This window comes from Chiroxiphia lanceolata, chromosome 6, assembly GCF_009829145.1.
Source record: "Chiroxiphia lanceolata isolate bChiLan1 chromosome 6, bChiLan1.pri, whole genome shotgun sequence".
Classification (NCBI taxonomy): Eukaryota; Metazoa; Chordata; class Aves; order Passeriformes; family Pipridae; genus Chiroxiphia; species Chiroxiphia lanceolata.
The window spans coordinates 44,078,112-44,150,200 of NC_045642.1; the positions used below are offsets into that span (position 1 = coordinate 44,078,112).

The 72,089-nt window shown below is 38.4% G+C and overlaps 1 protein-coding gene and 1 long non-coding RNA gene across 3 annotated transcripts; both read right to left on the reverse strand.

Moving 5' to 3' along the window:
- Nucleotides 1-5,846: 5,846 nt before the first annotated feature.
- DIO2 (iodothyronine deiodinase 2) lies at nt 5,847-23,135 on the reverse strand. Of its 2 annotated transcripts, none has more exons than XM_032690266.1 (2): nt 22,238-23,134; nt 5,847-11,123 (listed from the first exon to the last, which is right to left on the reverse strand). In XM_032690266.1, exons 1-2 carry the CDS (start codon nt 22,457-22,459, stop codon nt 10,506-10,508), a joined length of 840 nt encoding a protein of 279 aa, XP_032546157.1. In that variant the 5' UTR covers nt 22,460-23,134; the 3' UTR covers nt 5,847-10,505. The 2 variants fall into 2 exon arrangements, with proteins under 2 accessions (XP_032546157.1, XP_032546158.1); XM_032690267.1 differs by having other exon boundaries at nt 10,551-11,123; nt 22,238-23,135.
- A 206-nt stretch (nt 23,136-23,341) lies between these two features.
- Nucleotides 23,342-45,223, reverse strand: LOC116788018. Its single transcript, XR_004357521.1, has 3 exons — nt 45,079-45,223; nt 43,665-43,739; nt 23,342-23,543 (listed from the first exon to the last, which is right to left on the reverse strand). It is a non-coding gene; the product is annotated as an uncharacterized LOC116788018 (long non-coding RNA).
- Between the last annotated feature and the right edge of the window lie 26,866 nt (nt 45,224-72,089).

Here is a 72,089-nt window from a genome sequence, read left to right on the forward strand (position 1 = left end):
GAGACCTGTTTTTTTTCCCATCCAATCCATTGGATGAGGGAGAATATTTTACGTGAACTAAGATATTTGTTTATTCTTAATGAAGCAAGTGATCCACATATTTCTGCAAAAAATATTTTCATTTGGTATTTTGGACAGAAAAGACCATATCTACACTGCAGCACAGATCTGTCTACTTACTGCATATGCCCCTTACTGCATATACAACAAGCACAACTGCAGGCAGAGCCAGAACATGCTGTTCAGAGCATGCAGACCTTGCGTACACTGGGTGTGTTGGCATGTCCCCAGAAACACTGGCACAGGCTGCTTGCACTAAACAGGTTACCTGTAAGACAGCCATGCAGAGTAAGGTGGATGGGAAGAAAGTATACATGTCTCCAAAGGCTCATGAAAGAAGGCGCTTTTTCAGAGCAATACAATTACATATACCTGTTTAGAGATGCAGGGAGAGCACAGAATAAAGAAAAAAAGTTTCAGCGACAGTCTACAGAAATAACTGGATAGTCATAATGAAAGTTTGGCTGGCCAAGGAGGTGATTTTACCCATGGCAAGAAAATTTTTCTGAAAATGGAGATACATTGGATGACACATATTTTCTGGTGGTATTCCTTTAACATACTCTGGCTTCTTTTGGAGAACTTCTGTTAAAGAGGTCATCCTCCATGTTCATCCAGACCTTCATCCTTACGATGAAAAAACTGATAAAGTCCTAACCTGTCCTAACAATTTGTATTATGTTGTCTCTTTCTCAGAATAAAATGCTCATCTACAGGTTTTCAACAGCTTACATGAGCATTATTTTTCCTGAAGATTTCTACTTAAGAGTTTTTATGTACAATATATCAGGTAAAAAATGCTTGGTACAGCCATCTCCTTTTGTTTAAGTGTGATCATGTCTTTTTTTTTACCATGGTAAAAATGTGCATCTGTGTGTCTCTGTGTGGATGTTGATTTATTCTTTACCACATTCTGAAATAGCAAAATAAAATGTCTTGACATTTTCCGCAAAAGAAAAAAAAAGCAATAACAAAAAAACCCAACAACTTTGGAATGAATTCATGGCTGGAATGTTTCTGGGGAAAAAAATTCACAGAAGATTGTATTTCAAAAGAGAGTGATGAATAATGGAAAGTATGAACTGTGAAGTTCTATTATATCAGCTGTATTTAGGTTAACCACATTTAATTTTTTAAAGCCCATAAATCCTTAAGAAATTTTAATCACATTATGGACCTATTTGTAAACTTACATACTGCCCTGAAGGAGACACTGATTGTTGTATTCTGTGGTGACTCATGTGCATCTCTGGTTCAGGCTGCCAGGAGTCAGAAAGCAAACTAAGTAGTATAATCTTGTATGAACTGTGATTACATTTCCAGCAGAGTTACCCTCAGGACACTCCACAAACTTTTTTTAACATACTGAGATATGAAAACTAAAAAGAGGGTGGTATAAGCAGTCTTTAAATTTGAAACTTAGCACTGTTTTCTTTCATTCTGTTAAAATTAAAAATTATGTAGTCTAAGCATATATGTACATTTAACAGGAATATCCTATATTTTAGTTACCTACTCTATGCAAAATAGTTATTGCAAAAATGCACAAAAAAATCTTTGAGACACTATGTGAAAGCCCTTTTCCTCAATGAAGATACTACTATTGCTTCCGAATTTTACTTCAAAATTCAAGTATCACCAACTTTACCCAACAGTTCTTGTTCCCTAATATCATAAGTAATGCATGCTGCACTTTAATAATATACATTTTTTTTCAAATTGAATTCTTTATGGCATGTCAGTGAAAATGTAAGTCTACAGTACACTCAAAGCCCCATCAAAATATTGCCATCTATTGTTTTTTCTATTGACAACACAAATAGATTTAAGATATATTTAATAAAGTATTATCAACTATTAAATATATCATGAGTGACAACATGTGGTAGTAGACACAATTAAAAAATAGTTACTTGGGTTCCTATTTAGCTGTCAAGCGAACTGATTTATCTACAGTTAATAAATGAATGTCAGATGTAACCTAATGGTTTTTTAATAGAAGGAAGCTTGACAAAATACTGGCAGATGGTATTCTAGGTAATAATCCAGACTGCAATAATCTTGATAATGACTTATTATATCTATTTACCTGACCCCAAACAAAGGGGGAGGGGGCAGCAAAAAGATTCAGCTAGCCTAGGCTACTCCGGCTCTTAAATGTTTAAATCATTGAAGCAGCCCATTCACTTCTGTAGTGGGAGAAAACATGAAATTGATTAAAACAGCATAACTGCAACAGGAAGATCCTCCTCCGCACTCAGTTTGGGAATGGAAACTTACCTAGTTCTCATGGTCCATTTTTGTTTTTTTGTTGTGGGGGTTTTTTTGTGTGTTGGGGATTTTTTTGAGGGGGCAGGGGGTGGTTCTGTTGTTGCTCTGAAGTGGTCAGCTCAGGGGATATTCTGTCCTTTAAAGGAAAAGCATCTCTTAGAACCATAGCACCACTGGGTTACTCCAGCATGCTTCTTCTCAAGGCATGGTGATCTCACTCCAGAACAGAGGCAATAACAAGGAAGGCTTTAGAAGTCACAAAGGATTGTTGTATGCCCTGAAAAATCTTCCTTTTGCCTCGCATTGACATGGATCGTGATAAAGGACAATGACTATTTTTCTCCTTCCCTCAACAATTCACAGAATCAATTTCAAATATTTGTCATAAACTGGAAGGAGTCTCTCTTGACTTTGTCACAGTTACAGTTTCTGAAACCTGAAAAAAATACTTGCGCCTTGTAAAATTCCATTTCACATAGAAAAAGTTAGAATTTCACGATCTAAGCAAATAGAAATGGAAGCCTCATGCAGATTTTCGTATGTTACTAAACATATAATGAAAAAACTCTTGCAATTAACATTATACAGTAAGTCCTATTGGAATAAAAAGGGTCTGTTGAACTTCTCCTTCCAACCCCACCTACTGTGATCTTCCACTGCTGAAAATAGTGCTGGGAAGCTTTTTGATCTGTTGACTCAGAAATATCCGTTTCAATAACAAATAGGATGACCCGAACTTCAAATCAGCTCAGCACCAGTGTCACACATAAAGTAAGAGGTCACTGCAATCTATTTGAGAGGAGCTGGGTGTGATGCTGGACAGTTTGCCATAGTATCAAACAACAAAGAAGCAACATTATACTGATCGTGGTGACAGGAAAGAGAAATACCCTGAGAAAATACCTGTGATATTATATATGCACTTTCAGTCAAAGCATCCAGACTAATTGTTATCAAATTACTCTGTAGTAGAGACGCACTCCTGTTTTTCCGATGTTTTGTGATACCCACGAGCGACAAAGCTGTGTTATATTCCATTAGGTGTGTTCAGTCTTTGGGTGAACTGCTGTGAACAGTTTTGGTACTGCCACTCAGTCCATCTGTAAAGATCTGCAAGGACCACTTAAGAAAGAACTTCTGCAGCTAGCAAAAATCTGCTGCTCCTTCCATATCAGCATCTGCTACAAGACTGCCTTTCTCATAAAGCCATTGCTTTTCATTTACAAGCATAGTCCACTAATTTCTGGTTTGGAAGGATTGGTCTAATTTCCTGTGATCCTCTGAGAAAACCTCAGAAAGATTTGTCACAAAAGACTTCTGGTCACATCTAATGTATGGTACTCATACTGCTCAGACCTTCACCTTGTGTGAGGCTAGAGCGTTGGCTTTATGAGTTCTTACAAAATGTTGGCAGACACAGGGAAATACAAACTCTGGTAGCTAGGGCTGGTATTAAAATCTGTATGTTCACTCCCTCCAGTCTGCAGGAAGCTAAATATTTGTGTTGTTATAATCTGCCTAGAAAATAAGCTTTAGCTCTCTAGGCTGGCATGTGAAAAATCATGTTTGAGAACAAACCTACATGCAGATGATGTGCACTGAGAATATACAGATAAACAGTACAACTGTATTCTCCTGTTATCTCACTTGACCTTCAGACAACTGACATTCTTTTAAAAGTACTTGTACTTGAAATACTCAGCTATTCTGCAGCCTTAAGTAAACTCCACAAAACCAAAGACTGAAATGGGGGAAACATCACCAATGGTATGAGAGATTGGAAAGGGACATGGGAAATTAGGTGCAGGAAAGGTATAAGGGAAAACGAACAGGGTTAAAGGACATAGAAGGTTGATTAATTCCTAAAGAAGATAGGTTTTGAAGAAAACTTCCCCTCCTATTACCTGCACACCTAACCAATAGCTAAGTCACAGTAGCTTTTCTATGGATAACACAAATACGCATATTGAAAATATGGGAAATACTGATTTACAGCGACCATTTTTTTCCTTCTTACTACTTCTTTAATTTTATATAATAGGCACTATCTTAGAGAGAACTAAAACACTTGATCTATTTATATGTTTCATATATATGACCTAAAAAGGATTCTCATTCTCTAGTCAAGCCACACAGCAAGGCTTACAAACCTTCAGACCTTAAGGATTTGAACTATGTGTTTCCATTTCACATTAGCTCTGTACGACACAATTAAGCTGGTGGATTTACTACCATGAACATTAGAAGCATACAGGCATATACAGTGAGTCAACTTGTCTGTGATCAAAGTTTTCAACCAACATTTAGGTCCTTTGCTTGAACTTTATATTTTGGAAAGGTTTATTATGCCTCAGAAATTCTCTGTCAGAAGGTAAGATCTAGAGTAGTAGTAATCACCTTGAGAATATTACTCCATAAACAATCGATTTTCTAATTTTACTCTTTTTTTTACTTCTACCATGGACATCATCTATTCCAGAAAAACAAATCAAACGAACCACTCTCACAAATATTTGGGAGAAGTCTGAGTCTGATTTTTTTAGCAAGTTATTTATTAATGATCCTATCTTCTAATAAAATTGTTATTTTATCACATCTGCCTTCACCTGATTTATGCAGCTGTGAAATAAGAAGAACGTCCTGAAAGGTTTTTTTATTTCTTCCAGAGTACTGAGTACCTCCTTATAGCAACAATTGATATAAAGGTCATAATCACTATCAGCCAGACTACAGGAATATTCTCACATCTCAGAAGTCTCCTTTCAGTACTTTTGTGCATTATTTTTGTGATGTGAACTAGATAATCTAGAGAGAGTTGTTTATTTGATTGTTTCAGGGGCTGTAAAAGTATATCGTAATGAACATTTCTGTTGGGGACACTTGGATGTAACCTTTTCCATGGCCTTCCCTTTGTTGATTTGTTATGTGCTTTCTTACCTATATTCACAAGCAGTTTTCAGATGTAAGGTCCTATAATGTTTTTTATAACAAAAGATGACAAAGAGGAGGAAATTTCTAAAATACAACTAAATCACAAATTGAATTTGTTTAGGAAGTTGCTGCTCATTTTCCATTTAACTTTTTTTTTCTTGTAACAGCTATTCAGCTGTGGGTTTAATTTTATTTTTGATCTTTTTCTGTACATTGAAATGGAAGTGGCATTTATAGCTGATGCCTTCACAACAAATTTGTCTAGATTTCATATGCTACACACAGCTTGGCATGCTTTCTTCAAGCAGATGTTTTTTGAACAGTGCAATTCTGAGCAGACTCAACCACAGTCCTTGAAGCTCTCAGTTTCTCTCCCTTTCACCTTTCTTAAAAGTTGAGGAGTAGTCAGATATTAAATTCGTCCCACCATTTATAAAGGAGTTTGCTTGTATTACTGAAGATCTAGTCAGGGTGGCATAGGCTTTTGTATTAAATACAGTTTTACGTTTCCTTGGTCTAATGTCTAGATTCCACTTTTTGTTAGCAGCCAGTATTAGAATAAGAAGTCACACAAAAGGTATATTTTCCTTTATCATTTATTATAATATAAGAAAAACAAATCTAGAAAGCATATTTCACAGAGCACCATATTGTAACAAAATTTTGCTGGCTCTCCTGCAAAGTGTATTTTTGACATTTAAGCAATGACACACACATAGTCAGTACACACAGGACCTACAACATGGCGATCTTATTAACAGACCCAAAGAGACCCCTCTTTCAAATACAGAAACATCAAGGTGCACAGAGGAATGCCAGTGTGAGGGCATCTGAACGCTAACTGAGTTAATCACTCTTTTATTAGCGATCTTCATAAGCACACAAGCCTCCATTGTCTCACCCCAATTTCTCTTCTCTGAAGACTCCAAATGGGGTCCAAAGGTCACTGAATACGGTTTTGTCACAGACATGGTGTCAAGTTGAACAAAACTGGCCAGTATTCCCTACCTGATACCTCTTATTGCTTTGGTAATAGTACTGAATGAAAGTCTTAAAAACTCTTAACCTTATACTCCACATCACAGAAAAGCCACTTTCACACAGGCAGAAACATAGCTTCCCACACATGCATGAATGCATAGCACTGATACTTTTTTGAGAAGCTTTGTGGGTTTCACCACCAAGATCACCTTCCTAAAAATCACTGCATTTTGTTTTTCAAAGTGTTCAGATAGTTGTTCAACAATATATTTCACAATATATTTTCTTTTTTTTAGTAGACAGGGTTTGTTTTCCTTCTGCCTTAAAATTATATCAGTCTACACAAGGAAAAGCAAAATGCTATCACTGTCATCTGTACAAAATGTTTTACATTCCTTTTACACAGTGCTAAATACAGATGCTAAGCACAGAGACCAATGTAAAATGATAACCCAGAAGAGCTTTTTACCTTGCTCAAAATGAAAAAGTACTGGAAGTTTCCCATACTAATGTTGAGACACAGTATTGGGGTCTCTATCATATACAGTAGCCTTCCAGAATACTTTCAGGCACCTATTTTGTGAGCTTTTGCTCAATATGTATGTCACACTGAAGCACCTCAAGTAATATGGTATAGTGCCCTGAAATACTGAGAATAAGAGACAGAAGTAAATCCTCTCTCACAGCAGACTAGGCCAGCTGTGACGAACAAGGCTAGCAAAGCAGTAAAATTTCTGCCTGGACTCAAAACAACCCACTGTTACAAAAATTTGGGGTATCTGATATATGGTCACTTTTATCATCAACTGAGGACAATGCATGAAGTTTAATTTAAAATCTTTTCTATAAAATGTTTTAATTTTGTCAAAAAAAAAAAGGGGTTATATTTCTATCAGCCATTTAGAAAATACTTTTTTCTTTCCTCTAAGCCCATTTCTCTTTGAAAAAAGCCCTGCTTTCTGACCAGAAATTTTCTGGGGAAATTCAAGGATTTGCAAAATCTGTCTTGATAATCAGTGAGGTTGGATTATCTTTAAGTTTTAGACAGGACAGTCATGCATAATGCTAAGAAAAAAATGAAGTTATTGTGCATTTTTTCTCGTGGAAAATCAATGTGGATTTTTCATGTATGGGAGCCACTTTTATAATTTCTGTATACTATGTGATGAACAGGTATCTATGAATTACAAGACACAATAATGGAAATTCAAAAGGAGAGAATGGACTTGACAAATAATTGTAACTTTAGATATGCAAATGGGTATTAACAAACTGAATTACTAACTCAGGCTTTTTCCTCTGAACTAAAGACATGTTTCAACACCTGTGCTAAACTATTGTCCAGCATTTCCCAGATAAACAGTTCAGACTTAAACTGTATAATGAGGAAAAGAAGAGAAAAAGAAAAGACTAGTTTAAGTTTTACAAAGGCTACGGAGCTGCTATGGATTAAAAAAGTTTCAGATGACTGAAGAATAGGATATAAGGAAAAGATATGCTGGGTATATCAGTACATATTTTCACTTGGATTAATGTCTACATGTTTACTCACCTGAGTAAAAAGACAGTGTAGCAAAAATAGAAGAGATTCAGAGACAAGCAAAGAATATGGACCTGAATAAGAATATGAGTTATTGTTTGTCTTAAGGAACAAAGAAAAGGTACATAAATTTCTATATATATTTTATAATGACCGACATACAGAAGAAAAATTGGGATCACTTCTGTTTATAGTGGTTTAGCATATAATAGCAAGAGATGAGAATGACATTGAAAAGCAGCCAATTTAAATCTGAAAAAAATCTGTTCTCATTTGGTTTTCTTTGTTCTTAAACATGATTTTTTTTGACTGTAGTAACCCCACCTCACAAAATATTTAGACCTCAAAACTCAGGATCAGCTGCTCATAGGGATGATGAGACATCAACAATCCCTTTAGATGAGGCAAAAATAATAAGGGCTGAAGTTAATGAAAATTCTGTAAGAAACTATTGCACCTTCCCCTGAAGCATCTGATACAGTCAGAGGTAGGACGCTGGATTAAATAAACCATGAAGTTTGGCTATGTTACTGTTTCTATGATATTACGTTTAAAAATTTCAGTTATATATCCCAGTTAGTCATGAAGATCTATAACAATTTTCCACACTGAGCAATGAGTTACAGTAATAATAATGAAAGGAGAACAGAATAATTATTATTAGGGGTTTTAGACACCACTTATATGTGCATGCATGTGTATATACTTACATAAAAATGTATTATATACATACAGATGCATACAGAAATGCATACATATGTATACACACACACAGAGACGCATGCCTTGTAAGAAGTGGAGCTCACCAGGAGATCTGAAGACCATTCTTTACACCCTTCTCTGACACACATTACCAAACTGTGTGTGTGTGTATATGCTTAACAGTGTGTTGAGGAAAATGTGAGAATGGGAAGCATGAGTCTGAGTACGGGAGAAATCACCCATGTTACTGTCATTATTTCAGATCTGTACTTGAAAACACATTTCCAAATTCCTTGTACATTGGCTAAGTTGACCAACAACCTAGCAAGAAGAAATACACAGTATTAATGGGCATTGTGAAAATGGAAATAATTATGTGTGTATTTTCTGTTCTTTCCTGTGTTAATATCAACACATCATATTCCTGACAATGGGCAGGACGAGAAATTGAAAGAACTAACTTGATATTCGCCACTTACTCTGTTTATCTGTTTCATGTTTCTGCAAAGTTGAGAGAAAAATTGGATAGTCTATCTCCATATGGGTTTTCATTTTTCAGATCTAATGGGTTAGTTTATTGTAAATCTGCCTTTACCTTAGGCTTGATCAAATAATTTTAGTTTTAGAAATAATTAATGTATACTCTAAGCTCACAGTATCTCTTTAAACATAAGATTAATTCCTCAGGCCCATTTGTATGAAAATTCTACCACCTTTTACACCCATTCACATTAATTCACACTATTTGTCCTCCCTGTTTCTCTTCTGGGAAGGTTTTTGAGAACAGGAGTGAAACCAACCATCAGCTCATCTGGTAGCAAAACGGCAGCTGATCAATTCTAAGGCTACAAACAACTTAACCTGCAGATAAACTAGCATATAAACATATTCAGATAAACTAGCTATAAACTAGTTTCATGTATCTAAGATAGCAAAAATCAGCATGACTACATTTAACAGGGTAAATGACAGGATAGGTTTCCATTTCAATGAGGTAAAGTTGTGCATAAATTCTCCCATCCCCAAAATACACCTGCAAGGTCATTATCTCAAATAAAAATAAAGGAGAGAAATAAGTTATTTTTTTAAAAGCTAAAAATGAAATCACCTTTAAGCCTATTACTAGACAGAAAGAGATGGAGATGGGGTAAAGAAACAGAGATGAGAACCAGAGAATATTGATAAATGTGTGTTGTCAACTCTGAGAACCACAGGTTTGGTTGGCATCAGCTAAGTTTTGTCTCATGATGCATGCTTTAGATGGTTCTCAATGTTTTGTTATAAATAGTCCAAGTATTTTAGTTTTCATATGGTAATGGGCTTATTTGATCACCTCTGTCTTTTTGGTCCAACTACACAGATTTTAACATATTTCTCAGCAGGCACAGGCCTGCCTACCGGATACAAACATATAGGTAGCATTACATAGTTAATACGCTGTGCAGAGATGTGCACAGAGAGTACAAATACCAGCAGACAATGGTTCATCTTGATCTGAGTAGCCAGTCTGCCTGAGCGACGCATTGCATGGTGGTTCCTGCAGTCCCTAAACAATAACTTCTCTACCAAGAAAGGACAATCGCTACACTCCACTGCATTTCTACGCAAGTAATTGCAAACTTCCTGCTCCTCCCAGGTTCTTTGCATTGGCCACAGGGGACTAAAGAAGCATTTCTGAAGAAATTCACAGCACTGCCTTTCCACGGAATGCCTTCCAAGCAGAAATGTTTCCTCTGGCTCACCCCAGAGCTGACACTTCGTGAGAGGGGTTCCTAGGTGACAGGTCTTCCTGCTTGCCAGCAGCACCTTTTCACAGAAGCCTGTTCACCCCTTCTGTCCCATAGCAAGCGCAGGAGTGGGATTTTTTTTCAGACAACGTTTCTGTGGAGCTAGATTTTTTTTAATTTTCATTTCCTCGTTAACATTCACTTGAAATTGTTATCAAATGTGTTCTCCTGCAGTCGTCTGAAAGGTTTTATTCAAACCAGCATGTTCTCTTTTTTTTCCCTTTTGCATCTCCTTAAAGGGACATATCTGTTAACATAGCTTCTGTAGAGAATGGATTTCATCTTTTACTGAAGTTTTGTTCCAGCCAAAGCCGAACTTCCTGCAGGTTGTAGAAAAAGGGGCCTTTGCCTCCCAGGTAGGCAATTTTTTGTCTCTGCACAATGCACACTCGCTCAAATGAAACCCCGTAGGCCACATTGGCATTGTTGTCCATGCAGTCAGCCACCACTTGGCACTGAGGTGGCAAGGAAAAGTGCTCTAGGAGCTGGTGAGCAGCTGCACATCTCTCTTCCTGGTTCCTGTGTTTCTTAACTTCGAATGAAGAGGGAGAGATTCCAGGAGCAGCCCAGCCATCTGATGGGTGAGCTTCATCGATGTAGACCAACAGAAAGTCAGCCACACCAGAGAACTCCTCCACCAGCTTGCTGAAGGCCGACAGCTGGCTTGTGAACGGTGGTCAGGTAGCTGAGCCAAAGTTGACCACCAGTGGCCGCTCGGAGTTGGCAAAGTCCAGAAGGTGGCATTTTGTTCCACACTTGCTACCAACATTCTTCCAGCTGCTACTGCTACCATCACTGCCCTTGGCTATGTGGATTACACTGGAGTTAGGGGCTTCTCCTCCCAGTTTGACCTGATGGCAAAACAAATTAAAACATAGCAAGTTAGTGTGACTTGCCTGTGCAGTATCCTCATGACTACTGTCTTCAAAAAGCACACCTAACTAGCTCCATGGACAGTAGCATGGGGATATAGCAAATCATCAAAAGCAGCAGTTTAAAAAAGTTCATCTAGCCCACCCCCACTCACAGTTTAGGGAAATGTGGCATTCCTGGCAGGTATACTACTTCATTAATGTTAGAAAATTTGATCAGAGAAATGTTAAAAATGTTAGAAAATTTAATTAAATTGTCTTGTCCTGTCCACTACACACATAGCCCAGTCCACCCTTACGTATTTGGAGACTCGCATTTGCTTTCAGACAGACTACCTCAAATTTCTTCTAACTTTCCTCTGTGAGACAAATTTTCTAGATAGGATTTTTTTTCACTGACATTCTTAATGAGTCGTCTCCACTTGGTTCACATCTTCCTTGAAATGTAATGTTCAAAACTTCAACAGTGTATTTACCAGTTCTCAGAATAATCAGGCAACTGCTTCATGTAATAAAGTAGCTCACAGACTACACCTGTTTATACATTCTACATGTTTGCTTTTTATGAGACATCACAGCTGTTTTGCAAAAAGAGTAGACTGTTGATTGGGTATTAACTAGTGAAATGCCTAGCTAAAAGCTAGTGAAACGCCTAGGTCCCTTTTCTGCCTTTCTAGTTGCTACCCATCATGGATTTGAGTAGTTCATCAGTCTGAATTTTATCCTTTACACTCAGCCCCATTGGACTGCATTCTACATTTTAAGCCATTTTTCCAATTCTCAAAAATCATTCTGCATTATATTCCTGATCTTCACAACACATGCAGTACCTCTCAATTTTCAGAGGTTTGAAGATGTCATACTTATATATTTTCTTCCATTCTGCAGTCCAAGAATGAAAATCCTCAGAGTACTAAATAAGAGATCTTAGATCTCTGCAGATGCTCATTCATTGTAGATTCTGCCTCGACAGTGGACCATCCAAGACTACACTGTCTAAAATTTCTTCTAACCAATTTGTAGTAATTTCGTCAGTGACTGAGTGGCATTTCCTTTTACTGCAATGATTCTTCACAAGATGATTGGGGAAAAAAATCCAGCACAAAAAGGGGAAAGTTTATATGATGGTTGAAGTAGGATGAGGTGAAAATAAACTGTTTTATTAGCTCCAGCTCCAGATGTAACTCAGACACAACAGGCAGTTGTGGAAAAATTTTGCCTGACCATTTCTACTTGCATATCTATAGAAAAAAACCCCAGAATATAAGCATCTCACAGAAGGGAGTGCCAGAATAAGGTGGAGCCTGCAGAGGGCTCCAAGATCCTTAGCTGATAACTACTGTAGAACCACAACACATTATTACATAATACGATTAGTTTTTAATGAGCTCTGCCACAGCAATTCCTATGTATCTGCCTTTAACATCAAGCTCTAGTACGATAATGCAATTATCCTTCGTATTTCCCTGACTCTTTCTCTCTCTATGTACTGACTATTTGATTACATTCAGAAATCTTGCTTTGAAGGAAACATACAGGGTCAAATTCAGAAGTCTTTTACATTTTATGTATTTCTTTCTGAAACTACAACAATTAAAGTCTGTAGAAGTTAGTGCTAAATGAGAACTGTGTAAAAACTGAATAAATAACTGATTTTTGGTACACTTCTATTTTACATTACATTATAGGGTAACCTAGTGAGTCAGATACAATAAGAAACTGAGATAGCTGAATACTGAACTTATGCAGTTGCTGCTGCACACAGATCCAAAGGCAGGTACACTGTTAATACTGGATCCTCCATTTCTCCCTGAGAAACCTGACTACCTTGAAGAAACCTACAGTTATTCATGACTCTGAACTGTTTCATCAGAAGAGCACCAGAAGCAAGAGTCTAATCAAAGCAAAGTTTGTAAGACACAACCCTTAAAGCTGCCAGACTTCACAGCTATATGAGGTCTCAGGGCATGGTGTCACATGATATAAGCATTATTTTGACTATTTTCTGTGGGGCGAATTGAAACACAACCATGCTGACATTCTCACTCGGAGATCAGCAGGAAAGTGAGTCACAGAAAGAAAGACTGCCTGAGACCCACAGATCTCACCAGGTCAACAATGTGGTGATCATGCCACTGAAAGCAGAGGATGTGCAGCTGCACCACAGGCAGGAAAGCACAGCCAGTTGTGCCCCTGTCCCTGAAAACCTGCATCTGCAGCATTACTATCTGCTAGAGCCTGGCAACAGTTTAGAAAAAGCCTTGTGCTTCTCTGCCTTTGAAAGCAAGAGGCTTCAAACAGCTGACTTTAGACCTGTTGTGTGAACATCGAACTCAGCTGTCCATTGAACTCAAAGAAGGAAAATATCTATATCCCAGTTTTTGAGAAGAAATGACCTGCCTGAGAAGAGGCAGGTTCAGAGACTCAGGCTCTTGCATTTAAGAAGTAGTATTAAGCATCTTACAGTGTCTAAGGCCACCTACACCTTAGCAGGTAGCAGGTACTCTTCTGTTCAGCTGTTGATCACTTCATTTCTCTCTGCCATTCTGTGAAGTAAGATAGGCAAATCAGGAGTGAGTAAGGTAAAGGGCCGCACTTGAAGAAAGAAATACACAGGTAAAGATCATGTGGCATCCACATAACCATCCTGAGGAATGTATTCAATCAAGAAGCCATCTAAACAACTCAGCATTTTGTGATAAGTTGGTGACTATCAAAAAAAGACACATACCAAGAAACAACATATGCATATCTGCACAAACATTAGATCCCTCTTTACCTAGAAAACTTCACTGTTCCTGCACTACCACATAAATGCTTTTTCAGAGCTAGCTTGCCTAAAATGTGTCTTTTGGGCAAAGCCTGACATGTAAGTATTTGTGCTGCACCCATTCCCTGGATGAATAATGGGCCTCAGTATTTAGGACTATATGCTCATCCAGTCAAAGAAAAGAAGTAATGACATGTAATTTATCTCACAAATCACAATTAAGGAGCACATTTTGAATTTCTGATATTTACTGCCACTCTTCAGAGGATAAGAAAAATAAAGGTTAAAAAAAAACACGTAAAACTCAGCAATGAACAGAGCTGCTCAGGACAAAAGAAACATCTGAGCAGCTATTTCCACTTACTCTTCTGGTTTTATTTTAACAAAACCATTGTGACTGAAAATATCTACCCAACACTCTTGAACTGGGAAACCACAGTTTGCTTCTTGGTCATCTTTAAGCAGAAAGAGAAGCTATATATTTTAAGTTCCTCATTATCAGCTCCTCACTCAGGTCTACCAAACGCTTGATTTCCTAGGCAAGTTTGCAAACCCTGAAGGAACAGACTAATAAAATAACTTCCATCAGACATCAACATGGGAATGCCCTTCAAGTCCTATTTAACATTGATACCAAAGGTGGCAACAAACCTCACTGTTCTTCAACAATGCAAGTTTGCATTCTGTTTCTCATACTCCTTATTGACTAAAAAAATAGAGATGGAGGAAACAAAGTACAAAAAAACCCTTATATATCTATACAACTATACATCATCTTATATCAGTTTCTCTTCATTTCCCACAGTCATGAAGTAAGTCTCATGGCCGCAGGTTACCTATCATTTTAATTTTTGTTTCTAGGAGTGCTTGTGTTGGGTTTTTTCCTCTTAATGAGACATCCTTGCCAAGCAGGCATTCACGAGGCATTTTCTGCTCTTGTAGAGAAGTAATTAGGTCGGTGCCTTGTTCCATGCCAGTGTCAGGCACTCCAAAAAGCAGCCCTGCCCAGTCGTTAATGCTTAAACATAAGCAGCAGCGGCAACTCCACTAATTGGTCTTGATGAAGCACTGACGTTCCCAAGAGACTGTTTATTTCACCAGGCTCTGAACAGATTGACACAGGATGACAATATCGTCCTTGCTGATCATCTGCATTGTAAGCCTTGGCCATCTTCTTTGTTGTTATTTATTGAAAGAAAAAATAGCTCTTGGAAAAGAAAATCAATGCAATGAGAAAACAAACAAAAACCCCCATGTATTCAGCCAAACCGCTTTTGAAATCTTACACAAAAGCAGGCAAAATATAAATTCTGAGAAACAAACTAGCAGAATTCCCCTCACACGCAATCCATAATCACGTACTTTTTTGCATGAACATTTAGCTATTCGATGCCAGCCTTCTGAATGAGGTAGAAACCAGGCAGCACGCAGGCATCCCCTCCCATACAGCCTGCACGGGACACGCAACGTAGGCCAACCAAATCTAAGAACCAGCCCAGTCATCAGCAAGAGCAATCACCAACACCAAAGCAGTGACTCACATCATTTGTGAGAACTTTGTGTTTGCTGGACAGCTTGTTCTGAGTCTGCATTCAGAGTGAAAAGGGAACAAGCTTGCTGATGCTTTAGCACGCAGTCTGCAAAATGAAGGAGATGTGGGAGCAGGAGAGAAAGCCCTATTCATAAACTACAGGCTAGAAATAGCACATACTGCTAACTTTGTGGTACATTCTCCATAAGGAACTGGGTAAAACCCCATGGACAAAACATCGTCTCCTCATATACCTTTTCTTTTTTCTCATTTTACTTTTATCAGCTTCAGCATAACCTTCCTTGGATCCTGCGCACTGGAATACAGCTTTCATTCCCTGCATTAGGGATTTTCAAACAATTTGGCAGACTCATCAGGCTGTGTCAATTTGCCCCTAAAGAAAATAGGTGCTGCCAGACAATTACCTGTTTGTGGTATTAGTCATTTAAGTATGGACATGCCATGTTTGCAACTAGAGTGCAGCTATTGGTAATGAACTAAATCCCTGGAGCCTTTTGCACTTTTTCAAATTCTCTCCTTTGATTTAATCTCATTTAGCTAGATATATTTTCATCCAAATCAAAATCAGACTCTGGCTGGAGAATTTATACGATTTAGTCTTTATTTACATGACCCAGAGTTGTGCAGTTGATAAAAATCACAAGAGACCCTCATCTGGAGTAATGTAGGGGTAATTTTTCTTGGGGAGATGGCAGCTTGCTTTAGGACACTCAATTACTTGAGTTGGAGAGCAGAGACTGGAAATGACTTGAGCTTTCCCACAGTCTTTTATTTAGGATCAGGTGTGTGGAGCTGAGGGAGAGAAGTAGGAGAGAAATTAACAGGGTACAGTCTAGATAAAAATAACTAGTCAAATGCTGCTCTCTCCATTTAAAAGCTGCCAGTCCCACAAATGAGTATGTATAGCATAGGGAAAGCACAAAGGAGCCTTTGCCTTGCACTCTTATGGATAATTTTAGTTCCTCTGATCGAGGAACCTAGAGAAAGATTTTTAAGGGATTTATGTTTCCCTCCAGATGGGAGTGTGGCCCACCACACCATGGCCGCTGGGCCACTGGTTGCCCTGGTGGGCTCTACTTACAGGTGACAGAGGCCTTTGCTTCAGCAGCTGGAGGGCATTTGAGTCTAATTTGGATGTTTGTTTTTTTTTTTTAAACTCAGCTTTAGGACCACGTGAATACACAGTAGTGGTTTTGTCAGAGAGGTAGAGCCAGGGCACAAGAAACATGTACAATCCTTTTCCTGAACAGTGACTGTTAGCTAATTTTTTGTGTCTGTTACAGCCAAAGGGATTTTTCACAAAGCTTTGACAACAAAGCAAGCATTCTTTCTGTCAGTTTTTCACACATAAGAGTGAAAATGGAGGACTGCAAAGAGGTGATGTGGAAGAAATGGAGTTAGACCCACAAAATGAAACAAGTATGATGAGACCTCATATTCCTTTTCCTACCTTTTGTCTGTCTTGAGTGGTTGAACTCTAAGTTCCATGAGACCAACTGTGCTCCTTTTCTGAGGGCACTGCCTAGTACAATGGGTCCCTGGTCTAAGTTGGTCCTCAGACACTACTATAACAAACATGATTATTAATATATAATATATTTGTTTTATTTGTATTAATAATGACAATGCTTTAATAATAATGACAAAGGCCCAAATTCGGTTGAATTTTTGTTCCAAATCCTACAGGAGAGGTTTTAATTTTGATTTGGTTTTGGTTTTCTCACTTCTTTCAAAATTGTTTTCATTTGCAAATGTCAGTGAAAGCAATTCTGCTAAAGCTGAACTTTGTAAAGCCAATAAAATATTTTTAATACCACACAATGTTTAGTTCTAAACCTTGAAATTATACAATAGGCTTTCTTTCACAAAATCTCTTTATCACTGTCAGAGGCAGAGAGAGACACTTACGTACCTTGCCAGACAAAACAAATACAAACAATAAGTATGGAAGTTATGTCTTTGTTCCAACCTTTAAAAGATTTCCCCAAAAAGCAAAGAGTAACTAAATAGCCAAAGACTAGGTAGAGGATCATGCTTTTATATTACTTTCGCAGATATTTTTGTGATGCTGTGCAGGATGTGCTTAACATGTTAGTTTTTGGACAGTTTTGTTTGGCATAAGGATTTATTTTGGAAGATGTACTTATCAGGCAGGTAAAAGTAGCCAAAGGTAATTTAACTGTTCCGCCCTGAAATCTCAGGAAAATCCCACTGGGTGTTTACTGAACCAGTTGAGCTGCTGCTACATCCAAAGCTGGGCCTACGCTGTTAATCCGGGATCCTGCGCCAGCCATTCTCCTGTGTTGGGGTTGTCATGCCGGAGCTTGCTGCTGGCCCACTCTAAAGGCAGTAAAAAGCTGTACAAGTACACACACACCTATCACCATCCATCACCTGAGATACCAGCATCCCTCTAAGGCCTGTGTATGTGCACACGTGCATGTTGCCCCCATAGATACACTACAGCATTCCTAAGGACTTGGCTGCTTCAGGGAGATGCCATTAAGGTCTTCCCCCTATCTATCCTGCACTGAGGTGGAGAGGAGGAATGATCTCCTCAAGGATAACATTAGAGCTCTCTACTGGAGACCAGGAATGGTAACTCTGCCTTTTTGAAACACAGAGCTCATATCTGGCACTGGAAATGATCCCAGCATGAGGCCTCAACACTGGGCACTGCTAATGGGCACAACCTTTTTGAACCCATTTTAAAAGCATTGTAAGATAATGATTTCTTACCACTGAAATCTTAGAAAGCAGATTCATCCCGGTACTAAATAAAGCATCGGAATTAAGAAAGTAAAATAGTTTTTAAGAGGAATATTTTTTTTTCAAAACTTCTCTACTTTTTTTCCTGGATTTCTACATATGTGTGATACATTCCATGTACATACTATAGGCTAAAACAAATGCCTCAGTGGCATTTGTAGAAATGGTCTATGTAAAGCATGCAGAAGTCACACTAACACCCTCCCAAAAAGTCTTACTTTTTCTCTCTCATCAGTAGGTGTGGCTGCATTCATATCAAAACATATGTATAGATACACACATATGTATGTGTATACATATACAGAGAAATGAGAGAGGATTGACTCCTGGAAGAGTAGATTATGTATGTTTATGTATGTGCATTTTTGCGTTTATATACATACATGTATGTACATGTATAGAGCCAAATACACACAAGTATATATATCTTTATACATGCAAACACGTATAAAAGTGTAAATTCTTACAAACACACAACACATACATATATGAAAAAGAATATTTAAATAAAACTGTTGCACACTTTCAATTATATAAAGTTAACTTGACTGCTAGCTCTATTTATCCCTGTTATGACAGTTAATCAGGTCCTAAAGAACCCCTTGTAATGTAAGATACATTTGCCTCTTGGAAAATAATAGGAGGATGGTCTATAAATCACAAAGCTGGTGCAGTGTAGACAATATCAACAGTGAGTGTGACAAATACTGAACTGAGAGCTACGGAAGTAAAAAAAAATATATTAATAATTGACAACATTTACATTAAAAATCAAAATAAACAAAAAAGCAACTATTTTGATTCCAGTAGAACTCTAAAATGTGGAAAAAACCAGTCATATAGAATGTTCTAATAAAAAAAAATACTGAATATAGTCTACATACAATACAACAAACTTTGCATTGATTCCCCACTGAGGATGTTAAAATCTTCAACTGTTGCTAGGTAATCTTACCTACAAAATGATTACCCTCAACAAAGTCATGTGCAATAATACTTAATAAAGAAAAAAAGCAGGAAAAAAAGTGGAAATTTGAGTAAGATATTAAAAAGTTTTTCTAGAAAAAGAGAAAATACATCAGAATAGCTGTTTTCAAATATACTCTAACCATTCCAAGGTCATATGTTGTAGATATTAGTCTTGAGGACAGTCTGTGTGCTTTTAAGACAGAGGTCCTTTCTTGTAATAAATTTACTTTAATTTAGAGTATGGTATCTACCCACAGTGTTGTTCTGGAACGGCTTCCAGTCATTTTTTCTGTAAATAGAAATTTTATATCAGGTACTTTTGTGAAAAATGTTATGAAATGTACACAGGAAGAATTCTAGGTAAGTGACACAAAACATAGTAAAACCAAGCATGGTTACTTCTTTGATCCAGTATTCTGCTAAATGGCAGTCTATCTTTGGTTATCTCAGACATCTGCAATTCTATTATTCAAGCTGAAAAATGGTGATTATTTCATAAATACTCCTCAATGGAATGAGTTTAAGCACCTGCTTAAGTACTTGACTAATTCCTGGCTTCAGCTTGTAAATTGGAGCAATAAGCACTAGTGGTTATTGTATTGACTGCATTTTGGCATGCTGTATAGTATCTAGATTCCATGATATTTTCATCTCTTACCCTCCCTAATTGTTTCAGATTAAGATATCACAACTGGGCAGTCCTAGTCAGGATTCTGAAAAGGATAATTTAATGAAAAATATGCTTAGTGGGCCATTGTTTAATATATTTCACTATTTTTCATGCTTTTTAAACATATCACAAAGCAGAGTATGTTTTAATCATTTTCAATTCTACCAGTACAACCTTTCAGCTGAAACTTTTTCCTTTTTTCTTCCTTACGGAAGTAAAAGAAGTTTCTCCTCTGTTGTGGAGGGAATGACTCTTCTTCCAATATTGCTCCTCAGTTTATTGTGTCCCCTTTATAATTTGACTTCTACATTAAGTACCTTTCTGTGACAATCAAGGTTTTCCAATGATCTTCTCTGCTTATGGCCCATAATTCTGTTAAGTAAAACAGTCTTTCTATGAATTAATTGTTGGCCAATTCCTTATGTCTTAAGGATAGTTGCCATGAATGGACTTTTTCCCCTTTTCGGAACAAGGTGATAAAATTTGGTTATATTTATATGTATTTTTCTGCTGAGTTCACTGAGGCCCAGATTTCATTCTAGTGACCTTAAAGCCTGATTGGCCTGAACAACCTGGGTGATTTAATGGTGATAAGAAAGAGAATAAAGTTGCCAAAGTTCAAGGAGTGAGTTTCATTACCAAAACCAAAAATAGCACAGATTCATCATCCCTGTAGCATCTATGGTTGGCATCAACAGTACTGAAGGAAAGGTAAAGCATGACTTAGTTTGGAAACTACAGAAAGGCAGACAATATCTTGATTTTAAATCATTTTGTGTAATTTAAGCAAAATGAGATTGAAAATATCACGTGAATATGACGTTCCTTACAGCTTCACAGCTTCTCCAGACCCCAGACTGCAAATAGGTTGCAAATGTGGGAATTGGAAATTTGACTGTCACAGAGATGTGCTATGAACTTCCACTGGAGGCTTGACCAAGTCATGTGTTAACTGTCCTGTCTTGCCTTGTCTGTAAAATGGGAACAATTGTATTCACCAACCCATTTAAAAAGGCCACTCTAAATGTAGTTAATGTCTATGAAGGGAATAAAAAAAAAAGACTAAACGAGCTAGGAGAATAGTGGGCTTCATTCAGCATTATTTTATTTGGGTAGCCAGCTGGATGATTCTTAAGGTGGCAGTAAGAGGTTGACCCATTTGGCAAAAGATAGTGTTATTTATATTTGTCTTACACTGAAAATTAATGTCCCCATGTCTTGGGTTTCACATTAAGCAGACTGTATTCCATATCACAAAGCCGGAAAACACCAACACCACCAATTCTTCACATCTTTAGATAAGAGGAAATACAAATGCCATTGTAGAGGTGAAAAAGGGAACTGGGGGGGAAGATGATACAAAAAGAAATATTTCAAAAAAGAGAGCTGTCATCTGGATGACATCACATGGGGTATGTTAAATTAGATGGTCTAAATAAGACAACACATCAACAGACTAAGCACTGTTTTAAAAGCCACAGAGGTCTGAATTCAGTTCTTCTAGTTACTAACTGGGTGGTCTGTGTAAGAAAATTCATGGGTTTGGGTCTACCTTTTCAATCTATAAAAGGGAACTGTAGCTACCTCATCAGACCTGGACAGGACTACTGGGTAATGTTTGAAACAATCTTAAGAGGAAAAGTACATGTTGCATAATTGCTACTGGCTTTATTATCTTAAATCACCAGGCAGCTGTCCGACAGCTAATCAAGTTCATTTTTAATCTCTTGACATGTCTCTCTGTCACCGTTTTCATGAAGGAAAAAAGGTCACTGTTTCACCCTGTGCCCAGTTTTACTATTACTTGAATGCTTCCTCAAATATAAAAGTTAACATATGAGTAATAGAAAATGCTAGTGTAATGACAATGGTTCATTTCTCTGTTTTACTCTAAGCAAAACAACTCTCTATGTTGCATAGCTGACATCTGTCTCTGTGGAGCTCTATCTGAAGATGCAGTCTTTTTATAATATCTGAGGATCTTATACAGCAAAAAAATAAACACCAGCTGTGAAAACATCTAGAGCATTTTACAATTACTCTTATATGAAGATCCTGAAATACTTTAAAAATATGAAGATTATTATTCGTGCTGGTGAGGAAACTGAGGCACACCTAACCGGAGTGACGTGGTCACAGCTGCACAGAGAGGTAATGGCAGAGCAGAGTCAGCAGCTCCAGAATCTCGTGAATACTTAGCCTCGACTTAGAAGTACTGATCCCTTCAGCTTATACCTCTCCCATCAAACTTAACATCGGTCTGCACCGCACAGAGTCATTCCCTTTCCTTCTTCGCTGACAAGTGGGATGCTCATCCCAGCTCACCCACCCCAAGCTGACAGTCCCCGTCCCCGTGTACTCACCTGCTTGTAGGCGTCCAGGAGGAAGCTGTTCCAGACGCAGCGCAGCCCCTCCGAGGTCAGCATCCTCCTCCACTCACCGCGCCCAGACTTAGAGCGGCTCAGAAACAGCACCATGTGTTTCAGGAGAATCACAGAGTCATACAGCGCAAGGAAGAGGCAATTGGAGAAAAAGACCGGCAAGATCTGAAGCGTGATTAGCAAATCCACACTTAGCAGACCCATCTTCCTTGCTGCTTCTTTTCAGCTGGATGCCTTTAGCTCTCTTTATTGCTCTGTACCCTCATTTAAGAGAGTAAAGTAAAAGGCATTTCAAAAGCCTCCCTATTCTTCTCTCAGCTGTTCTTTTTAAAATGAGCAGAGATAGTTAAATATGAGCAGGCTGGTTAAAACCATAACTGAACGATACTCATTCAATTCTGAGCTGCTTATTTTTCAGAAATTAAGATGTGAAAAATTTTTCTCTTAACCAGGAGACCTGCTTTTGTTGAAGAGAGAGGCAGCTGTGTTTCCAGTTCCCTGCAGTTACAAAATTTAAGCTGAGACTGTTAATTGTTAACTTTCCTGCACTATCCCATTGTTTCTCAGCTATTTAAGCACTGAACAGACCTCTCATTTCTGTGTCACTAAAGCTAGCTACCAGGTGCAACAATACTTTTTAAAAAAGGTTTATGTACATAAACTTTCTGTTCCTTCCTCCTTGCCTCCCTCCCTCTCTTTCCCTCTCTGCCTCCCCCGCCCACCCCACCCCCCCACTCCGCGTTTCTGTATTCCTGCCTTCCTCCTCTCGCACTCTCTCTTGCTATCTGCCTATGGTGCAAAGTGCTCTCCCCTCTGGAGTCCTAGCTTGCTTCCCTGAAGCCTTTTATACATTCCCTAGCTAATTGCTGCAATAGAGAAATGAAACCCTAATCTTAGTAAAGATCTTGACGTCAATGTAAAAGAGGGCTTTACTTTGGCTAGGACTGCAGTGAATAGAAAAAAATGAAATTCTCAAAACTTTTTTTTTTTTCCCTTAAGAGAGAGGACAAAAAAGAGAGACAGACAGCAAGGGTGGAACTTTGCTTTGCTTTGAAAAGGAAAGAGAGAAAAACCCCAATATGCTTCTGAATGTTCTTACAAAATGCTTCCAAATTTTGGAAGAAGTATTTTCATATGAAATGGAAAGTGACAGAGCAACACAGAATTCTTTGTCGATGTTTTTTTCTCAGGGCTGAGGTTTTTTTCTTTGTCCTTTTGTCTTTTCCAGGAAGGTGTGTGAGTTGATGCATCCCAAAAAAGGGCACACTTCTGTACATCTTCCTCCCACCTGTATGAAGTACAATATGCATAGTGTTAATATTTTTTGTTGTTTTCTTGGTAACATAAGTGAACACCCTGCACCGACTTCATCTACCAATGTGTAAGAGAAGATGAGAAAGAGAGAAAAAAAGGTTTTGATGTATTTGGGGTTTTTAAGCTACAATTCCCTGCTTAAATAAAAATATGCTTCAGCTTTCAGTGCTATTAATCAACTGAGCTTCAAGGATTTCAATATTCCCCTAAGATAACTATTTACATCCACTAGTCTAATAAGGATAACTAACTTTTGGTTAAAATCTTGTAAAGAGAAAACAGAAATTTCCTCTGGCAGAGCCATGTGTGTTTCAGCAACTGCAAGTATTCCCTGCAGTCCCATGCTGAAGGATTGTTTTGTTAATTTCCATTTCTCTTTGTTTCACCTTTTTAGTCCAATTTTTAGTCCTCTTTTCACATGATTTTTTCTGGGGGGATTCAGTAGATATGTTTTGTTTGGGTTTTTTTTAGCATGGTTTTAAATCCCTTAGGTAAATATTTTATGTATATCATGTTGCAGACATCCACAATTTTGGTTTTCAGTGGATGGCTTCCCTATGTGCTTATGTAGGCTCCATGCACCAGATACATTTCATTCCCGGAGATGCCAGCATGATATCTAACTTCTGTCAACTCACATCCTTCATGAGTAGTACAAGCTTATTTCAATAATATACCTTGGTCTTCCTCAGTCGTCACTATCCTTTCACTGCTAGCAGTTGCAGAAGGTAGACACCATCTATCTTCTCTGCTCTAGGGTCTGTCATTTTCAGATATTGTAATATCACTTGGCCTATCATACTAGGTGGTCTCTAGAGAAGCTACCCCATGCTTTGGCTTGTTCTCACCAGAGAAAAGTTTGTTTAGGTAACATAATTTCAGGCATTTTCAAAAGATATCACCCAGACAGGATATCTTCCAGCAAATGTTTATTCATAGACATAACTTTAAAATGTTGCACACATTAAACCAGCAACCTTCTGCATTACTAGCACAAACAAAAACAAAGGAATTGAGTTTCTTTTTCAAACTATTTTTTAAGTCAAATGTTGGTGATGACAGTGCTCCGTTGCCATAGAAGGATTGCAACCTCACAGATCTGGCTTTATTACTAAAACTTGCAAAAACACGTTATAAGTAGGCATTTATATATCCCCACACATGGATGAGTCAGTGTGCTCATGTCATGTGAGCACAAGACAGGAACAAGGGTCCCCAGAGCTGCTAAACTAGCTTACTCTCTAACCTCAGGCAAGCATATGTAATCACTTGATTACGAGCACTCTTAAGCCTAGGTTACTCTTCTGTAGATCCACCACTAAAAAATGTATGATTCTGTCTGGGAAGGTCCCTTTTCTTTATTTTGGGAAGGTCTGTTAAACTACGGGCCTGGAGGTTGTTGATGACAGTGCCAGATGAATCATCAGCCATTGTTTCTGAGAACAGTTTGCAAACAGCTCTGAGGACAGTCCAGCTCAGGCTCTTCCTGTTCCCTGGAGGTAAAGTCAGGCAAGAACTTACCCTGGGAACATAATGTATTCTGGGTTCCTGTGAAACAACTGCCCCTACCCACAGCATGCTTCATGGGTGAAGAGGTTGTTTGTAAGACAGCTGGAGACCAGACAGCTATGGAGCTTTGAAGTGCTGGAAGCTGGGCAGGAAGCCCATGGAGCACTGGTGTGAGATGGTAGTTCATATTTACCACGTCACCTTCCTTGCCTATAAGGCAGACTGTGTGTATTGAGTTAAATGGAACTGCAACAGACTGTGTTTGGGAGCTTCAGTCAAGAGATGGGTGATAACTCCCTAATCCAACTATAAAGACATAAATCTTCTCCTAAATAAATGTAAAAAGATAGGTTTTGCCATTGCTATTTTCAGAAGCAGTCTGTCCCTGCAGAGCACAAGGCACTACTAGTCAACTTGACAGTAGATTCTGGCAGCCCTCAGCAGAGAAGGAAAGTTTAACCCTTCTTCTTGTTGATACTGTTTTTCTCCTTCTTGACTGAAACAATTGATCCCTGTGTTTACTTATCTCAGATATTAAAAATACAAGGGAAATCACTAATTGCATCTTTTGTGAAAGTTGGGTATCTAGAGAATAATCTCACATTTGAAGCCAACAGTCTGTTGCTATTTTCCTGCACATGGTCATGAAGAAAGGCTAGATATTTCAGACCTTGAGACATTTACTTTCTTGAAGGGAAACTTGATGAATTTGATACACGAGGAAGAATTAGGCATAGTTGAAGTTATACATGAAAGAACTGAGATAGGTTTCAGCTAAAGCTCATTTCAGTTACCTGCTCTGCCATAACTTCCTATATAATTTGGGCACAGCCCTACAATGTACCTCAGTTCTTCATCAGCAAAAGAAAATAAAAGTCTTCTCATAATCTAAGGAGCAGTCAGGTTCAGTAATGGGAAATTAAACATATCATCCATAATTTGTCAAGGTGGAATGAGCAAAGCCAACAACATTAAAGCATTCACTGTTAATAAACCTTGTATGTGGCTGAAGTCAACAGTATCGGTATAGATGTTCATATTCTGTAATGTTTATAAAATTCAGTGCCATCAAAAGTGAATCCATGCATAGCGTCATGTTTCTTTCCAGTTTCAACCACAGTAGCATGAAGACCAGGACATGAGGAGCTAGTAAGTTTTTTTACTGTAACTGTCTTGATAACTGTACCTGGACATAGAAAATGTGAGGTGGAGTTACAACTGCTCAGGCCATCATTTTATAGTAGATCCATACCAGCTTTTTGCATGTCAGATAGTGTATTTTACAACCTGCACTTGGTTGTGTAGGTCTTTACTTACCTGTGGCTGAACTACCTGTGTAAGTTGCTGTGGCACTCCACCAAACTGTATCTAGGTACCTAAGTGCAAGACCCCAGAGTACAAAATAAGTAGATTGATTGATATTTTGTTTACTCAGCCTTATTTTCTCAGACTAAGTAAGACTATTCTGAATGCAGTTACTCTTTGCAGCACAGCTGCAAAAGGGTACCTCACAGTGACAGGAAAGCAAGGCTACTGCTCTGGTCCTACCCCCAGGAGGTTCATGGGAGAGATCGTCCCAAGGGATTCAGCACAACCTGTGTGCCTGCCTTGCCGCTTCTCACTGCTTCCACTGCCAAGAACAAAGAATGAAGCTTTTTGTTTCAGAGCTAGTGTGTCCATGAGCTTTTCCCTGGAGAATTGTGCAGCTGCAGTGTGATATGGCTAGAGATGGGGAGGAGAAAAGTTTAGCTTAGCTTTGCCTCCCTGGCCCTGGGCAAAAGTTTTTTTATTACAGCCAAACAAGAATTTGCACCTCTCATAAAACTGCATTTTTTCTCTTTGCCGAAAGAGAAAAATCACCCCCTTCTCTCAGCAACAACTCCTTCACTTAAAATGCTGTGGATCATTGAATGACTGTCTATTTGCACTTTTTGATTGGGATCAGCAGCATGTGTTCTTAAAGAAATAATATGTTCAATTAAAAATAAAATTATTCAGGCAAGTTGCAGTGTTACTTGAATAGATTACCCATGTTATGTCCTCTGTCATTCCTGGCCACAGCACCATGTCTGAATGGAGCAACTTTCATTCCACAGGTAACCAGCCCCACTCTGCCTACTTAAAGCTGCCTCTGTTCTCTACAGAATCTGCTTACCAGCCTTTCAAAGGTGAACACACTAAATCTATCCTTACTGCCTAATTTATTTGACTTTTGTATCAGCTTTGGTTTTGTTTTATTTGGATTATTCTACCTTGCCATTATGCTGCATAATTGAGAGCTGATTATTCTGAGAAACTGGCAGCTGTGAGAGGTGCTGATTTAATAGCCCAGAAGACCTGATTCCTTAAGTTTATCTGCAGTGGGGCTGAGCACAGGTAAGGAGAATGCAAATTGCCCACAGGAACAGCTCCTCATGGCAATTTGGAGTGAAGTTCCTGGAGCAGAAAAAGGTAGTCAGCCTCACTGCCCATTCAGTCCATAAGGCAGCACTACAATTAGAGGACGTTTCATCCAGTAGATGCCAAAGTGGGACAGTATTCATTTGAACTAAGGAAGAAGAAGACCATATAATTGGTTCACTTCTGGATAGGGAAAGAACAAAATATCCTAAGATTTGGCAAGTTATACTTAGATATACCAGTTGTCTATAACTGAGGTTGTCTTGTAATCAAGCCACAGTGGCTCAGAAAGATCGAAGTGCACAAGGAGAACTGGGACTGCTGATGTCTCTGCAAAACCTGTTCTGTTGGCTTCAAAGCTGTCAGTCTGGCACCTCCTAAGACCCTGCATGCATTGTATGACAGCAAAATGAAAAAATTGACTCATGGGTGTGGTTGTATAGTAGTGACAAATTTGAGACTAGAAAAAATCCCCACATCCCTTTGTTAATGATCCCCAAATTTCTATGCAAAACAAAAATAATCTCCCTGTTTCAATAAGATACAGTAAACAAACCTGATGCTAAAACACACCTGGTTGAGTCAGACAATTTTGGAACAAACCAAAACACCCTATCCGCCATAAAAGATAAGGCAGTTTGTTTTAAGAAAAACAGGATATATAAATAAGGACAATCAGAAGACCTTGTCAGAATTAAAATTAGTCAGACCAAATACTCTGAATATTGCACAAGAAAAGGAAAAAAGGCTTTTATGTATTGAATATGAGAACAACTTAATCTACCTGTAGATTCTCTAAATTACCTCCCAAACTCCCAAGAGAAGCTAGGACTAGAATTTAAACTCTTCCTCTCACATGACTAGAACTATACTGCCAGCTACATGCATAGCTGTCAATAAGTTATGATGTTAAGGTATTCCTACCCATCTAAAACACTAGACAGATTGGGGGCGGGGGGGGGGGGGAAGGTGCAAGGGGTGTACAATTTTATTATTATCTCTGTAGTTGTTTCTAAGTAATTTGGCTCAAAGTTCTAGAAAAGCCTTCCAGCCCCAGCTTTTCCAGCTGAAAAAGGGCCATTTCCGTTTTCCCAGGAAATCACTGACCTTTTGCTTCATTGTATCCCTCTGGAGAGCTTCTTATACAGTGTGTTACCACTGAATGAAATGCACTGTGTGCCCTTGTCATTCTTGCTGCATATTTGTACATGAATTTCAGTTGCTGATGAAAGCTATACGTGACTCAAACTTTCAATCTCCCTCTGTTCATCCTCATATATTTTGAAGTTCCATCTCCTGTAGATAATTTTTGTGTAGGAATGGAGGCAGAAATGCTGAAATGCCATAATAAAAGTTCTTATTACTGTATTTGTAGTTAAGTCAAAACCAGAAATTGCTAAGAATCCTGTTTCCTTGAACTTGAATCCTATTCTCCGACCATATCTTCCCAAACCAAGACAATGGCATAGTTCAGATCTTCTGTGGATTGAGAACTGAGTTTTCCAGTCTTTATCAAAAGATATCCAGCTAGAAGTAAAAAAGGTAGCCACAGTACCTCCTTGTAGGTCTAATATATATATTGCTGTGCTTTGTCCCAAATATTCAATTCTCTTTCAATCTGGAGCACTGGAACACAAAGAAATTAGACATCTTACAGTAAGTAATGGAGCAGTTTGCCTTTCTGAGTGAAGGTTTCTTCTCAAGAGTAGCCTCTTGGATGCATGAGATTAGTAACTATATGCTCAAAGCATTAATCAAAGTCTAGGAAGTGGTGGATACTGAAATAGAAGCCATTACAAATCTACTATTTTATCGTCATCCTGCTCACATTTGATATTAAAGTGGTACTGAACTCCTCATTTTCTTTTTCAACTTAATGTGCAAAATAGTACAAAAATGTAACAAAAAATTGTGTTTTAAAAATATATAAACAAGGTGTCTTAATCTGAGATTGACCTGGTCTATACTATATTCCCTAATGCCATTGCCAACCTGAAGTCAGAATCAACAACGACTTTCCTGCATTTCTTAATCTATAAATCAGATCCTTTAATCCTGTTATACATCTCATACATTACAAATGGCCATCTTAGTGTCCTTACACATGCTGTTTAGTCCAACCTTCTCCCTTCTTGCCAAGCAAAATGTAGTGGAATGACCATCCCAGCTGACAGCTACAAGCAGTTTCATCAGGGTTTTATTCTCAGTGAAAGCTCATCTGAATACCATTCATGCTCAGTGTCAAGTCAGACAATTTTGAAGTTTTCTTCAGTAGAATTCAAATTTCCAAACTAACCTTTCCTCCCATAGTTCTGTCAATACTTTATTATCTCCATTTGTATGTCTTTTAGAAATCATGAATTTGCAGCCAAAATATCCTAGAAGTTTGCAGCTTCCTGGGATATCCATGAGTTTGCAAGTCTTCATCCTTGGGAATGTTCTTCGTCCTTGGGAACATCCTGAGTGAGGACAAGGAACTTCTTATATCAAAGACTGAAAGTCAAGGCTTCTTTTTTCATTTCAGTAGTTTCAATATTCATGACAGAAACTACAAATCTTTGAATGAAACCGTATTGTAACTTTCCAAAACTCCTTGTAACAAATTTGTTTTATACATTTACTTTCAGGCCATTTCTGAATGGCATTTCTTCAATTAACTCCTTCAGTTTCACAGGTTCTTTATTAAAAACTGCTAAATGTACGTGGGACATATGCACAATATTGCTCAAAGTCTGCCTTAGCCCCAGGGCACTAGCTTTTCCTAAACTACTCAGAACATCTGCTCATGCTGGGCTTTTGTTTTGGGGTTTGGAGTTTTTTCTTATTATATTGTCTTCAGTTTGAAATACTGTTCATACAGGACATTTTCTTTGCAACATTAGGAAAAGTTAATTCTATCACCCTAAAACAATCTAAATGATAATGCAAGAAGTGGTTTTTTGCTTCCTATAGAGGGATGTTACATATGTATATAGAGGGATGTTACATATGTATACATTTATGTGCTTTCTCTTTTTTTTTCCCCATGAGGGTATTTTACAGCACTCTGGCAACAAAAGAAATTGAGGAAAATATTTCAAGTCAGTCACCTCTCCAAAAAAGTATCTCACTCTTTTCAATAATGTTTCATTCCTCATGTGAAAAAGAGCACTCCTCACATTATGAGCTGTATTTCCACAGATAATAGGGATGCTAGAGAGGATACTAACTCAGTAACGTGAGCAGCAGAAAGTACTCAAGAACTGTGTACTGTAAATAAGAATGTTTTCTGTCTTCTACTGACACTGACTTCAGACTCATTCAGAGAGTAGCTTTATTGAAACTTCTGCTTTGATTCTGGTGAAATTTAACTTTTCCATTACCACTTTGGGTTCTTTAGTTGTTTAGTTTTGAGGTTTTTTTAAATTCATTTTAATCCCATTACCCTGTTTTATTTAGAAATTATTTAGGCCTAGGTGCCTTGTAAAATTGTGTTCTTTCAGTCTTCATTTTCTGTGGTTAAATTTTGTGACACTTAGACAATCCCATCCCTGCTTCCATCCATCTCCTACCACAGTTCCCCACATTAGGGTCATGATTCATGCTCATTTCTTTATGGTTTGTTCATTTTACTTATAAATATGATGTTCAGGTTAAATAATCAACTATGCTAAACATTGTATTAGTATATATTATAGAAAATCCCTTCCCTGAATGACTTCAATTTAAACAGCAAATTTGAAAGAAAGAAGTGGAGAAAAGGGCAGAGTCTCTGAGAAATTCAGCAATTTGCAGTCACAAGCCAGGACTTGAATTTCAGGGTCCTGTAATTCTTTTATTTCAGTAAATCTCTCTACCCTTTTTATCACAGGAAAGAATCATTACATCCAGAAATAAACAGAAAAAAAAAGTTTGATTCTCAGGTCTTTATTCACTTGATGATGCCACAACAAGTTGGTCAATGACAGTGAGTCAAGTAAAGAAGATCTTGATTTAATGTTAGAGTACCCTAAAAGGCAAGTTTATAAAATGGGACAATTCCTTTAAAAAAAAAAAAATAAAATCTTTGTCTTAAAGATGAATTTAACACAGGTACAGGGACCAGGACTTTTGCTTTTTATCCCCCCCCCATGTCCTTTGCTGCTCCAAGTGCATTTTGTTCTTTATAGTTGCCTAAATACTTGTTGTAGGGTCTGTTATGCCGCCTTCCTAACCTGAAAAAGAAAACTTCCAAGCAGCTAGCCTTCTCTTGGGAAAGGTAAAGTTTTTATAGACAATGAAAGCTACTTGTTCTGAGGTTCAGCATGAGAGACCATTTCAATAAATGCTATGAGCATATACATGGGAAAATTAGTTTTCATTTCCTCCTAACTATATTTGAACAGGCATGTGAAAGGAAATGTAGTGATTCAGAAAGTTAAATGTAATTCCCTTTACATCAGAAGAATCCTGGTGGTGGTGGTGGAAATACGTGTTTTAGATGGAATGGCAGATTAAGAATCAAAAACCTGTCCCCAGTCAGCAAGCAACTCACTGAGCGCATTTAAATAAGCCACTGAAAACCTCTGTCACAGTTTCTCCTATATATCTATTTCTACCTAAAGAGTTATCTCAAATACAGGTTTTAACGAAACTTAAGTGAGCTTTTAAGTGCTTTTTACATCTTCAGAGGAAAGATGCATGTGTCATATATTACTAACAGAAGTCATCAGAATAATACAGCAGACACAGACACACAAATTAATGTAATTCATCTGTAAAGTTTCATTATACCTCAAGTTATCTAGACAGTAACCTATTATTCCCTTTCACTCAAAGTATCAAGAATCTTATCAAGGTTTTATGTGATTTTCTCTATGAAGTCTCTTTGCAAGTGAATAAGGGCCCTCATCTTTACTGCGTACAGGTAGGATTAACATTATTAATTTAGGATATAAAAAAGATAGACTACATCCTATATGTTGCTATATATTTCTTTTAAAAACTCCAAGAGCTAAAGTATTCTTCTGGTCCTTCTGTTACAACTAAACCAACAGACAACTAAGTGTGGGACAAGTATTTTTGTAGCCTAAATAATGCTATGCAGCATTTATCTTAGAGGTATCCAAAATTCACCCAGTCCCATTCCTATTAATTCACAATATTTACCTGTAGTAAAATTTAATTTTTACATCAAAACATTGACAATATATGTGGCTAAGGCATATATGCCCTCTGAAAAACATGTAACTTTATTGACATGTTTAGTGGTATACTTTCATATTTATTACTATAGCTATTCAATGAGAAACTTAGCAGAGTGTCTGTTTTAGGATGTTAGCAAGGTTCTAATTTCACATGAAAAAAAGTTAAAGTTGTACCTCTTCCCAAAAAACTCAGATCATTTTCCTAAACCTACCTGAAAATATCTTTCAAAACACTGGAGCATGCACACACTTAACTTTAAGCAAGATGTATTTAGAAACTTCAAAAGCATGGATTCGCAAATGCAGCTAGCATCTTTCACTCATACTGAAACAAATTCCTTATGATATCATTAGATTAAGTGTCCCATTCTTGTAACACATATGCACAGGCATAATGCAAGTACCTTCCACTTTTGACTTGCCACTGCCCTGTACCTCTTGTGACCACTGACATCAGTACAAGTCAGGTGTATAGTTATGATTTTCTAAGGGTTCATCTGTTTGCATGCATAATGTGCATCAATGTTGGTGACTATAAAAAGAATGGAGCAATGACAAATCATTTTCATGTATCCATGCTTCCAAATAGGACCATCATGATCAAGTTCAGCACAGCAATTCATAAGAGTAGTTTATTAAAGAAGTGTAGCTACAATCAGTCTCTAAATTGGTTCACCTAGTGCTCGTACAATATCATCACTGCTGTAATCAGCAGTAGTAGTAATTCGCCATGGTTTAACAAAAGAAGTCAAAGCATTTTTTAATGTTAATTTTCCTTGAGAACTAAGGAGCTTAACAGCAGCTAAGTCACAGTTAGTTTTATGGTGAACCTAAAAGATAATAATAATGAACTGAACAATAATAACAACAGCGCACTTACGTAGCTATGTGTACTTAGAAAGTGCTGTACACATAGTAAACAATTCATTTTAATTAAAAATACCTTAAAAAGATTAAAGGACACTTGAAATAAGTGAGAAGTGTTGCTTATGACCTCAGCAAGAGAAAGATCTGTCCCCAAATACCTTTATGTGTGAAAATTATTACTGCAACCTAAGCTTAGGGAAAAGTAATGCTTAACCACATGGAATAAGCCTTTGGAAAACAGTAAAACTACTTGCACAAGTAAAAGCTTTAAGATCAAGCCCTAAATTATATGTTACAGCTTTTTCCTTTTTTTCTCTTTTTCATTATTTCAGAGATATCAATGTTTCAACATATCAGGAAAAAAATCCCACTGACTTTACTACTGAACTCTCTTAGCAATTTTTATGTGCTTTCTAAGAAGGTGCTTGCCTTTCCTGAATTGTTTGGTTTCATGTCAGCAGTGGTACTCACAGCAATAAAACAAAGAAGCTTTTCTTTTTTGTGCAAAACCACACCTTTCTATTTCTAAGAACGGGGCTTGTTCTCGGCACTCCTGCCACCTACCCTCAAGAAAAATGCTGCATTTCCTATCAGAGAACTTCCTTTTGCTTCTCATAAGAAGGAGGTTACCAGTAAAAGAGTAGTATGCTGCACCAACTGAATTTCACAGCTTCATTTTACTTTGTTTTTTCACACTTTGCCAGGAGCTAATCCTCTACGGTGGAGGATTGCTTACTGCATGCAGTAAGCAATCAAGACTACACTTCAGCTCCTTCTCACAGCTAAAGGCCATACCACCTCATGTTAAAATTTTCAGTCCCTTTCCCCATGTGACTATACGCCCTTCCCTCTTTTTCCTTTCATAACAAATCTACGTGGACTTGGGATGTATCTCTCAACACTGCTTTTCATTTTTAAGAACACTAAATTTTAATGCATACAACATTAAACTCTCGAAGGCTATTTTTCTAATGCAAGAGCAATTCTGTACCTAACCGATCCATGCAGTGCTACAATAATCCTAGCCAATCATTGCTATCCCTACTGAGAAGCAGGAAAGATCCCTCTGGCTAGTGAACTTCATCAGTTTCCTAACCATTTTCAGCAACCTGTTCCAAAGATATTTTAACTAAATGTATATAAAACATCCTTTCTGTTTTTCAGAGGTATATTAATCTCTTCTTAATATTCTCCAGATGCCACTGGTGATACAGGGATATCTGAGAGCATACCATGTCTTTAGCAGGCATTCTGTAAGTGTGTAAGAGCACTGAAGTCTTCATTTCTGGACAGCAGATTTTATGAAAATGAACAAGGAATTGCTACTTGCATCTAATACCATTTAAAATTTTCTATGGAAAAGGTAGGAAAGTGTACCACTTAGAGATGTTATGTTCTCCTTTGTAGAAGGTGGTACAGAAGAATCATAGAATCATAAAATGGTTTGAGGTGGAAGGGAACTTAAAGATCATCCAGTTCCAACCCCCCTTGCCATGGGCAGGGACACCTTCCACTAGACCACATTGCTCAGAGCCCCATCCAATCTGGCCTTTGAACACTTCCAGAGATGGCACATCCACAACTACTCCGGGCAACCTATTCCAGTGCCTCACCACCCTCACAGCAAAGAGTTTCTTGCTATTATCTAACCTAAATCTACTGACGGTGCACTCAGTCCCTTCATCTGTGTCATTAATGGAGATATTAAATCATGGCTAGGCTTCATGAACGAAGATTTGGGAGATATTAAATAACACTGGTCCAAATACAGATCCCCGAGGGACACCACTCATCACTGATCTCCACTGGGACTCTGAGCCATTCACCTCTACCCTCTGGATGCAACCATCCAACCAATTCCTTATCAACCTAACAGTCCACCCATTGAATCCATCTCTGTCCAATTTAGAGAAAAGCATGTTGTGGGGGACCACGTCAAAGGCTTTGCAGAAATCCAGATAAATGGCATCTGCAGCCTTTCCCTTGTCACTTGATGAAGTCACTCCATCATAGAAGGCCACTGGGTTGGTCAGGGAGGACTTGCCCTTGGTGAAGTTGTGCTGGTTGTCCCAAATCAGCTCCCTGTCCTTCGTGTGCCTTAGCATAAATTCTAGGAGGATTTGTTCCATGATCTTCTCAGCACAGAGGTGAGGCTGACAGGTCAGTACTTCCCGGGGTCCTCCGTTCTACCTTTGTTAAAGATGGGTACAGTGTTACCCTTTTTCCAGTCACTTGGGGCTTCACCTGACTGCCATGACATTTCAAATATCATATCAAGAAGACAGCAGAGTAGAAATTGGAAGTGGCAGCACACAGAAAACTGTAAGAATCCTGCAATTCTGGATTACTTTTGTATGCCAAGATATCCTGTTTGTAAGGTTGGGCAAATTGGGTGAAAGTGTTTGGTGGACTGTCTTGTCAACATACATTTAGGAGTAGTTTTCATGAGATCATTGCCTGAAGAAGAAACTACTATTCAGGATTTCAGTTTTATCTTTTCCAGCAAATGCAAAATGCCAGGGCTCTGGGCTTGAGCAGTCATTTTAGAGGACCAAAGTTTAAGCTCTGGAACACAAGACAAAGATTTTTAAACCAATATTGAGGGTGAGAAAGGGGCAAAATGGGAGATTTTCTTGTACTTTATGGTCCCAAATTGGAAACATGAATCTCTTTGATATTTCTGATATACTTTTGTATTATAACACTTCAAGCCATAAATTCAGACAGATCTGGTGGGGTTGCAAGCAAATTAGAGCTGTCTGTTCAAGATGTATGAAGCTCAGCCATAGTTCACAGTCACAGTGATTGTATTTTCCAAAGCATCCTGTGCAATGTGATAACATGAGCCTCTATCAGCCAGCAACAAAGAATAACAAGATGTCATTGTGGATGTTATTTCTGAGAGGCAATTATAATTCACTAGTATTTGCGCAGATTACTGAAAACAGGTGTGCAGCAAGGTTGATTCCACTCATTTGTATTAATAGGTGTATTGGGGTACAGTACCTTATCACTTTAATTAATTAGAGTGAATTGAGTTAAAGAGTTGATTAGCAACAAATAAAAATTAATGAGGGACCATGCAGTAAAAAGTAATCCTTATGTGTATCAGGTAAGCAGAAATACTTTGCTACCTAAATCAGAGACCTTTTCCCTTTTCCCCTGCAATAGTTGTGTGAATTTGCACACTATGCTGGGAAAGCATTGCTGCCCAGCTTTCTCTAAATGTTTTAGTCATATTTGAAGGTATGAACAACAACAAAACCAACAAACCCTCCAATTTCAGGTCCCACAGATAGGCAAAAGCTGTAAGCAATGGATAAGCTTTCCAGGCACTAGGAAGGACACAGCTAAACTAGCAAACCTGGCCTCACACATTTTGCTTTTCTATGTCCCACTTGCATTACACAGATAAATCCTTCACACAGTCTAGAATATAAGACATCTAGCTCAAACTGTTCTGGGTAACAACAGTTACTCAGTTACTCCCCTTGACGATGACTTTTTTTTTTTTTGCTAGTACATTTTGAGTCCCTGTCATGTGCAAGTACATCTACATAACACAAATAAAGTACTGCTTTAATAACATGTGTCCCTTTGTGTTGAAATATCTGAATCACAGAAATTTGCCTGAACAGGCAGAGACTTGTGCAGTCCACTCCTATGCCAAAATATCTTGTTCTCTACAATTGTTCTGAAAGGATTGTCTCAACTAGTAGAAATTTCAAGGCATGTGATTTCTGCCACTTGTCTTGCAGAGGATTTGACAAACCTACAATTTCGAGAGTTTGAAAGGCTTTTAACACCTATATTTTATGCTCAAAAGATCACTCCATTGACCTTAGTTTTGCTGAGGAATGCAAAATATGGCAGCTAGTTTTCTCCAGTGTTCATATGGTTCAGTTATCTGTAGATAATTACACAATCCCAGAGTGGTGGACCTTAAAATGAACAGTCAAAGATCATTTAGGCCATCTCCCTTACTCAAAGCAGGGTCAGCTAGAGCAGGTTGCTTAGAGCCTTATCCAGTCAAATTTTGAATATCTCCATGACAGACTCCACAACCTCTCACGGCAACCTATTCCAGTATTTGATCACCTTCACAATGAAAAGGTTTTTTCCTCTGCTGAAGTGGTCTTTCTTGTGTTTCAGTCTGTGTCTATTGCCTTCTCTCTTGTCACTGGGCAACACTAGAGAGAACACTTGAGAAAAGTCTAGCTTCATATTCTTTACTCCCCCCACATCAGATATTGAACACAAGAATATGGGTGGCAATATGACACACAAATGCACCCCTAAGTTCTCTTCTCCAGGCTGAACAGTTCCAGCTTTCTCAGGCTCTCCTAGGATAAGAGATGTTCCGTTCTCTTAATGAGCTTCATGGTCCTTTGCTGGATTTGCTCCAGCATGTCCATGACCCTCTTGTACTGGGAAGCCCATTGCTGGCCACAGCATTTCAGGAAGGGCTTCACCCATGCTGAGTAGAGAGGAAAATCCCCTCCTTTGGCCTGCTGGCAATGCTGTTCCTCATGCAGACCAGAAGGTGCTAGCCTTCTGTGCTGGAAGAGCATGTTATTAGCTCATGTTCAACTTGGAGTCCACCAGGACACCTAGGTCCTTTCTGTCAAGCTGCTTCCCAGACAGTCATCCCCAGCATTATTGGTGCCTGGGGCTGTTCTTCTCTAGGTGTAGGACTTTGCACTTCCCATTGTCAAACTTTATGACATGGCTGCAGTCCCACTTCTCTATCCTGTTGATGTCCCTCTGAATGGCAACACAGCCATCTTGTGTATCATTCCCTCTGAATTTTCCTTTGAGCAAAGAATATGCATTGGACCACGGAAGTCACTAATCCAAATTCAATTGAATTATATCTAAGATCAGACTTGGCTTGACCCAATTTGTGTTGCTCCACTGGCACAAAAAAAATCATTGCAAGGTTTTTGAAAATTATGCTAGGCCTTGCAAAGCCTGTGACGAGGAGAGTGGCTCTGCTGGTGTAGATGCATCTTACATTTACAACGACATAAATACCTTTTCATTAACTTTTTAACTCAGAATAACAGACATCTCCTAAAATTGAACAGAAAGGGGAAAAAGCAAACTACTTTTCAGAAGTTCAGGAAACTAGGAAAATAATGTGTGTTGATCATTGGCTCTCTTTGGGTCTGTGGGTAAGCCTCTCATCTTTACATGTCACGTTTGATGCAAATATGAAAGCTGATAAGAAATAGTAATCTTACTGGCAAATTTAGATTTAAAAAACTCATTCCCTTTGCATCTCACCTATCCTGATCCATATACTTCACTTCTACAAGTGGTCAAGTAATTTTCTCACTTGTGAATGGCTTTTATTGTTTTGACAATATTAGCAACATATTCTTCAACATATTTAATTCATCTTAAAGTCATCTGCCTCTACCGCTCAGCTTGCTTAAGTAGCAAGTTAGTTATGCACATAGTAGTCTTCTGCACCCACTGTATCCTGAAGAAAGTGTAATAAGCTGGCATACTGGCAGCAAGGGCAGTAATGGTGGGCCAAAGGATTTATTACCAAATAACTCCTGCATGACAAAAATCTGAGAAAGGGTCAGGTAGAACCACTACAGACTAATCCTGGAGTTATTAAGGGGCAATAGCAAAGCAACACTATACAAGATGGAGAGGCTTCCCACACAGAAAAAAATAAAACCAACCATAAACCCAACCCCCTCAGGGTTCATGCTGAATTGAATGACTCAGCTTTTTTACCTCTTCAAAATATAGAAGATTTATTATTTCTAAAGTATTTCAAATCAAAGAATCATAATTTTGTCATGAATCACTAGTGCTATTTCCTGTGCAATATTGATGTTTTCTTGGAAGACATTCATCCAGATACCACCCAGACTCAACTTTGCTAAGATTTTGAGATCAAACGACAGATTAAGTAGGATGTCATGATGAAAAAATACATTGTAATGATAGGATGAAATGACTCAGACAATATATACCAGATCCTAGTCGAGATGAATTTTATGGTGAACTAAGGAAAATATTTGTATGATATAGAAAGAACAAGTAACAAAAGGCTACAAAGAACCTTATACTCCGAGGTCCTCATTTACGAGGTGTATTATACATAATCCTTACTCTCAGAGGTTTCAACCACCATATCTGACAGAGCACTTGAGGAACCTTCTGTATTCCAGGATAATCCCATGACCCAGCCAGATATATGAAAGCCTGCTCTCACTTTTAAATCAGACTACAAATGCCATATACATCTATGGTAAGCAACGTCAGAATCATGGCAAAAGAAACTCTCAGGCTTTCCTTTTGGACCAAAGCTATTGAAGAGAGATTACTGGAGAGCTAGGGACTGTCTGGACAAGTAGATATGTCCCTGAGGCTGTGTTAAATATGATGTACCTCCAAAATCCACTGAGAATACAAGGTGAGAAGCATGCAGTCAGCCTCAGTGTCATTCTTGTAGGAACATAACACTGAAGGGCAGTTATTTCGGTCTCATTCTGCTTTAGATAACTCTCACTACAGTTTTGGTACCCCTTTTTTTACGCCAGTGGGTTGCAGCTAAAACATCTTGTTGCAAGATCACAGAGGTCCTCATGTGTCAAACGCTTTCCAGCATTCAGCTGGCTATCATTATTTAGCATAATAACAGCAACTGACAGCCACAACTTCATTTCTAGTATAGCAACTTTCAAGTTTTTTTTTCTGGAAATGTCTCCTTAGGCTCATGATATGCCTGTAGTTCTGAATTTCACTTTTGAAACTGAATTTCCAGTTGGCTTCTGACTTCTTGCATTATTGCTATAATCATAGGGTTTGGAACTGGCAAGTTTAGAAGTTCATCTCCACATGTTCAAGGTCATAAACTAAGAGAGAGCTGATAAAGACTAGGCAGAAGTCTGAAACTGCACTGGAAATATGAAGAAAGTAAAGATTCTAGGGTGTGTTGATGAAAAGATAAAGGCATAACAGCTCAGGGAGATTCCAGATCTTCTTCTGGTTAATACAACTATGCCCTCTTGTCAGTACCTTGCAGTCTCAGGATGGGACAATTAATAAAAGCCATCCTATACATCTGCTTTGTTTGTGGAGAGGTACATGACGTTCAGAGTTCAAAATTCTGACATGGTCCTTAAAAAGAAAAATAATTAATAATCTGGCTACGCTGGAAAACAACACTCTGAAACCAACCAGGTGTCTTCTTGGCACAGAAGCCCTTTCAGATAAAAATCAAGCTGGAATATTTGGGTGGGTTGGGTTTTTTCCATTTTGTTTTAATAAATCTCTATGACTGTAAGCCAAGATTAAACAGTGAGAAAGAGATGAAGTATTCTACCCAGTTTCACAGTGCCCGTAGGCTATGCCAGCTACAATACCTTTCAACGCCATTCTATGTCCCATTGTGAGGAATAAAAAACTAAGAAGCCTTTTTGGCAAAAGTGACTGAGTCACTAAGGATAAAATAAATGGGTTTTGGAGAAAAAAAAAAAAAGCCATGGTGAAACAACCTGCAGCTGACACTGTCTTCTCTAAAAGAGCAGAGTCACTAAACTCCATAAAAATACTTGAGGTAATTGACCATAGGCAATCTCTGGTTTCCTGTATAGTGCAGAAACACTGACCTTTCTTTGAATACTCAGGCTTCTACAAAAGGCAGGCAAGCCAGACATTGTTCTTACAGGCTAAGGGATTTCCTTCTATCTCTTAAATATATAATGATCATGCTTACAGGAGGTGTTCCAGTTTATCTGGGAATTAGGAAAAGCAGACTTTTAGGGGAAAGGAAAACCTGTAGACTAAGTATATTGTTTGTAGTGACTCAAAATAACTAATCAGCCAGAGAATGGATGATGAAAACACATGACTGGTGTCATGTAGTATGATCTACTAACTACAAGGAATTGTGAGTCAAGTTACAAGGTCTAATCCTAGCCTTGACAGCCTTTAGTTCATGTGGCGTATTGGTTTCTTTTTGTGGCCTCTCTATTCATTTACATAAGTTTTTTCTATATGTAAACATGCAAGATTAGTTTTCATTAAATATTGGGTTTTATTTTTTTTAAATCATTGTTAGGGTTTTTGCCTCAACTCTGCCCTCAGCTCTGGAGGTAAAAGAAGGATTTCCATTTTCCTTTAACCACTTAAGTATAGATTCTTCTGCCTTCGTTTCACGGTGTAGATCCTAGAGCCCAATTTCTCTTCACTGCTGAACCCAGTGTTTGTGCAGCACCTAACACAAAAGGAGCCCTCATCTAGTACAGCAGTCACCACTGTCACAGCAGTTACTACCACAATAGCAACAACAGGGTATCCAGAAGTGAACTTAGCAATCACTTGTATAGTATTTTTGTAATTTTTACTGAATTTCTTCCTTCAGATTCAATTAAAAAATGCTTAAGCAATTATTCGAATGACAGGATAATTAAATTGTGAGATTAAAAGGCATTTTGATTTTTTTTAATCATCAGCATACATATAACAGGTTCTGCTGCCTATGTTGTTCTCATTTATGCATCCTGTCTACTGCTAAAATCTTTTTGATGTGGACAACGATCGTTTCAATGGATATTATTAGTTTCTTGTGTTCAGCATAATTGAAGTTATTTTAATTAAGTCACTTGCAAATGCACTGATTAATAGCAGAATGGTTAAGAGAATTTTTGCAGTGGTAGAAAGTAGAACAGAAAAAAAGGGAGTGGGGGAGAAAAAAACAACCCAACACACATTGGAAACAAGCTCCAGGGCATTGTCCCTTCCCTGCCTAGGCACTTCATCATGATTTTGAGAGATTGTGCAAAGAGATAGCATCCCTCAGCCTGACAAGTCCTAAATTATTACACTTTTGCATTATTTATTTTTCTTTACGTGTGCCCAAATCATGACACAGGCATGAGTGAGAGAGATTCAGTGTGTGTATATGTACACAAACACAGTATTAATATGATTATTCATAGTTGCATCACAGTAGTACAGGAGTACAGATAAATCAAAGTCTCTTCACCTATATTCACTAGGCCAACAGTCCTAAATCCGTAACTCACTGAAAGGAGGGAATATAAAGTATTGCCTGAAGGAGGCCTGTGGCAAGACCAGGAACTAAGCTCAGATTTCTGAAGGTCCACTCAAATGCTCTGAAGATGACAGTATTCAAGAGAAAGAATAAAGTCAAATAGGAAAGAAGGGTTAAGGTATGATGCTGTGTGAACTCAAAGAGCTTAAGTGAAGGTCACAGCTCAACACCTGAAGAAATTTAAGAGTCCAAGGATTCAGCCTTTAGAATTAATTTTTTTCTAAGAGCTGGTTCATCATTCATAGCACTAAGGAGAATGATTTCTCACAATGAATATGAGCAGATGCTGTCAATTCTCATAGTTTCATATGACTCTGATGGAGTCAGATCAATGTACATCAGCCAAAGATCTATCCTGCACTGTGCTCATGTATTTGTCACTTGTGTGTAAAAGTTAATGAGCACTTGTAGGCTAAAGAAGAATTCTAATTCTGGATAAGAAAAGGTACAATTTCTTCCTTTCCAGTGCAGGGGGAGATCATGCCAAAACTCAGCTTGAATCCAGCACTTGTGTATTTCATTTTCATCCTGACGCAGAGACACTATGTCATGTTGAAAAGTTGCACATGTTCTGTCTTAAAATCAGAATGACAGTCCTTCTCTCTGTCACTGAGGTACTGGAAATTTATACATTTTTGAGACACACACAGTTGCTAAGAAAATTGGGACAATACCAGCACCTAGAGAAGCTCTCCAGTGGCAGTATTTTCCAAATTTAAAGTTCTACACACAGAAAATAAAACAGTAGTTCAGAAAGCAGAGCACAAAAACAAACATACTGAAAAACAGCCAACACACACATGCACCCTCCTTGTTCTCCTCACACTCCCCAAAATCTCTTTAACATACTGTGCAAACATACTCTTCAGTTGTCAGCCCTTCAAACAATGAAAGCCTCCTGTGGTATTTAAAGTTAGAACATTACTACACAGTTGAGTAAAATTTCAAGGCGCAAAAGAACTCATTCAAAACTCATTTCTGTACCAGTATGTAAAAGAATGAACCTCTAACAAAAAACAGTGAGATGTAATCCACAATATCCAGAATAATTTAAATATATTATTACACTTACCTGAACTTTTCAGGATAATACACATATCTGGTATTGCAGATTACTGCCTATTGAGGGAGCCCAGTGTTGAAGTTTCTGAAATAAAGATGAGATACACCACATATTTACTGAACATCCATGCTGTTCTGTACATATAACTTTACTCTGGTATCTTATCTTAGAGGAAGGAAAAAAAAAATAAAAAACTTTGAAAGGCAGTTCTGCTTTTCATTTAATTAAGATATCAATTTAAGTAAAATAAAACTGTTATTACTTTACGAGAAAAGGCTTAAGTAGCAAACGATGGAAGAAAGAAATGAAAACATGTCTCATTGTCTTTACTTCTTCCTTCTAAACATCATAGGTTGAGCAAAGTTTATGTGCTGCCTAAGGGCAGGTCATGTCTATTAAAGGTTGTTGTGATCTCTACTTCCACTGACCAGACCTGGTTTTGTTCTAGACTTTGTAACATCTGGCTGGTTTTCATGCCATGAATTCCCTAACAAGCATTTCCAAGCATTTTCAAAAAACTCCTTTGCGCCCCTGTTTGCCTTTCACCAAGCAGCCAGACCAAAATAGAAAATTATTACACTCACAGAAATGGAATCAAAACATTACATAAAACTCATCGCAGCCAAACTTGAGAAAATTGTATTGTTCTTCGTTTGCAGTTAGAAACTAATTCCACAAACAATGGCGAAGTAATTACTTTCTGTAATATTACTGTGAAGCAGTGAAGATTTGAATAAATGTACTGAAGCTCAAAGCCTTGATGGCAGGACAGGAATCCATTAAGGCATTCCTAGTTACTCCTCATTTCTACCTCCTGACCTTAAATCAGTATCTGAAACAGATGTTCTGTTTTCACCACCAACACCACTTATTTGGTTTTGTCTTTGCTGTTAAGACTCTACCCATAATTTTCAGAGGCAAGAGACAAAGCTGTGTGAATTCATTCTCCTGCCTCCTTTTTTTGTAATTTGCATTGTATTATCTCAAGAATCCACATACAAAGCCCAGAAAGCTAACCACACAACAGTGAAAAGCTAAGCAATAGAGTTGCCAGCATACAGTTCACAAATCCTTATGTATACAGTTACCTTTTACTGTATCCATTGGCTAAAGTCTTGTACACAGCAAAAGCAAAACACACAAGAGTGCTTTAAATAAAAATAAAATAAACTGAGTCTGCCTATACTAAATTGGGAGGAGCTGTTGACTCACTCAAAGGCAGGGAGACCTGAACCAATTAGAGGGCTGGACAATCACCAATCATATGACTTTCAATGAGGGAAAGTGCTGGAATCTGCACCTCGGATGGGGCAACCCCAGATGTACATACAGACTGGGGAATGAGATGCCGGAAAGCAATGCCATGGAAAGGGCCCTGGGGGCATGAAGATGGTGAAGGCTCTAGAGGGAAAACTGAAGTCACCTGGTTTGTTCAGACTGGAGAACACCGAGCGGGGACTTCATTGTAGTCTACAGATTCCTCTTGAGGGGAAGCGGAGGGGCAGGCACTGATCTCTTCTCTGTGGTGACCAGTGACAGGACACAAGGGAATGGCCTGAAGTTGTGTCTGGGGAGGTTTAGGCTGGATGTTAGGAAAAGGTTATTCACCCAGGGGGTGGTTGGGCTCTGGAACAGGCCCCCCAGGGAAGTGGTTGTAGCACCAAGCCTGACAGAGTTCAAGAAGTGTTTGGACAATGCTCTCAGGCACATAGTGTGACTCTTGGGAATGTTTGGACAAGCAGGCATGTGGTGGGAGTTGGATTTTGATGATTCTTGTTGGTCCCTTCCAACTCAGGATATTCTGTGATTCTAAGAGTCAGTATTGTGGTGTTTTGGCTCATTTAAAAAGAACATCCCACATTTAACATAGAAGCGGGTGAAAAAACAGTGAAACAAATGCACAGATAAGTCAGGTAGGGGTGACTCCATGACAATAAAATAAGGTGCAAAGAGTAGATAGTTTGCAGAGCTAGTCTTTGATGTCTGTGGTCGTCTTCCTAAACAGTAGCTTCAACTGTCCTCCTCTGCAGATGAGTTAAATGAAGAAATGCCCTGAGGACAAAGACAAGAATCTTGATTTTTACGAGGCTGTGAAAAAAAAGAAGAAAACAAATGTTGACATGGCCCAAAAGCAACCAGAGAGAAAGTTAAAAATAACAATATTCTGACCCTAATGCAAGGATGGGTTTGTGAGTACAATGACAGAGAGAAGAAAGATAGCTGGTTAACATGATCTACCTGATCAACTAGTTTTAATGGTGTAACCAAATATTTTAAAACATCTGAGACAAAAATAAATAAGGACGTGCTGGACTCCAGGTACTCAGAAATTACTTTCACCATAAAGCTGTCAATGTTTTGCCAAAGAAGTAGTTAGTTGTAATGACTGCCACCTTGGCTCAAGTAAAATGACCTCAGCAGTGTCACAGTGGCTATACACCCAGCAGAGAGGAATGATTTGCAGTGAAATGCAGGCAGGATAAACTGGCAGCCCTCAAGGGGATGATTATAATCCACAGTGTGTACTTCTGCAGTGTAAGCAGTACAGGACAGACCCTTTCAGTCTGTTTTTGCTGTCGTGCACTCTCAAAGCTCCTGGGGTTCCCTGGCAACACTGTCTATGTTTGTTCTCGATATAGGTGGCCCTTATACACGTAGCTCCATGGAATATTCCCAGCAGTAATGAATACTTTCCCAAGAAGGGTGCGTGGAATCACATGTGAGCTTGACTTCAGCTGAATTATTTGTACATCGAAAGTTAAACACATGCAGAATCGTGTTTCCAAGTACTGAGCCCAACTGAGTATCACAGTGTAGAGAAAAAGGCTCTCTTTGCAGCTCTCCTACTGCAGCATTATAGGTTACACACTTCACAGCAAGTAGCAGTGTCCCCTTTTTAATCTGGCCAAAATCAAAGCTCTTCTATCCACTTTACTATGAAAGGAAGCATAGCTATTTTGTGGAATAAAACTATTATTCCATCTTATACCTGCAGGAAACTGGAAAACATTTGATGTTGTTTTCCTTCTCAAAGATGTGATTTTCACAAAAAGTACTAGTGTCTTTTCTTGTCTCAAACCTCTCCCTCCCCCCAAAACCCCCAAACCACCCTAGATTTTCTTGTTGCCACAACTCTCAACCCAACCCCAAAAATACTTCGTAAACACATGCTTTTTCAGGCCTGTGTTTAGCAGAAAATAAACAAGTGTTGAAATATTTGCTCTAAAATTAAAATTTCTAAAGTAGAACCTTGCTTATAAAAAAATAAGTATGTTAGAATAGTGAATGTAAGAAACAAGCAAAAATCTCTGCATTTTGAGGTATTAAACAAACAAACAAACAAACCAACCTGCACATACATGGAAAAAAACCCAATTACAGAGCCACAGCTTATCTCACCTGAGTGCCCATCCTCTCATTAACTTATGAGGGAATTCTATTATTTGGCAACCCAGAAGCTGTTTATATACTTCTGCATTGATCGGCTTTCCATAGAGTGCAAGGGAGGAGCAAACTTAAAGCTTTGAAATCCAAACAAGCACGTAAGGAAATACTTCTGCTTTACTGCATCAACCCTTTTAGCCTGTCACCACAGGTGGATGTGGAAAAGGTGGCAGAAGCAATGAAAAGATGACTCCTTCTTGGTGAGATGTAATATTGCCAAACCCAAGGACAACATGAAATAACATCAGATCTATCTCTAGCCTGAAAAGTAAGGAAGTCCCAGTCTCAGAACACATGCCCTTGTTCATTTATCACAGGAGAGTAATGTATTCAATGTGTTAATAATGCTGTTCCCTATTTCACTGTTACTAACTCCACTCCCTACAGTCTCCCTATTTTCCACACTCAGACTGACTTCCAAAATGCAGTCTGTTCCTGCCTAAAGCAAAGCCTGCTTCAGCTGTAGCCTTCACTCACCTGAAGAGCCACTGTTTACTGCCCTTCATCTAATGAGAGGTAATTTTGTGGACATATCCCGGAGTTTTCTCTCTCTTGTTGATTTATTCACAGGTTGCTTAAGAACACTAAAAAATTTCTGACAAAGTTCAATTTTTTCCTATTCTTGCACTTGCTCAGTCATTTCCCTTTGTGCCAAAATCAACATTATGGATAGACATAAATTTTGCTTACAGTTCTGTTGGCTCTCTCCAATTTTATCTGTAGTCACTTCAGACTCTCTGCAGAGTTAATAATTTTCTTCACAAAGTCATTGGATAACACTGGATTTGATTCTCACCAGAGTAAAATCCTACTAAAACCCTGATTATCCTATTTTCAGTGTCAACATTTGCATAAATAGGAGCATTTGCATTTAAGATGGATAACCAAGAAGAAAAATAAGAAAACTCTTTCACTTAATTTTGTTGTTCCTGGCACAATGCACAGCTGTGACTCCCTGAATTGATGGGTTTAAGTTCTATTGGCTTTCAAAATACTTCAAAAATCATATATCCTTTTTTTTCTGTGCACATTTATTTTAAGCCATAATTCATTTAAATATTACCAGATTCTATACAAAACATAAATCTTCAAAGGAACCTCTGATGCTTGTTCATGACGGGAGTGGGGGAAGAGAGAGCTCTAACAGTTTCTAGGATGTTGGAGATTTAAGTTTAGGTTTCTCATTGGAATTAGGCAGATGACCCTGTGCACTGGGCTATATCTACTCTGCAACTGCATTTCATCTTCATCAGGAGTCCCATTCTGGATCTACAACAACTTCCTAACAAAACTATAGCTGAAAGTAACAAAAGACTGGAAAAAGTGATTACAACAAATTAATATGTCAAGGTATTTCTTTATCAGGGAGCAAAGTATGTCCATTTGTTATCTGTTCAAAAATATATGTGATTTCTAGATAATACATCAGACTGAAATACATTGAAGCACCATTAATATTTCTCCTTGAGTATTCCACATAGAAAAAATTACAACATACGGGAGATATATCATAACTCACATCTTCATCTTTTTGGCATGGCATGACAGGTTTGACTTCAATCCAGTTCAGTTAAGTCTGCTGTGCCTGTTAATTTGCATCATGAGACTGTGTTCACTATCAGCCTTTTTTACAAAAGTACAAGATACTCTGAGAAGCAGAGGAAATTAATGAAGTGGCATGAAAGGTACACGGTACAAAAGTGTTTCAGAAGGTGCTCAGAGGGGGAAGAGACTTCACTTCTGGTTTATAATACTGATGATGACCACAAACCAGTTAGCTATGGAAGTGCTCCAGGCCCTTCTGAAGCTGCAGATACCTGCAAGGTAGATAATCTGCTCTGGTTTAACATTATGCAAGTGTTTCCTATTATCAAGGAAAAGCTCAGTCAGTGTGATGTAAAGCTTTGCGTATCTGCCTCAGCAGCCATGGCTCAGCGAAGGCACCAACCAAATGTCAGAAATAATTATGATATCTTCTCTGCTATCACTGATTACAAGACATTGCTCAATAAGTTTCTCTGATCATCTGGAAGACAAACACATGTTCATGCCAAAAAAAGAATTGCTGAACTGACCCCAGAGCTCTCTTTCCACTGTGATTTTGTATGTACACAAATAAGCAAGGATTAAATGGTTATGAGACCCATGATATCTTCCTAGGAATTGTTATCATTTATTCTCATTGAATAAAAATGTTTGATTGGCAAATATAATTTCAGTAATAAAATAACTTTTGTTTCTCTGCTATTATTTCTCTTACCTCACAGTTTCTGCAAAGTTCACAACGACAACTTCTTCAAATCCTTCCCTCAACCCATTCTCTGACCTTCCTAAAGGCTCTTCCCACCTGACTACTGTCAAAGTTTTCTGACGTCCCAAAACCACTCCACATGGCTTTCTCCTAGAAAGTCTTAGAAAATTTCCAGTTTCTACCCAACAGACAAACACAAATTTCCATCAGTATTGTCTTATCATGCCTCTTTTTGTAGGAACATACTGCTATCCCTGATCTCCAGCTTGTGGCTTTTGCCTACTTTTTAAGCTTTTAGCTTCTAAGTTAAAGTGTGTTGTTTTGGATCTTGGACAGTTTCAAACTCACAGCTGATATTTAGCAAGATAGAAATAACAGTCTGCATTTTTGTTGTATAATTATGGGAAGAATGCATGCAAAAGGTCACAGTCTATAGCCCTGCATCTTAGCTCAAGTCTTCAACTGCCATAGGTTTGTAGAAGCCAGAATCAGTCTCGCCCAAGAACGGTCTCCCTTCCATGGTACAGTTGTTCACATCGAGTTCCAGACAGGACTCCATCCTAGGGTAGAGAAGCGCCTTTTTCTGAGCATTTCAGCACTTCCTCTTCTGTCTGGAACTTCTAAAGCATCATAAAGAAGGAATGTAGCAGTGGCTGTGAAAGCCTGACTGAAGCTTTTTACCTAAAAATTCTTGCTGTGTCAATGCTAGCTGGATTTGCTGCTTTCCTAACAGCTTAAGGTATTTGAAGATGTGGCTACATGACACTTCAGAAACTGGAAACAAATTTTATTTCAAATCTTCGGGGGAAAAAAGGTCAAAAAACATTCCCCAAATGAACATCTAAGAGTCAGAAGACAATGAAAATCTCCCTTCCAATTTTTTTTTTATTATTTTGTATAATGAAATCACATGGCCTTAAGTCATACCAGGAGAGATTCTGATTGGATATTAGAAAAAATAATTTACCCAGGGAGGTGGTAGAGTAACAGTCTCTGGAAGTGTTCAAGAGGTTCTGGATATGGCACTTAGTGATATGGTTTAGGGGTGTTTCTGGTGCTAAACTGATGCTTGGACTAGATGATCTTGAAGGTATCTTTCAACCTTAAAGATTCTGTGATTCTCTGTGATTCTGTGATTCTCTGTGATTCTGTGTTTTTTTCAAGTGTCCACAGTTTTTGAGGACAGATGTCAACCATGAAGGCTGGATGTTTTGAGCCGGCACAGATATACTCCACAGACAATCAATAAAAATCTTACACATGCACTGATGTACTGATGTGCAGCAGCCTCCTTTCTGCCATCTCCCAAGTAGACCAAGAATGCACTTTGGCATTAGAATGGGAATTTATCTACATACACATTAAGACTCCAACAACAACCATGTGTGTGTGTGTGTGTGTGTGTGTACATGCTTATCTGGATATATTTATTTTCCATAAAACAGGTCCCCAAAACTAAGTAAGAGGTACATAATTTATATTTCTAATGGAGAAATAGTATTGTTGCATTAGGAAATCCCAAAATGTTGGGAAAGTATGATATAGAAATATCTGTACATTTGCCCTATTCTGAAATTCTTTTGGCAACCATCTTTAGCCACAGTTAGAGGCATGACACTAAGCTAGCTGCACTTCTGATTTTACAAAATATTTTCATAATTTCTTTGGAAAAGTTAAGTCATATGGTGAGCATTGAAACAAATCCAGTCCTTATAGGAGATAGTCTCAGAGTAAAAGTATCACTGCTTGTACATGGATACACCAGCAGAAAAAAATACCAGAAGGACTTGGATCTACTGAATTCAAATTCTTTTTTTAATTGAAGAATGCTGTCATTGTATATCTATACACTGTAATATATAGGAGAGTGAATAACTTCCTTTTTTCTTCTCCACTTGAGCAGTATAGCACAGAGTATTTAGCTCAGATTTTGAGACTGTTGACAGCCATGTCAGATTTTGATTTTCTGAGAATGTTAAAAGGAAAATAGATGAGGTTTTACATGAAGAGGACTATCAGTTATTTCCAGTTCCTTGGGACATTCACAGCTTATTTCAGTAGACAGAGAAATAGCTTTCTGTTTAGTACCTTAGTAAATTATTAATTCACATAAGGATTCCAGCTGTCCAGCTGGACCTAGTTTGAGTCACTAGTTATTATGATCATTTCTGTTTCTATAAGTGGGAATTATCAGACCATCTCACATATTGGATTCTGGTCTGCAGCACTTTATAGTATATTCCAAAAACTATATTAAGCTTAGCTGTATAGCTCCCTGACTTTTCTGTGAAGAATATTTGCAGGGATGAAAGAATAGCACAAAAAGGCTTGTGATAATGGTACTGGTGGCAAATAGTATGGGTAAAGCAGCAGGAAATACTTGTTTCGCCCTCCTGTTTGTGAGACACTAGATTATTATATTAATTATTGGCCCGGACCAACTCAGGTGTGTGTAGGGGAGTGGGAGGAACAGGTCAAATCTCACAGAGGTGAGGTGATGCCTTGTCCCACATTCCAGCCCCTGGGAGACTCCTAGGGCAGCCCTGGAGCAACTGGCAGTCACTGGACATCAAGAGCACAGCCCATACCACATCCTGGAGCCCCTAACCCAGCCCCAGATTCCAGCACAGCAGAAGTCCCACCTGGGAGCAGGGGGTGTGGCCACAATGGGGCCAAAGCACATAAAAGCAGCACCATGTGCTCTCTATGCTTGTTTGAACCCTAACACCTGTACACATGGAAGCTGGACTCTCACAGGACTCTCTAGTGGTAGCTATAATTTTTCTCTCTCTTTCTTTACTTTTCTCTTAATCTCCTTTCTTAGTAGTTTGGGTAATGTGGGACTGAATGGGTCGGATTTTGCTAAGTTGTACAGGTTAGAATGTGCTAAGTCAGTACCTTGTAGAATGTTTTATTTCAGTTTTATTCAAAACCCTTCAATTTTTATTAAAGTGTAGAATTATTTGACAAGTATTCATAAATTCAGAGGAAGAATTGCAAAACTTCAAACACCAAGCAACTAACAACTTTTAAATGTCATTACCTACATTGCTGCTCCATACTTGTTAAATTACTGGAAGACACTGTTAAGGAATGCAACGTCTGTCACTGGATTATGTGAGGATTTATTTCATGCCTAAATAATACAAGTATATTAATCTATAGTGACTCTTCATTTTTTAATTTTTTTTTTAAATATAGACTGCCTCTTGCAAGAGGAACTGTTGTATTTTACATGTAACATTTATATTTTTCACTCACAAAATTACACTAGCAGTATAAAACTGAAAACACAATCAACTGTACAAGAGTTTGCACCCTATTTGTGTCATCAGTGCTCTTTCACAATGTCCAGATAACTATAAAAACTGTAGGCACTTAAACTTCAGGGCTTTTCCCAGTGAAATTTTAAGCTAGTATCAAAGTCAAGCATACATATTTTGAGGTACCTTTTTAATGACTATGAAATGTCAAAGAGAAAAGGCCTAGCTGTTGCATCCCATGAGGATGACTACTTTCATAAATCACTGAATGTGAGTAATCCAATATTTGATTATGCATAACTTTCTTTGGAAAGCACAATGCTAGGGCATCTACCACTAATATTTATGCAGACTCAAAAATTATCTTCATGACTGTTTTAATGAGCCAGCTGCCAAAGATTTCACTGTGATATAATTATGCTCTATTCTGGTTTTGTATTTGCTTTTGTATATATTTCTGTAAAGTCAGTGATTCATTAACAGGTTAAGTAATGAGACAATATTTGTATACTGTATCCATACAGTATGGGCAGGATAAAAATGAGACAAATGTACTAAAGAGTAGAATTCAGACCTGGATTAACATAAAACTTCAGACTGAAATGAAGTTCAGATGTGTGCTGGAAGCTAAGTTCTGAATAGAGTGTAGTATCTTACCTAAGTGTGCCAAAAATCCCATAGGCTGTCTTAGTAAAGTTTCAGCTCACAACTACAAAAAACTCACAAATTCCTAATATTCCACTTTCTTGATTTATTACACCTCTAGTTCATATAAACCACCATTCACTGTAAATTTAAGAGTTACATCAATGTGCACTATTCTGAAAAATGGTATCCCTTTAAGTTTTGTATGCAATCAGAAACAAACACAAAAGCAGGATAGAGCTGAACTGGTTAAATAGAACTGAAATGCCATTCTGCTCCATTTTCATGTCTTGGAAATGCCCTCTTCCAAATTCTGCTTGAGTATCCTGCCCTTAACAAAGTCCCTGAAATACAGAAACTGAAGTTATAAGACCACACTCATTTGCACACTGTAACAAGCCTCAGAAGCTGCCATCACTATTCTGCTTTCAGCAGAAAACACTGGCCTATCCTTGTCTCTCCTTCTGTAACATTTTAATTCCATAGGTATGTTATTTAACTTGGTTAAATAACCAAGTGTTTGTTCGGGGTAGTACATGGAATGAAAGACATTATAGAAATTAACATTCTATACTATTGCCTCATACTTCTCTGAATAGATAATATCATTGACACAAATGGCTGAAGAAAAAAGTCATGAGAACTGAGGATGTGTGGGCACTGAAATATTTCAGGAATTGAATAATGTTTTCCTTTCTCTGTTTAGTCTGACAGATGACAATGTGTCTTGAACGCTTTGGGACAGAATGATGGAGAAGACGAAAAAGCCATTTGAGAAATGCCTTTCTCATTCCAAATGTTTCACTTTGCCTTTCAAGAGTGTTTCCAAATTGGGCATAATGTTTCTTTTAGTAATGGCAATGTATAATCCACATAAGGGGTAGCAGTCACAATGCATCCTTCCTGTTCTGCAAAGAATGACTACAAGTTTAAACTGGTCTTTGGTAAGAGTGTTCTTCAGGAAATGTTATTTATTGTAACTTCTAATTGTGAATTACAATTATATTTGTAATTGGAGAAGCCTGTGGTTTTTCTTACCATGAGGAAATCTCTAGCATTTCTAGTAGCTAAAAATCTTCAGGCTTCTAGGAAATGTCCAACTTTTTTTAACTGTGCAAACTAGGGCCTTTAGAATATGAAATTGCTCCTTGAGTGAAGACAGCAAGATTCTGCTCACAACAGAGAACAGTTTACCAGTGCAATTTTCTCAAAGTTGGTCTCTTAATTTTGTATAAGTTCAGGAAATAAGAAGATAAACATTATATCTATATTTGATTATTGCAGCCCTTGTCTTCTCCAGTGCAGACCATGGTCTTCTTGCAGTGAGAGTACATGATCCCCTTTGTGCACACAGCCTGGGAGCCCTAAGACTGCCTGCAGCACCCCATGCACCAGGTGTCTTCCACAGTCAGCCTGCAAGACAAGCCAAAGGCAGAAGCTGTGGGTCTTTTCCTCGCTCATTGAAGGTACACAGAGCAGAAACCAAAATGATGCACAAAAATGACAGTTTACCAGTTGAAAGTACAGTAGGAGTTCAATCATAAGTAGATTTACTAGTTTCAGATCTCCATCCTATCTACCAAAGAGCAACCTGTTTTATATTTTTCTTAGTATTACTGTTCTATCTAAAGATAACAGATTATGCTATAACATACACACTATGTATAACGCTGCTGATGCCTTTGAGAAAGCACACAGGATCACTCTTGAGGAGAAAAGACAATGCAGAAAGAATCATGCCTTGCAGAATATACCACCTAAGGAGTCTTTCTGCTGTGCCTTTTGCAACCGGATGTGCCTGTCTCGTATTGGCCTTTTTAGCCACCAGCACGCTTGTAACAAACATGGGTAGAGCCCTTCCCAAATCTTCGTTTGCGAAGCCCAGCCATGGTATGCTATAACAATGACTTGTGTAATGATGTGTGCAAACTCACAAAGATTGAAGGACTTTGAATTAGCGAAAATCTCGTATTTTTCAAATATTTGCCTGAGTCACACTGAAAACAATATCTTAGGTTTCTCACAAGCTCAAGAGTACAAACAAATGGTTTTGGAAAACACATTTTCTGTGCTGCCTTTAAAAGCATCTTCTCTGAGTTTGCAGGTGCTGAATGAAATTGGTACTTGCAGTGCCATCAGCTGGCCTAGGCTGACCTAGATAGATGGGTTGCTCTGAAATCTAATAGTCCAGAAAACATTCAGGGATGCCCCATGACAAGGAATCTGGAAGTCATTGGAAACCTACTAGGGACAGTAGTCTTAATGTCCTCTGGTTATCTGAATTCAAGGACTTTCAGACCTGCTATGGCCAATTTTAATGATAAATCCCTGTAGTACAGACAAATTTTAAGGTTAAGGAATGGAAAATGCTTGAAAAAATATGTGAATTTAAATTTTAGAACAAATATATTTTGTCCTTGATAGATCATTTACTATACTGCAAAGAAGGACATGGGGGTGCTGGTGGATGAGAAGTTGGACATGAATAAATGGTGTGCACTTGCAACCCAGAAAGCCATCTTGGGCTGCATTAAAAGAATCCTGACCAGCAGGCCAAGGGAGATGATTCTGCCTCTCTACTCTGCTCTCATGAGACCCCACCTGGAGTGCTGCATCCAGCTCTGGATCCTCAGCACAGGGAAGACATGGACCTGTTGGCACAAGTCCAGAGGAGGGCCACAAAAACGATTGGAAGGCTGGTGCACCTCTCCTATGAGGATAGGCTGAGAGAGTTGGAGCTGTTGAGCACAGAAAAGAGAAGGCTTCAGGAAGACCTTACTGCAGTCTTTCAATAATTAAAGGGGATTTATAAGAAAGATAGGAACAGCCTTTAAGCAGGGCTTGTTGCAGCAGGTTTTAAACTAAAAGATGGTAAATTCAGACAAGAAATAAGGAAAAATTTTTTATGAGAGTAATAGGTTGCCCAGAGAAGCTATGGACATCCCATTCCTGGAAACATTCAAGGTCAGCTTGGATGGGGTTCACTGCAGAGGCAGTTATACTAGGTGACCTTTAAAGGTTCCTTCCAACTCAAAGTATTCTATGATTCTATGCTCTTAGCAGATCTTCCACATCAAAAATGTTACAGAATACTTGAATTCTACAAGTTATTTTAAGAATCCACCTTCAGTTTGGTTAAGACTTTAATTTCGTAACACCCTAAAATATATGTCAAGAATGTAAATATTTCACATTACCATTTTTTTGTAAAAGTGGCAGCACTGTGTTTGCAAGAGTTACATAGAAAGGCAGATCACCTTGCTTGAGATATGTCTGTAAAAACAGCTGATTTTCCTTTGCAGTGCAACATGAAATAGGGACTGACTGAGTCAAGTTATAGAAATTTTCCTTTCTAATAAAATTGAGGTTAGACATGGAAAATTATCACTTGAATAAATGAGAGCTTGGAGCTTAATAGAAATATTTCAGAGAACTCAGGGAAATTGCCTATCCTCTTCCTGAAGACAAGAGACTAAAAATAAAATAATATAAATGTATTTTCTTATGACCCAATTTGTAATGGTTTTAAATTGTTTAAAAATGCATGGGTAAATCTTATTTTTAAACAAAGACATTTCTAAAAACTTTAGATGGTTACGGTCTTTTAGACACAATTATTACTTGCTACGTGTGTTCAGTTTGAAGTAGATTATACTTTGTTTTGATATGACCATATACATTTCTGACACCTTAAAAGCAAAGATTACATTCATTATCTCTAACATTTCAGCAGCATTAACAGTTTTTTATAAGAAATACAATATTTTCATTTAAGGGACATTTTGTCCCCAAGAAGGAAATTGTTTACTTTAAGGCAGAGACTTATAAAACAATAAATCTAACACTTTGTTTTCCTTTCTGCTTCCCTGGCTCCCCAGCAAGAAGACATGAAAGGACTGTGTCCCGAAACAGGGGAGTCCCTATCTACAGCTTGTGCTGGAGTGGTGGCACAGGCCTGCCCTGTAGATCCAAAAAACCTTTTCCAAGCTTCCAACTCTGTAAGTCTTGGCTCCACAGTAGCAGCCTGAGACCCCTTCCAACAGGGTGGTGAAGCTCAGCCAGGCTGCAGACCTGGAGTGCACAGCCCTACCCTGGAAATGTTCCTGCAGCTACCTAACCCAGAGCTGCAGACGCTGCCTGGCAGCATTACATCTGGCCAGGTTCAGAATCCAGGTCAGGCTCAAATTCTCTGAAAGTTTGTTAAAACTGAGACATTTTGGACAAGACATTCAAGACTCAACAAAAAGGCATTTTTAAAGTAAATTCTTTAACTGTACAATTCATAACAAATACCAACTCTGAGTTAGCTCATTAAATAAACAGCAAAGGGTTGAATTTTGGCTACCTTCAGCACCTCTCGTCTCTAGCTCTAAGGAAGGTATCAGTTCTCTAGTGAGAGGCTAATTAAGCCTCTTGTTTCTCTTGATACTGTCACTAACAGGTATTATTCCCCACAAAAGGCTCTGATACAGGAAAATAATTATTCCCATTTTGAAGCCAAAATATAAAACACTGTCTGTAACTGATGTGATTGGTACAGGATATCCATGGATGCACCAGGACATTAACCTGATTTTTGAAGTTCCTATTTCAGTCTGTTTTGCTGACCTTAGAACTTCTGTTTGCATCATTTTTTGCCCTTACTGCAGCAGTACAGTCTCAATGCCACATTTTTGTCTTTCAGCTGCATCTATTTTATTATGAGTCAGTATCCCAAAAGAAGAACAAAGTCATTATACTTCTATGTGAATTTTCAGGATCTTTGTCTGGTTATAGATATATGAATGAAAATAATGTATGAGCATATAAATAGAAAATTAAAGCTTTATTGTGGCTCCTTTGAAAGTCTGGAATGCATCTCAGAAGACAGTAAAGGAAACTGGAAAAAAGGCTTTGTTTCAGCTGATAAATGTCTGTTCTCTCAAGTTTAAAATCCATGGCAGAAAAGGTGAATGAAACAAGCCCACCAGCAGTGGCTAAATCTATTAACTTCATTTTTATTTCGAGCATTGGAATACTTTTTTGAAAATTAAAAAATTAGTTATAAAGATATTTAATTAATTGGGATATAGATCAAAATAGCTAAGATTTGAGTATTAAATGCTGAATTTTTCTGAGAATAAACATTATTTAACATTACTATTTTGCCAGAAATATTACATTTTTTTTTCTTTTGTTAGCTGAATGTGGATTTTGAAATAGAATCATTTCCTACAGAGCTGCTTTTGAGGGTCAGAAAGATCTAAACTACAGCTTCAGACCATCTTCTTCTTGCATTACAGGGTGATTTCCCAGCAGATGAAGAGGGGCTTTCCAGCTTTCCAGGCTTTCCAAAATCTAGAAAAGTTTATTCTCGTTCTAAGTTTAAGAGTAAAGAGGACATCCAGGAAACATAAAAAGCCAAAGTGCTGAAACAGTGGTGGAGTATTTCCTGGTAAGATGAAGAAATAGGGTGAGGGGAGCATGTGGTGGGTGGGATCTGACATGATTTTGTAGGTATTTGCACTTTAGTAGTTCACTACAAGTTTAATTCCCTATTTAATCCACCCAAAGTCCTCTGAGGAGGTAAGCACCTAGTTGCCATATGTGTAGGGTGGCAGGTTTTGTGGACTTTCAGTATTATCCCACCTCAGTGACCCTCATTGCTCCAATTGCCTGTACTGCAGATAGGACATTCAGAAGTAGAACCTTTTGTTCTAGAAGAGGAAGGGCTACAGCAAATCCTAATCCTTTGTTTTTGGCATCACAAGAGTATCCACAGCAACTAAATGTGATGTGATACAGAAAGGAATGTGACTTCAAGTGCCAGCAGCTGGTGAATGCCTGAGGAGCAAAAATCCTGTTGTCATGTGGATACCCCCAGCAATGGCATATGCACGAAGCAAATGAAATACACACATCTGAAATATGGACAGAAAAAGCTGGTTTTCTAGCAAGAGTCATTTCTGCCTCAGGATACACTTTAGTCACCACAACAAAACACTGAGAGGGATGAAGCAACCCCAAGATGGCAACAAAGTTCCCAAGGCACATCAGTCAATCACTGGTTGGCTATTAGTTTAAAAGGTCAGTGGCAAATATGAGTAACTACATCGATTTTCTCCATTTCCCACTCTGTTTTCAGAGTTCACTTATTATCTGTGTTGAATAAACAATACAGATGAGAAAACCAAGGGTAAACCCAAAGTCTGGAGAGAGCAGTAAACTGCTTAGAAGTTAGCCCTAGAACTTTGGATTTGGGAAAGTTCTTTTCCCAGACTCACCTCAGATTTGACTTAAGAGCATGACAAAGACCTTTTTGTTGTGTCTCTACAATACCTAGCACAATGGGGCCCTGATCCATGACTGGAGCCTCTAGGCATTGCCACAGTACAAACAAATAACAATAGCTTGCAGCCAAAGACATTGCTGGGAATTGCTTAGTAGGCAAACAAGCTTCTTATAGAAGTGTGTGCTCTGAGCATTTACTCAGTTCACACAGCCTGGGGTTTCAGAACATTCTTTGTTGAAAAAGCAACCGTTGGAAATATCCTCTTGACCCTGACTCAGGGCCAAGACAGAAGATATTAGACCCACTTCTCTCTATGTCTTACAGCACTGAAACAGACTTCCAGGATATGAGTTTGGTGTGTGTTTGACCAAGGACTGCTCCAATAATGTCACAGTAATTGTGTAAAACATCTGTGCTTTGAGCAAATACATAGTAGGAAATCTTTACACTACTCGTCTACTTCTCTATGTAATGCATAAATAGATAGGACTGAGAAAAAAATCTGCTGGTTCAGGCATTGGGCTGGTACACTTGTACCTGCTTCCTGGCTCTGGCACAGATATTTGTATGCCCTTTGGCAATTCACATATCTTTCTTTTCCTCCTTAAAACAAAAGTAAAACAAGGATACTTTTCCTGCCTCACAGGCATCATGAAGATTCCCAAGCCTTCTTATACATTCAGATGCTGTGTGATGAGGCCAAGGAGATACCCAGAAACTTAGACAAGTCTATCTCTGAATTTGGAGTGAGAACTCAAATTGAAGCTATACAGAAAATAATTCTCAGGTTGCATTGCTTCCACTGCATTTTTCCTCCTAAATATGGATGGGTCTGGCTTCAAAAGTATTACATTATTTCAGTAATTCCCCAGCTCCACTGATTTTTTACTTTCTTCAATAGTTAAAAGACAGGGTCAGTTTTAATGTGTACAGATTGTGTGAAAGCTGAGCAATAATCTTGACTTTTGAAAAATACAGCTGTCTTTCTGTGTCTAGCTTCCTGCTCTCAGGGAGAATATCCAACATGCGTTTTCCAGATCATTAGATATATTACACATCAAGTCTAACACAAGATTTTTTTAGTTAAATCATATCAGTAGAGCCCCTTTCTGGAGTACCTTTGCTACTGGGTATTAGTCAACATAGACAGAGTAGGGCTGCACTGTGGTTCTTGCACTTCAGTTTCTTCTTATATGAAGAAAACTCTGTCGTCACCTTAGATTTTAGACCATGACTCTTGTTTATTTCTATCTAGAACAAAGTCTGTAGACAAAGTCAATATATTTTATCAGATTAAATAGCAGCCAAGTTTTGAGGCACACAGGTCATTCTTCATGCCTCTTTTTTCGCTCTCTCCCATTGTAGGCCTCATCTGACAAAAAAGGCGTTTCAATAAAGTCATTCCCTGGTGCTGCAGCTGCCATCCACTGGGACAAAAAGACGAAAATGTGGCAAACATCACTACTATATGTAACAACTGAAGAAACACAGAGATGCAAGTGGGTCAACCTGCCTAATGGCGCACAGGCTCAGCTGTAGAATGGCATAGCACCATCCTGGCTCCAAGAACTAATTTTTACTGTCTTGAGCAAGAAAGTGAAAAACTATGAGTCCTGATCATTCTGTTTCCTTGTACATCAAGAATTTCTTTAAGGTATACAGATATACACAAACCATTTTTTAATTCTCTTACCAAAATGCTGCAGTTTTATTCCCTGTTAACTGTTTTCCCATCTACCCAGTCTTCCTGTCTCCCAATTATTTCTTTCACAACAGAGGTATCTACGTGATTGATTTCTTTGGATATCTTGCCTTCCTCTGCAGCTGTCTCTGTCATATATGTTCCACAGAGAACAATTCAGGTATTTTCAGAATATTCAGGTAACATATCTGATATATAACCTGGTTATCAGCAGAGTTACATACAACCACAGTGATGATGGGTGATGGTAGAAGTGGGGAGTTGCAATGGTTCTCCTGTTATATAGGGGGAGCTGCCCTACAGGGTAGCAGAAATATTTAAAACTTCTGCCTTCTGGCAGCATTGCTGCCTCTCCTACTAAAGGAAGGAGATAAAAAAGTATAGGCAGAATGTAAGGATCCAACTTGTCTCTTCAATACGGAATTGAAAGGAACTATGTCTTCCATATAGACATAAGGGTAGAGATAGAGACAAAATGCAGACATTTAGGGGGAGAATTAGAGTATAAGAACACCTTTAGCAATTTAAAAGTCACAGCACCATTAATGATTTTTTTTTTCCAGTCAGACCCAATTACAACTGTTTACAGAGCCCTTTCTCTTTCCCTCAGAGGCTTTGGCTGAATTCCCATAATTTCCGGGACCAAACCCAATTATGCCACTGACCACAGCATTCTGACTGCTTAATGCAATTCCATGGCAAGGACAGGGAACTCCCAGAAACAAGAAAGGGCTTGATTTGCTCCACGCTGTACCTGGAAACAGCTCCCAAAGCAACATGTTATGCCAAATAACTATGCCCCAGAGTGGTCAATTAGTTTGTGCAATTCTAGATTAAAATAAAGACTATTCCTTACCTTTTCTTTTTCAAAATCATTTTTTTCCAGGTAAAAAATGTTGGCAAAGTTTCTCCTTGGCTGAAATTTCAGAGCTCTATAATCTTTGTTCCAGTATTTCCATGAACACAATGCTAGGAGGGAATTAAAAGGTGGTGAGCTGGGGGGAAAGGGTGTTAGAGGTGAAGGAGGATGTAGCAGGTTAAGCTTACAAAGCACTTGTACATATCAGTTCTTAGGAAAATCCCATGTTATCCCAGGTCTGACCCATGTCAACAAGTGTGCTTACTCACAGTGGCAAACAAAAGTGTTTGAAATGCGCTACAAGATGATTTATTGACTTATTTCATACCATCATTTCTGTTTATATCAACATTCAGAAAAGTGCTATATAATTCACTTTTTTCCTTGGCTGATCTCCTCTTCTACTCAAGATGGTTATGAGCTTTTCTGTCATTTATAGAATACCATAAGTTATTAGCAGCCAAGGAAAAAATATACAGGACAGAATAGAAACCCTCCCTAGTAAAAAGAGTTGAGTGTCATACGTGAGTATAATGCAGTTCAGCCAGTACAGAGCAAGCACAGTGGCATGTGATGGCTGCAGCAGGAATGCTCTGTGGAACAGATGGCATGTCAGGAGGGCTTAGTCAGAGCAAAGTGAGGTGAGATTTGTAAGAACTAGCATTTCTAGTAAGCCATTTGGAAAACTCTGAAAAGAAGACACTTTGAGGGACTAGGTTATGAGAAATGCAACCACTGGCTAAAATTAACTAAAGTATGTGCAAACCAGCAGGAAAGTAATTTTAGTTTTTATGCAATGTATAAGTAATGCATAATGATCTTCAAGAACATAGGGCAAGTATGGGAATGTTTGAATTTTCAAGTCTTCTAACCTGATCAACAAAAATTTCGTCACATTAGACATGGATGCTTTTCAGATGGGCGAAAAAAAATTAGCATTTGCTAATTAATCATATTGTTGACTGCTCCTCCAAACATTACTCAGTTGAAGTTAACTTTGTGTTTTATCTTACATGGCACAGCACTTTTGGGAAACTATTACCATCACAAATGTGGTCAAGGCTTCATGGTCAACTGCAGCGTCTCAAAATCTAGTGTCATCACACAGCTTTGATTTTTCTTATCTTGAAAGTTGGTCTGACAAAGTTGAATAAGAAGACAGAAGCAGACAATATCTTCTCTTCCATGAATGTCCCAAGAAGGTTTAAAGTGTAACTGTAGTATGCTTTCTCTTCAACCATTTCTTTGTTGTTGTTTTGGGGTTTTTTTCATTTCTAAATCTCATTTTACTCACTCAGCACTCACCTCCTCCTGTTTTCATCCGCACTCAAAAGCCAATACCCTGCCCAGTCCTAGGTCTGGCCATCATAAAAGGATTCAGTCAGCCCAGCCCAGCATTCAGGGTTGAATTGCTTGGAAGACTGGACCTTGAAGGCCTAATGCTTCAACGATTAATCAGGTTTTTTCCAGAGATTAGGAAATCCTCTGAAAAACCCTAATCTAACTAAACACTTAAGTAGGTGCCCTACTTTAAACATGAATCTCCTTTGTTGAGTGGAACAAAGAAATAAATATGAGAGTATACTTCAAGGCCACAAAGGAAAACTCAAAGATGAGGCAGGAATAAGGTACAAGATTCTGATTCCTAATTGCATATTAGAAGTATTCATTCACTACAAGGTTCTCAAATTACTTCACCAATAAGCAGCACCGAAAAGATAATATATACACAATAACTTTCCATTGGCTCTTGGATGTAGTTAGACAAGATCTCACAGAAATCTGAAAAGAACAAAGTCTGTAATTCTTTAATAAATTCTCACCATTTTCCAAAGAGAAGTTGCAGGTTGTATTAGGGATTAATAGGGATTTATTTTCTCTGGTCTAATCTTGATGATTTCCAGTAGGCACAGGAGTAGTGTCATCACAGCACATCAGTTCAATTGCAATATTACTGGGGTACAGAGCTGCTATAGCCTAAAGTACAGGACTGCTCATCTGGATACCACATGGGCTTGTACGCTCCAGTATTATGCAATATGTGGCCAAGTATTTTGTCACAGGGAAACTGCTTGAGATAGAAAAATCTAGATGCCCCTTCTCACAGCTGAAGAGAAACTGGATATTTCTCCACTTGTACCCTTCTTCCTGAAAAAAAAACTAGTTCTTCGTGTTGTGACACTCCCCTGAGTGACTAGGAGTGATAAGTCTTACTTGTTTCTGCTTTCTCCACATATTTATTCCCATCATTTTCTTTTCTGTGTATCTCTCTGTGGCTAGCCTTTCCATCTCTTTCAGCTCTTCACTTCTATCACTCCTTTTTGCTTCAGTTAAGAGCAAATAAATATACATGTTTTCTTTCTTCAAGTTGGGCTTTCGCACACTTCTTTGTGACCAGAGGTTCCTATGGCTACAGCAACCTTCATGTGCCTCCACAGCTGCAAGGCCAAATACTTCAAAAAATTTGAAAAGGAGTGACTAGCTGTTATGGTTTAGGAATAGTATTCCCCAATTTAATGTTCACACTGAAACACTTCAAACTGTGTTTGTTGCTCACCCACTTCCCCCCTCCCTTTCCCCCTCCCTCTGTGGCAGGCTGGAGAACAGAATTGGAGGCACTAAAGGTAAAATCACAGGTTGAGATAAGAACAACTTACTGGGAACAGCAATGAGATAAGAAAACAAACAGTAACAGCAACAATATTAATAACAGAGTGTACAAGATAGGTGAACAATTAACACGAGTGCTTACCACATGGAAACCGATGATACCCCAACTGCTCTGCCCTCTACCTGACCAGAAGGGACCTTTCCACCACTGTCCCCTGCACATGACATGAGGTGGTGTAGAATAACCTCAGAATCCTAGTCATGTCCCTTCTGGCTACTGCAAAAATTAACCCTGTCCTGGCCAGAACCAGGACACTAACAAAGAGGAGATGTATCCTTCCGATTCAATAGATACCAGCAGTGTCAATTCCTTTATGTACCCTCTGTTCTTTAGACAGTATTATAAAATTGTGGATATTTCTATTATCTATAGGTATGTTTAAAACTTTTTTTTTTTAGTTCTGTCTAGGTCTCTATATTTAGGCATGTTTACCCCTAACTTTATCTCCTGTCCATTGACCTAGCACAATTTTATCTGGTCTCCTTGAAGGAACACCTTCCAATACTATGCTACTGCTTGCCTGTCTGTCCCTCCCCCCCCACCATGACTTCAGTAATCTGTTTACTTTTTACAGCCAAAACCAAGCACACATTACAGCTCTCTGAAGCAGGAGATATCCATGTATTTTCTGAAAATCCAGTAGCTAGAGAGATGGAAGACAGAAATTAAGGGCTACCTGAAGGAAATGTTACATTCTGTGCACCACAGCTACCAGTTCTGTTTGATATTCCAGGATGGTGCACTAATCCGCATGGTGCACTATCCTGGCACTATTATATGCACATAGATGGTGCAATAATCCACTATCCCACCTGTAAAGAACAAAGGTTAACGATACTCTGACAAGTCTCATTTGGGTGCCTAAAACTACATGGAATAAACCCATATGTGGTATTCATTGCATCACTTTTTTTGTAAACATTTATGGTGCATTTTGACTCTCCTCTTCTTGGAAGCTAATTCACATACATAGCACGGAGTGTTTGTATCTATGTTTCAAGTGGTTACATTCCTTTCTATTTGCATTTCTGCTTTTCAGAAGCTTTCATGAATCTGTTAGGGGCCAATTTATGGGGCCAATAAAAGTCAGGTAGATTGATCATGGCTTTTCAGGTCAGAGATGTAACAATACATTTAAGAGACCAGTTCTCGCATTAATTCACCTTCATAATGAAACCCTTAGGCAACGAAAGACCACAAAAACCAAATACTGATTCAACATGAGACAATGGGTCACTTCAGGTTTAGTGAATATTAAGATACTATATTTATTCTTCAAACACTCATACATACGGTGGAACTTGTTTTTCATGTACGTTGTAGAATTTGTATTGTGTGTGTTGAAAGACTTTTTTTTTTTTTCATCTTCCTGGTAATGGGGAATCTGTGTTATTTGCACATTGCAAAACTTGTTCCACAGGTATGTTGTGAAATTTTATTGGATATTTTACAGTTTGTGATTGATGTCATGTAAATGTTGTTCAGCTCAGCTTTGTGTTTTCCTAATTTATGAGTTCTGCATGAATATGTTTTGTTATTTGATTTTCCTGGGATGCAAGGCTAATATTACAGTTTAAAATGTCAACAATAACTTATACTTTTCTTTATGAGCCTGAAAGATTTTTTGAAACACAAACTGTATCTGTGTGTATTCTTTAGCATCAAATACAGTAGCACCCAATCCTGGTTGTCTTAATTAGGTGCTTATGCAATAGAATTTACTGAAAATAGAGTTCCCACTTGCTTTTACAGAAATACATGTTTATTTTTGATACTATCAGTGGGTAACTCCAGTAATTGTCTTATTACCAGCTGTTTTGAATAGGTAGTGACCACTGTTTGGGAATTTAACACAGTAAATTGATATGCATTGTAACTCAGTTTATAGCCCAAGTATATGTATGGACCAGGATACTCTAAGTGTTGTCAAGGATTCTCAATGAAAGCAAAAGCATCTGTTCTTAGCATTTAAGCCTAAATTCATTTTCCAGAGTAAATCATGCCAACCATCTCTAAACCTCCCCTGCTTCCTTTCTATTTGTAAAGTGACAAAACTGGTCGTTTTCTTAAGAAAATTTAGACCATTTTGTAATTGAGGGTGAAATATATCTAAGGATAATACGAGTAGTTAAATTGTCAAGTGGCAGTCGCTACATGACTTCAAGGAACCTGCCTAAATCATTTCTCTTTGTCTCTATCTTAGTGTGTAAAATACAATGTACTACCCATCCCTCTTTTCTGCAGTTCCAAGCAAATCTAAGTTCAAGGTAATTAAAAATATCTTAGCTTTATTTTAAACTTGCCACACTTTCATTATTTTGTGTGAAATTATTTCAGTGATTGAATTAACAGCCTTTTCAGTTTCATAGGCAGCTACACCTCCGGTCAAAGTATTCCAGGCCTAATACAATTAATGTCTTTATCTCTTTTTCACCACTTCGTTTGAAGCACTGTGCTTGTAAAAGAGCCATTTTACCATGCTCACACTTCAACCACAGTCCATTATTGTTAGTATCTAGATCACTTTACAAATTCAACTATTACAATTGTCCTTCATATCTGAAATGGATTCTACATTTCTTGGTTCCAGTTGGAGCCAAATAGGAACACCAAAATACTCAGGAAATGTTTTCTTTGTAGTATATTTGGGCACACACCAAAAACTTAATTTTAGGAGCATAAGGCTGTTTGGAAAAGCAGGCAAGCTATTGTGTTCTGCTTCACCAAAAATGAGCCTGAGTTTCCTTGAGGTTTGTCTACTTCTATGCTACAAACAAAAAGTTAATTTACATGGGGAAAAAAACAAAGGTATGTCTAAACTGGCTTCCCTTCCAGAAACTAGAAAGTATTTTATCTTACACAAATCAATTTTCTTATAATAGGTCTCCCTGAACAGGTTCAAGAGAGACAGGCAGAAACAGACACCTCTTCTGTGGCACCCTGACATCTGCATTACATTGGCATCTCAGTGGGGGTGGATTTTGCCCAGCATTTAAAAAAGCACTGTAATCTGGACTTTAACTTAGGAAAGCGCTCCCCACTCACCTGTGGAAGGGAGGGAAGGATGACCACTACCTGAAAGCACTAACTTGAAATCATGAACCTACCTGTTTCATGATTTCAGAAAGTTAACTCTGAATACCAAATTTTCTTTCCTTTTATCACCAGCCTTCAGGTTTGCACTCCTAGGGAAGCAGTGGCTGCCAGCCATGCATCAAGAAATCCTAGGCTGTCCTAGGCTATGCCAGATCACAGCAGGCAGGAAACCATGCTGGGCTGTCTGAACCATGACTGCTTCAGGTCAGTAGATATTTGGCTTGCACATACCTGAAGTAATGTGTGCAGCATTATAATCACCCTTCTTAAATAAGTGTGTTTTTTTCGACCATATGCGTGCATTCCCACAAGGATCAAACCTTTTTCTCAGTATGTACATAAGATCTGCTGCCAACACATGAAAGGTGATGAGCAAGAAGAAACTGTTGTTTAGTTTCAACAGAAGAAACTATTGTTTAGTCAGCAAATGAATAATTATCTTCTAATTAATCAAAGTGATCTTTAATCTGGAGAGGATTTGCTTTAGAATGGAAAAGTGCTGGGAAATAAAGTCAACCACCTCCCTGCCCAAAGTTTTCTGTTTTTCTCAGACTAAACCAGAAAAAAATTAATTTTGGAAGTTCAGAAATAGTTGATGAACTCTTGTTTCTTCCAGCTCTTGTGTGTTGTGTCTGCACTTCTGGGTTCCAGATAAATCTGGAAGTAAATGTGAAGTAATGGTCTCATGGTATTTTGGCAGGAACCTCTGGAAACCTCACAAAACAGTTTTTTTCCAGTCTCAAAACTGATTTTAAAAGAACATGACTTCAGCTATTTAAGAAATACATTCTTTCTCTCAGAAAACTTACTTTTTCATGTGCCAGTAAGCATGATTAAAAACCATCTAATTGAAAAAGCCGTGAAGAAAATATACAAGAATCAGGTACAAAAATTTGTGGTGACAGCTCTGAGGGGACAATGTTACATCTGAGACTCAACATTGAGGACGTTTAGATACAGAAATAGAACCTATGTTGGGGTCTTATTTCCAGTGTGAATCTAAATCAATCTTTTAAATTGTCCCTACCCTCCAGTTAATGTATTAACCTAGCTGTCTATAACATATTACCAGCACATATATAAGCTTTAGTTGCTGTCACACCAGAATAGTCTCAGGGGGAATCTATACTTTCACATGCAAAACCAGCTTTAAAGGCAAAGTATGTATCAAGAAGGTTGTCTTTCAAAGTGACAGAGAGCATTTTTAGATAAAATAAAGGGGTCACAGCTTTCAAAGTGGAAGGGACAGTTATGTAGCAATAGAAGTCTTATACAATGGTGTGGCAATGGATTTGCCATATGTAGGATGGAAGAAGTCCTGTCAGAGATGGACTAGTGAAGAAAAAGAAGAAAACCGCTCAAATGTTATAGAAACAGAAGGTTTTAATGTGGTTTAAACAGGTTTCAAAATGGCTTTTGCATTTTTGCAAAGTCATTGCTTCTTCTTCCCTACACCCCCTGTGAAGGACTCATCTCCCATACAGGAGTGTCCTGGGAAGATGTCCTGAGGTGTTTCTCATTGGCCTTTGTTAACCCCTTCCTATTGGCTGTTAACTCTTTACCTGTTTTTTTTTTCTGTATGACCCTGAACCTGTAATTGGTCCCCTTTTGACCCTCTTAAAAGCCTTATAAACCCCTACCCCACAATAAACTTCCTCTTTTGTCCGTCCCTCCCTGGTGGTCTGTGTGAGCTCCTTACGGGGTCGCCGGGGCCAAGTGCCGGGGGCAGGGGGGAAGAGCATTCACCTCCAGGTGATGGGTTGGCACCCAGAGCCTGAAGGTTCCCCCTCCAACTAATCTGCCGTACAATGGCAAAGCTGGAGGGCCTCATGTCATGCTATCTGCCTACTGCCCACAGTGGTTGGTTTTTGTTCCCTGGAACGGGGAAAAAAGACAGGCTGATTGTAGCTCACTTTGCTTGTTAATTTTCTAAGTGATGTAGGCAAAGAATTTATGGTCTCTGTGCCTCATATTTCCATGTGTTTATTCAACATGATATAAATGTATTTATTTCTAAAAATCTGAGACCTTCCACATTTATATAATATATATGCTGGGATTACACATATTTTTACATTAAAAAGCCACGAGCATGAAGGTTTTTACTGGTCCCCATTATTCCTTTTGCTAAATAAGGATCAAAATCTGCAAAGTGTATTTTGATGTGTACAGTGTCTTGACTTCTCACTAATTTCAATACTCATTGTCTGTTGTTACTGCTTCAGAATTAAAACAGCTGTTAAAATCATGGCTTTGTTGAAGACAAGGAGACTTTTGTCTGGCTCAGTGCTTAATAAACATAATGTTTGGTAAGACCCGATTGGTTTTTCCCAAAATTTTTCCACTGCTTTGTTTCTGAGTATTTAAACACATTTGACCCTGCTTCTTACAGAGTACCTAAATGTTATGCAACAGTAACACCAATCAATATCGAGGTTGTATTCTGTGCCACTGAACATTCATTCTTTCATTATATTTGCACAAAAAATTCTACCACAGAAAGTCTGAGTGAGAGGAAAGCATTTGCTTATCCCTGGCAAAGGATTCTATGTGGCACCTCTTCAGTGTGTGGGCAGCACCACAACTCATTTTACGTGGTCACTTCCAACAAAGCCATTCCAAATAAAAATCACTGCAGTGCTGCTGACACACTGATCTCTAACCACAGGTAATGCTGGGGAACAGAATTTATTCTGTCTACTCATAAGGGTATGTCTAAAATTAAGAGTCCTCCTGAAATGCATAGCAGAAAGTTACAAAACTTAAATCAGGATCACACTTCACTGGAAAATAAGTGGATGCAAATTTTTAAGCCATGCAAAGCAAAACTGCAAGGCGTGTTTTCATGAACCTGGATGTCAGATAAGATTTCCAAGTTTTGCATTTAGATGTTTGATCTGGCATCCAATTTTCAAGAAATAGTATTAGAGAACAATGTTCACATGATGAAATGTTCAAAAGAATAAACCTGCTGTTCTGAAGATGAAACAACACTAAGTCACCTGTGCCTTTATAGCCCTTGGCAGGGTGATATGCACATGAAGAAATGCAGACGAGTGACTTAAAAGCATATCTGTTTACATATATAACATGACAAGAGTATATTTGCCAATAGGCTAATATTAAGGATCATGAAGGACATATCCCAAAACGCACCAGGGAGAAATTGCGGAAAAATCTTGAGGATCCTTATAATAAACAAGCCATTAAGCAGATTCAGTGTCTACAGCTTGCTGATGAAAGCTGTTGGAATTATTATTCATGCTGAAAGTTCACCTAACAGTAATCTACTATGTGCAGTGTTTGCAGAAAAGGCAGAGGTGCCTGGATAAAAATAGGTGCCATGAATTTTTCTACAGGTATGTAACTCTTTAAGCTCTTCAGTAAAATGTCAACCAGGCTATATAATCACAAAACCACGTGTACACAAACGTAAGCCCACAAACAAACTTCCCATCCAAAAATTAGGTAAGCTGATTCGCTCTCTTATTGGGAAAATGGGAATGCTTGTGTTCTAACCTACTGCTGTGGGGAGGTGTCCTGATTCCATCCAGGCCAGGGTTAATTTTTGCAGTTGCCAGGATGGGGCACGGCTATGACCTGTCATTGCTGAGTGTGGGGGGAAGGCAGATTCTTCAGAGGAGAGGGGGTTCCTCCTGGTGGAGTAAGTGTGATGGAGGGAGTGATTGGGAAACGCCAGTTCTGAGCCGGAGAGAGCAGTGGGTGTAGCCTGGAGGAGGGAGCAGCCAGGTATTGTCTATTGTCAGGGGTTTCCATGGTGGGCAATAATGTTTCTTTTTTTGTACTCTCTGTCAGTATTGCTACTGTTACTTTTCTTATCTCATTGATGTTTCCAATAAGTTGTTCTTATCTCAGCCCTGATCTTTACCTTTTGTGCCTCTGATTCTCCTCTCCATCCTGCCGCAGGGGAGGGGGAGGCAGAGGGGGGAGCAAGTGGTGCATGGCTTGGAGTGGTTTCAGTGGGAGGAATAAAGAGAATGCGATTCCTAAGCCATGACAGGAGGAAAAGAGAATTGTTCACCATGAATGCCCAGCACAGCTGGAAGGGGCAGCCTGTGTCCTAGACAGCCACAGAAGAAGGCTCCGTTCTCATCTTCTGCAATCATATTGGCAAAGTCCCTCCCAGACCATCATGGTCTTTTCCTAGCGAAGTGTAAAGACAAAGGCCAGTTTTCCAGTACCCACCCTCCCAAGAATGACAATGGAGATGC